The 72,089-nt window shown below is 45.1% G+C and overlaps 1 protein-coding gene and 1 long non-coding RNA gene across 2 annotated transcripts; both read left to right on the top strand.

Annotated features, from left to right (window-relative positions):
• Positions 1 to 48,498: 48,498 nt before the first annotated feature.
• On the top strand, positions 48,499 to 54,067 carry LOC123097418 (uncharacterized). Its single transcript, XR_006447171.1, has 2 exons — positions 48,499 to 50,274; positions 50,409 to 54,067. It is a non-coding gene; the product is annotated as an uncharacterized lncRNA (long non-coding RNA).
• A 15,431-nt stretch (positions 54,068 to 69,498) lies between these two features.
• On the top strand, positions 69,499 to 70,330 carry LOC123099898 (uncharacterized). The gene is made up of 2 exons (XM_044521929.1): positions 69,499 to 69,739; positions 70,097 to 70,330. Exons 1-2 carry the CDS (start codon positions 69,503 to 69,505, stop codon positions 70,187 to 70,189), a joined length of 330 nt encoding a protein of 109 aa, XP_044377864.1. The 5' UTR covers positions 69,499 to 69,502; the 3' UTR covers positions 70,190 to 70,330.
• Positions 70,331 to 72,089: the final 1,759 nt, after the last annotated feature.

Genomic DNA, 72,089 nt, shown 5'->3' with positions numbered 1-72,089 from the left:
AAAACTAACTCGATTACATGATAAATCTCATCCAACCCATCACCGTCTAGCAAGCCTACGATGGAATTACTCACGCACGGCGGTGAGCATCATGAAATTGGTGATGGAGGATGGTTGATGATGACGACGGCCACGGATTCCCCTCTCCGGAGTCCCGAACGGACTCCAGATCAGCCCTCCCGAGAGAGTTTAGGGCTTGGCGGCGGCCCCGTATTGTAAAACGTGATGAATCTTTCTCTCTGATTTTTTTCTCCCCGAACACGAATATATGGAGTTGGAGTTGAGGTCGGTGGAGCTCCAGGGCCCCCACGAGGCAGGGGGCGCGCCCAGGGGGGCAGGCGCGCCCCCCACCCTCGTGAAAGGGTGTGGGGCCCCTGGCCTTGATTCTTTCGCCAGTATTTTTAGGGATAATTAGATTTATGCCCCTAGTTGTGTCCCACTCGTCTGTTTTACCCCTAATTCCCAAAAGTCACCGGTTCTGTCCAAGTCACTTTGCTCCTCTTATGCTTTTTCCCTTTGACCGTTTGACCGTTAGTTTGAAAACTTCATAACTAATTCATACTGAATCAGAAAAATGCAAATAAGATACCAAAATGTTCAGAAAAACATCACCTATATGTCAGTGTCATTTGCATTGATGAAAAAAATGTTGGAAAGTGCACATCCGAGTTTTAGCTCTTTTGATATTACCATGAATAGTGAACTCTAAAAAAATTCAAAAAAAATATGGTGGAGAAGAACAACAAATGTTCTAAGTGCTTGCCAAGTTTCATTAGGGAACGACATTCGTGGAAGTCGTGGCAAAAAAATCTATTTTGAAGTGCTGATTGTTTTTTTTTGCCGCGGCACCCACGAATGTTATTCCGTGATGAAACATGGCAGGCACTTAAAACATTTGTCATTCTTCACCACCAATTTTTTTAATTTTTTGAAATTTTTTAGATTTTACTATTCATGGTGGTAGCATAAGAGCTAAAACTCGGATGGGCACTTTCCAACACTTTTTTCATGAATGCAAATGACACTGACATATAGGTGATGTTTTTTTGAAAAATTTGGTATCTTATTTGCATTTTTCTGATTTAGTATGAATTAGTTATGAAGTTTTCAAACTGATGGTCAAACGGTCAAAGGGCAAAAGCATAATAGGAGCAAAGTGACTTGGACAGAACCAGTGACTTTTGGGAATTAGGGGTAAAATAGACGGGTGGGACACAACTAGGGGCATAAATCTAATTATCCCTATTTTTATTATTTCCAAAAATAATCTCCGTGAAGTTTCAGGTCATTCCGAGTACTTTTGTTTCTGCACAAAGATAACACCATGGCAATTCTGCTGAAAACAGCGTCAGTCCGGGTTAGTTCCATTCAAATCATGCAAGTTGGAGTCCAAAGCAAGGGCAAAAGTGTTTGGAAAAGTAGATACGACGGAGACGTATCAACTCCCCCAAGCTTAAACCTTTTCTTGTCCTCAAGCAATTTAGTTGACAAACTGAAAGTGATAAAGAAAAAACTTTTACAAACTCTGTTTGCTCTTGTTGTTGTAAATATGTAAAGCCAGCATTCAAGTTTCAGCAAAGATTATGAACTAACCATATTCACAATAACTCTTAGGTCTCATGTTTACTCATATCAATGGCATAATCAACTAGCGAGCAATAATAATAAATCTCGGATGACAACACTTTCTCAAAACAATCATGATATGATATAACAAGATGGTATCTCGCTAGCCCTTTCTGAGACCGCAAAACACAAATGCAGAGCACCTTTAAAGATCAAGGACCGACTAAACATTGTAATTCATGGTAAAAGAGATCCAGTCATAGTCATACCCAATATAAATTAACAGTAATGGATGCAAATGACAGCGGTGCTCTCCAGCTGGTGCTTTTTAATAAGAGGGTGATGACTCAACATAAAAGCAAATAGATAGGCCCTTCGCAGAGGGAAGCAGGGATTTGTAGAGGTGCCAGAGCTCGATTTTGAAATAGATATAAATAATATTTTGAGCGGCATACTTTCATTGTCAATATAACAACCGAGATATGGCGATATCTTCCATGCTACACACATTATAGGCGGTTCCCAAACAGAATGGTAAAGTTTATACTCCCCCTCCACCAACAAGCATCAATCCATGGCTTGCTCGAAACAACGAGTGCCTCCAACTAACAACAGTCCCGGGGGAGTTTTGTTTGCAATTATTTTAATTTGATTTGCATAAAGCATGGGACTGGGCATCCCGGTGACCAGCCATTTTCTCGTGAGTGAGGAGCGGAGTCCACTCCTCTTGAGAATAACCCACCTAACATGGAAGATACGGACAACCCTAGTTGATACATGAGCTATTCGAGCATACAAAACATAATTTCATTTGAAGGTTTAGAGTTTTGCACATACAAATTTACTTGGAATGGCAGGTAGATACCGCATATAGGAAGGTATAGTGGACTCATATGGCATAACTTTGGGGTTTAAGGGATTGGATGCACAAGCAGTATTCCCGCTTAGTACAAGTGAAGGCTAGAAAAAGACTGGGAAGCGACCAACTAGAGAGCGACAACAGTCATGAACATGCATTAAAATTAATGAACATTGAGTGCAAGCATGAGTAGGATATAATCCACCATGAACATAAATATCGTGAAGGCTATGTTGATTTGTTTCAACTACATGTGTGAGCATGTGCCAAGTCAAGTCACTTGAATCATTCAAAGGAGGATACCACCCCATCATACCACATCACAACCATCTTAATAGCATGTTGGCACGCAAGGTAAACCATTATAAGCTCCTAGCTAATTAAGCATGGCATAAGTAACTATAATCTCTAATTGTCATTGCAAACATGTTTATTCATAATAAGCTGAATCAGGAACGATGGACTAATCATATTTACAAAAACAAGAGAGGTCGAGTTCATACCAGGTTCTCCCATCTCAATCAGTCCATCATATATCGTCATAATTGCCTTTCACTTGCATGACCGAACGATGTGAATAATAATAATAGTGCACGTGCATTGGACTAAGCTGGAATCTGCGAGCATGCAATAAACAGGAGAAGACAAGGCAAAATGGGCTCTTGGTTAAATCAATAATAATGCATATAAGAGCCACTTCAACAATTTTATTATGGTCTTCTCCTATCGACCCCCAAAGAAAAGAAAAGAAATAAAACTATTTACATGGGAAAGCTCCCAACAAGCAAAAGAAGAACAGGAAATATTTTTGGGTTTTCTTTTAATTATTACTACTACAAGCAAGAAAGTAAACTAACTTGTAGCGACCAGACCTCAAACAGTCTGATCTCTGTGCATCAGTGTCATCCCTGGATCGGTAATGCTGACACACACAGTACTTGAGGATTTATAACAGAGTAGCAATCACACACTTATTACATCAAATGTCTCAAAAGAGAGCTTATTACAATAAATATGGCTTAAGGCCATCTAAAATCGATAACAGCGGAAGGCTTGGAAGATAAAATGAGTCCATCAACTCCAACGGCATCACTGAGTGAAAGACAACGACCTATGGCTCCTTACTCATCGTCTGAAGAGTCTGCAACATGAACGTTGCAGCCCGAAATGGGTCAGCACATGGAATATGCTGGCAATGTAACACATAGAGTAATGAACAGAATGATTGCTATCACTACATGCATATTTGGCTGGTGGTAAGCTCTACGGTTACAGTTTTGCATAAAGCCAATTTTTCCCTACAACAAAGGAATAAATTTTATTTAACTATCATGGTGGTTGTTAAACATTGAGAAGGTTCCTCCAACTCAATCCCAATTAAGCATCATCATTAAACCCAATCAAATTATAATAAGGGTGATGAGATCAACATGATAATCCAAGAACTAGATACTCAAGATGTCCATAACTGGGGACACGGCTAACCATCATTAGTTTATACACTCTGCAGAGGTTTGCACACTTTTCCCCACAAGACTCGAATACATCCATGGTCGGAGATTCGAGACACAGTCTTTCTGAAGCATTAACTCTCTACTCTGGATAGACAGTACCACCTACAACCCACTACATCTGCTAGTCTACCTCTTCAAGAGCTTCATGCAACTTACTCAACTATGCCAGAGCCCATAATGGCTTGTGGCTACACACGGAAGTTTCTAGCAAGAATAATCTTATGATCCCTTTGAGCCTGGGTGGCGGGCCGTAGGATGATCACACGGGTCCTCCGGGATATCCTAGGACAACACTGGATTCTCCAGGTGCCCACAAGCAATCGACCCAGATGTGTATTAAAGTTGCCACCTTAAGTTGAACCATTAATTAACAAACTCACATCTGTCATGAATACACTCAAACCCAATCCACGTCTACGAGCATAGCGTAGCAATGTAAGCAACGTAGAAGTAACTCCCATAGGTTTGATAATAAACAGGTGAATAGGTACTACCTCATCTACTTCCCAAAACCCACAAGTTAAACAGAACCTAACCATGCAATTGTTTTAGGATTGATCTAATGCAATAAAACTGGGTAGTAAAGAGGTATGATCAAAGTGTTACTTGCCTTGCTGATGATCCGTGAAACCTAGAGACTCGTAGTAACACGCTTCGCACTCTGGGTACTCTATCGCAAACAAACAAGCATACAATAAGCACTCAACTAGAAGCACGGGTAAAACTCAAATAAGAGATCTAACCAGAAAGTTCAACTTAAGAACTCCTGTTTGCAAAAAGAATCAAATCAAATGAAGCAACGAAACTCAAACTGCGAAAGAAACAAGATCTGTTTACTAATCTGGACTTAAGTCAAATTTTACAGTAGCAAAATCTTGTTCAAGTTGGTTAAACAGAAAGAGTACTTTGAGACGAAGATCTAGGCGCTTGAATCGCCTGATTCCGATAAACGAGCGAAAAGATAAACTAAAACAAAAATCGGGTTAGAAATCGCGATCGAAAATAATCGCGGAAAAACCCTGGAAAAAGAAAAACTGACGAACAGGCTAACAAACGAACGTTCGCTGTCTGCGGTTAACGGGTGAAAACCGTTCGTTAAAACGAATGTACGAATGGGCGTTCGCTAAATAACTAAACCAAAAAAATGATCTAAAAAAATAACCGGGGTTTCTAAAAAAACCATACGGTTTTCGTTACGAAAACCGGCGGCTACCTCGGGTCGGGACGGTGGCGGCTCCGGCGGAAGTTCGGCGGCGGCGGCGAGCAACTCCGGCGGCGGGCGGCGGCGACGGCATCCGGCGGCGGGGCGGTGGGTGGCGCGGGTGGCGGGTGGCGCGGGCGGCGGCGGCGGCTCTGGCGGTGGCGAAGTCCGGCGGCGGCGGCGGCGGGTTAGGGTTAGGGTTTGGGCAGCGAGGCGGGCTGGTGGGCTGCGGCGGTCTGGGCGCTGGTTATAAAGGCCAGCCGGGCGAGTCCTAGTCGGGCACGGCCCGACTAAGTCGGTTGACTTTCTTTTAAATAATTCCGCGCAGAAAAACAAAGAAAAGAAATACTAAACGTACTCCAAAAATCCTAAAATAAAATTTTCCCATCCTCTAAAAATATAGCGGACAAGGTGAACATTTATTTGGCCTATAATGCAATTTTGAAAAACGCATATTTTTCCTAATTCAAACAAAATAGCGATAAAACTCCGAATAAAATTATTATTTGATTTTAATATTAAATCTCCAATATTTCTTTATTTTGAGAAAGTCATTTTATCCCCTCTCTTTTATTCATAAAAGAAATATTCGAAGAGAAAATAATTAAAATCAAACGATCCTCTTTTCAAAATTTGAGAAAACTCAAATATGAAAATTACGAAATCCCCAACTCTCTCAGTGGGGTCCTTGAGTTGCGTAGAATTTCTAGGATCAAGCCAAAATGCAATAAAATATGATATGCAATGATGATCTAATGTATAACATTCCAAATTGAAAATTTGGGATGTTACATAACTAAAAGCTACTACTATTTTTTTTGGTTTTCTTAAGGTTTTTCAAACACATAGGAAGAAAGCATAAAAAGGAAAATAAACTAGCATGGATATTACAGTGAAAAAGTATGAGCACCGACAACTAGCAATGAGTGTGTGAACATAAATGTAATGTCGGTGAAAAATACGTACTCCCCCAAGCTTAGGCTTTTTACCTAAGTTGGTCTATTGCCACGACTGGCCTGGCGGATATCCAAAGTTATAGTTGGGGTCGTACTGTGAAGAAGCCTCGGATTACCACTGGTTGGCAATCACCTCCGGATCCCACTGGTAATCAGACTGTCGTGGAGGATCAAATTGTGGTTCCGGCTCTGGCTTTGTACCTGATGTAGGGTTCCTGTAGGCGTGGATGGCCGCCAGCGGAACGAGATACTTGCCTGCAGATAAGTCAAACAGGGAAGGAGCAGGCAAGGTAATAGTCTCAGGGTGATTTTTATCAAATAACAGTTTGTACTTAAGTGCCTTTTCCCTATTCTTAACAATAAAATCATGCGGTACCATACTCTTATAATCTAGATAAACAGGAGGCAGCAACTTTTCTTCTTTCTCATAATGCCTAATAGGTATGTTATAGTATGCAGCGAGGCGCGAGGCGAAGATGCCTCCCAAGATAGGGCCCTTAGTACAGTTAAGATTTAACCGCTTTGCAACAATAGCGCCCATACTAAATGTGTCATCACGAAACAAGGCATGGAACAAAATAACAATGTCAGGGCACTTAGATTGCCACAGTTTCCGCGACCAATTAAGCATCTACTAGCAAATATAGCAAAGTAACATAGAACAGGAAAGTGTATGTTAGTAATTCGTGCGTCGGAAACCTTCCCCGTTTCCCCTACAGCAATGGTATCAATAAACCATCCACATCGTCACGATGCGGTTCCTCTATGATGCCCAAAAAGGGAAACTTGCAAACCTCACAAAATTCACGAAGGGTCATCTCCTTATGCTCATCATATAAATAAAAATCCACCGTAGGTGGTGACCTCCTAGAATGGAAATGAAAATTTTGCACAAAGGTATTAGTGAGTAAGAGATACTGTTCACGTTGGTCGCGGAGGAAGTCGGTGAGGCCTGCATTCTCAGCCAACTCATAAAAATCATCATAAATTCCGGCTGCTCAAGAAATCATCACAAGGCCATTCACACGGCCGAACCTCCGCGGTGCGAGGCAGATTATATTTGGGCCTCTCTTCTTCTTCACTTTGCTTATCCTTCGAGCTTCGGCTCGAAGAGCCCCTCAAAAATCTCTTCATCATTTTCTGAAAATTTCTGAAATTTTTAGTGACTTCAAATAAAAGTGAACCAAACTCAACAAAATTGATAGTAACTACTTCCACAAGTGCCTACAGACTATATCATGCATTAGAATTACTTGGGACCATATAAATTTGACATGCAAGCTCAAGAACATGGTCACCTAGGCTGCACAAATTTGCAATGAATAAATCACTAGAACAAAAACTAATTGGACCATTGGAGGAGTCACATACCAAGGAACAATCCCACAAAGCAGTTTTGTGAGAGGTGCTTTGAGCAAGGAGATCGAAAATCGCAGCAAAATGAGCTAGAACTCGTGCTTGAGCTGGTTGGTGATTTTTTTGGGAGGAAGACAGAGCGTGTGGGTGCAGGAATAAGTGAAGGGGAGCCACCATGGGCCCACGAGGCAGGGGCGCGCCTAGGGAGGGTGGGCGCGCCCTGGACCCTCGTGGCCAGGTGCTTGCTCCCCCTGTTGTGTTCTCAGTGCCAGATATTCTCAAATATTCCAGAAAAAATCATATTTCAATTTCGGGGCATTTGGAGAACTTTTATTTTCGGGATATTTTTTTATTGCATGGATAATTCAGAAAACTGACAGAAAATACTATTTTTACTTTATTTCAACTAAATAACAGAAAGTAGAAGGAGGGTACATAAGGTTGTGCTTTCTAACTTCATCCATCTCATGCTCATCAAAAGGAATCCACTAACAAGGTTGATCAAGTCTTGTTAACAAACTCATTCCGACTAACATGGAACCAGAGAAATTTCGAATAACAGTATGTTACCTCAACGGGGATATGCACATCCCCAATAATAAGAATATCATATTTCTTCTTGACAGTAGGTAGAGGAAATTCAAAACCTCCAAAAATAATCGATGGAAATTTTCCAGTAGAGTTGATACTATGAACTTAAGGTTGTTTCCTCGGAAAGTGTACTATATGCTCATTACCATTAACATGAAAAGTGACATTGCCTTTGTTGCAATCAATAACAGTCCCTGCAGTATTCAAAAAGGGTCTTCCAAGAATAACAGACATACTATCGTCCTCGGGAATATCAAGAATAACAAAGTCCGTTAAAGTAGTAACGTTTGCAACCACAACAGGCACATCCTCACAAATACCGTCAGGTATAGCAGTTGATTTATCATCCATTTGCAAAGATATTTCAGTAGGTGTCAACTTATTCAAGTCAAGTCTACGATATAAAGAGAGAGGCATAACACTAACACCGGCTCCAAGATCACATAAAGCAGTTTTAACATAGTTCTTTTAATGGAGCATGGTATAGTTGGTACTCCTGGATCTCCTAGTTTCTTAGGTATTCCACCCTTGAAAGTGTAATTAGCAAGCATGGTGGAAATTTCAGCTTACGGTATCTTTCTTTTATTAGTAACAATTTTTTTCATATACTTAGCATAAGGATTCATTTTGAGTATATCAGTCAAACGCATACGCAAGAAGATAGGTCTAATCATTCCAGCAAAGCGCTCAAAATCCTCATCATCCTTTTTCTTGGATGGTTTGGGAGGAAAAGGCATGGGTTTCTGAACCCATGGCTCTCTTTCCTTACCGTGTTTCCTAGCAACAAAGTCTCTCTTATCATACCGTTGATTCTTTGATTGTGGGTTATCAAGATCAACGGCAGGTTCAGCTTCTACATCATTATCATTGCTAGGTTGAGCATCAACATGAACATCATCATTAACATTATCACTAGGTTCATGTTCATTACCAGATTGTGTTTCAGCATCAGAAATAGAAATATCATTGGGATTCTCAGGTGTGTCTACAACAGGTTCACTAGAAGCATGCAAAGTCCTGTTAGTTTTCTTTTTCTTCTTTTTAGAAAGACTAGGTGCATCAATATTATTTCTCTGAGAATCCTGCTCAATTCTCTTGGATGGCCTTCAGGATATAGAGGTTCCTGAGTCATTTTACCAGTTCTAGTAGCCACTCTAACAGCAAAATCATTATTCTTACTATTTAATTCATTGAGAAAATTATTCTGAGCCTTAAGTACTTGTTCTACTTGAGTGGTAACCATAGAAGCATGTTTACTGATGAGTTTAAATTCACCTTTAACTCTAGACATATAATCACTCAAGTGTTCAATCATATAAGCATTACGTTTTGATTCTCTACCAAAATAAGCATTGAAGTTTTCTTGCTTAACCATAAAATCATCAAGCTCATCTAAGCATTGGCTAGCAAATTTAGTAGGGGGGATTTCAGCTTTATCATATCTTTAGAGAGAATTTACCTTTACTACCTATGTCGGGTTATCAAGATTGTGTACTTCTTCAATAGGTAATGGATTAATCATGTATTTCTTCAACAGGCGGTAAATTAAGACCATGTATTTCTTCAATAGGAGGTAAGTTCTTGACATATTCAGCTTTTATACCATTTTCTTTCATAGATTTCTTTGCCTCTTGCATATCTTCAGGACTGAGAAATAGAACACCCCTTTTCTTCGGAGTTGGCTTAGGAGTTGGTTCAGGAAGTGTCCAATTATTTTCATTAGTCAACATATTATTCAATAGAATTTCAGCTTCATCTGGTGTTCTTTCCCTGAAAACAGAACCAGCACAACTATCCAGGTGGTCTCTGGAAGCATCGGTTAGTCCATTATAAAAGATATCAAGTATTTCATTTTTCTTAATAGGATGATCAGGCAAAGCATTAAGTAATTGGAGAAGCCTCCCCCAAGCTTGTGGGAGACTCTCTTCTTCAATTTGCACAAAATTATATATTTCCCTTAAGGCAGCTTGTTTCTTATGAGCGGGGAAATATTTAGCAGAGAAGTAATAAATCATGCCCTGGGGACTACGCACACAACCAGGATTAAGAGAATTAAACCATATCTTAACATCACCCATTAATGAGAACGGAAATATCTTAAGGATATAATAGTAGCAAGTTTTCTCATCATTAGTGAACAGGGTGGCTGTATCATTTAATTTAGTAAGATGTGCCACAACAGTTTCAGATTCATAGCCATAGAAGGGATCAGATTCAACCAAAGTAATTATATCAGGGTCGACAGAGAATTCATAATCCTTATCAGTAACAAAGATAGGTGAAGTAGCATAAGCAGGATCATATTTCATTCTAGCATTCAGAGTTTTTTGTTTCAGCTTAGCTAATAATTTCTTAAGATCACTTCTATCATTGCAAGCAAGAAAGTCTTTAGCAGTTTCTTCATCCATAACATAGCCCTCAGGCACAACAGGCAATTCATATCTAGGGGGAGAATCTTCATCATCACTTTCATCAATATTATCAGTTTCAATAATTTCATTCTCTCTAGCCCTAGCAAGTTGTTCATCAAGAAATTCACCAAGTGGCACAGTAGTATCAAGCATAGAAGTAGTTTCATCATAAGTATCATGCATAGTAGAAGTGGCATCATCAATAACATGCGACATATCAGAATTAATAGCAGAAGTGGGTTTAGGTGTCACAAGCTTACTCAAAACAGAAGGTGAATCAAGTGCAGAGCTAGATGGCAGTTCCTTACCTCCCCTCATAGTTGAGGGATAAAATTTTGTTTTCGTGTCTTTCAAGTTCTTCATAGTGACCAGCATACATAAATCCAAGTGACTCAAAGAATAGAGCTATGCTCCCCGGCAACGGCGCCAGAAAATAGTCTTGATAACCCACAAGTATAGGGGATCGCAACAGTTTTCGAGCGTAGAGTATTCAACCCAAATTTATTGATTGGACAAAAGGGGAGCCAAAGAATATTCTCAAGTATTAGCAGTTGAGTTGTCAATTCAACCACACCTGGATAACTTAATATCTGCAGCAAAGTATTTAGTAGCAAAGTAGCATGATAGTAGCGGTAACGGTGGCAAAAGTAACAGTGATAGTTTTGTAGTGATTGTAACAGTAGCAATGGTAAAGTAAATAAGCGAAGAACAATATGTGAAAAGCTCGTAGGCATTGGATCGGTGATGGAGAATTATGCCGGATGCGATTATTCATGCAACAGTTATAACATAGGATGACACAGAACTAGCTCCAATTCATCAATGTAATGTAGGCATGTATTCCGAATATAGTCATACGTGCTTATAGAAAAGAACTTGCATGACATCTTTTGTCCTACCCTCCCGTGGCAGCGGAGTCCTAATGGAAACTAAGGGATATTAAGGCCTCCTTTTAATAGAGTACCGGACCAAAGCATTAACACATAGTGAATACATGAACTCCTCAAACTGTGGTCATTACGGGGAGTGGTCCCGATTATTGTCACTTCGGGGTTGCCGGATCATAACACATAGTAGGTGACTATAGACTTGCAAGATAGGATCAAGAACTCACATATATTCATGGATCTGAAATCATGGCACTCGGGCCCTAGTGACAAGCATTAAGCATAGCAAAGTCATAGCAACATCAATCTCAGAACATAGTGGATACCAGGGATCAAACCCTAACAAAACTAACTCGATTACATGATAAATCTCATCCAACCCATCACCGTCCAGCAAGCCTATGATGGAATTACTCACGCACGGCGGTGAGCATCATGAAATTGGTGATGGAGGATGGTTGATGATGACGACGGTGATGGATTCCCCTCTCCGGAGCCCCGAACGGACTCCAGATCAGCCCCTCCCGAGAGAGTTTAGGGCTTGGCGGCGGCTCCGTATCGTAAAACACGATGAATCTTTCTCTCTGATTTTTTTCTCCCTGAACACGAATATATGGAGTTGGAGTTGAGGTCGGTGGAGCTCCAGGGGGCCCACGAGGCAGGGGCGCGCCCCCCACCCTCGTGGAAAGGGTGTGGGCCCCCTGGCCTTGATTCTTTCGCCAGTATTTTTTATTATTTCCAAAAATAATCTCTATGAAGTTTCAGGTCATTCCGAGAACTTTTGTTTTTGCACAAAGATAACACCATGGCAATTCTACTGAAAACAGTGTCAGTCCGGGTTAGTTCCATTCAAATCATGCAAGTTAGAGTCCAAAGCAAGGGCAAAAGTGTTTGGAAAAGTAGATACGACGGAGACGTATCATTTAGCAAGAGAGATGGGTGTTTCACCTTTGCCCTTTGACCCCATCCTACCCACGCAGTATTTAGACTTTGATTCTATGAAAAATCATAAGATAAAGGAGATTTTCATAATTTCACCTATAAATTGTTGTTTAGCCAAGCATCTGTGGTGTACACATATTTGCCTGCGCCTGCTCTCTTTGATTATCACAACAAGGGAAGGTATTTTGTTCTTGAGAGCGAGGCCCGAGCCCACAACGCGGCGGTTGAGGCAACACGGCAGGCGAAGGCATCCGCACCAAGAGCCTCTGTGAGCTACCTTGCCAACTACTATCCAGGCTACTGATCGATTACCAAGTTAGGCCAAAAGCCTAAGCTCGGGGGAGTACGTGTTTCTCACTGATATTACATCCATGTTCACACATTCCATACCAGTTGTCGGTGTTCACACTTTTTCATTGTATTATCCATGCTTAAATTTATTTTCTTGCTTTCTTCTTGTGTGTTTGAAAATCCTTAGAAAAAAACAAAAAAATTAGTTGTGGTTAGTTTACTTTCTATGCATGCTTAGTTGTAATACTTAGAAGAAAACCCAAAAGGATTTCCTTGTTCTTGTTTTGCTTGTTGGGAGCTTTCCCGTGTAAATAGTTTTCTCGGTTTTTGCTTTCCCCTTTTATTTGCTTGTTCCAAAAAACCAAAAACTCCAAAAATATTTCAGTGTTTTTCTTTGAATTTCTTTTCTTTTTATTCGAGTCATACCAAGGAGAAGACCACGATGAAAATGTTGAGTGGCTCTCAAATGCATAATTGTTTATCTAACAAAGAGCCCATTTTACCTTGTCTTCTCCTGTTGAATATTATTATTTTCACATCGTTCGGTCATGCAAGTGAAAGGCAATAATGATGAGATTCGATGAACTGGCCGTGGCAGAGGGAAATGGGTATGAACTCTACTTGTTCTGTTTTTGTAAATATGTTTAACCTAGTATCCATGGTTCAGCCCATTATGATTAAACATGTTTGCAATGACAATTAGAGATTATAGTTTCTTATGCCATGCATAAGTAGCTAGGAGTGGATAATGATTTATATTGGATATCAATATTGCGTTAAAATGATTGTGATGTAATATGATGATATGGTATCCTCCTCTGAATGTTCGAGTGGCTTGACTTGGCACATGTTCATACATGTAGTTGAATCAAAACCAACATAGCTTGTATCATATTTATGTTCATGGTGTTCATATCCTACTCATGCTAGTGTCCAATGTAACTTATGCATAATGCATGTTCATGACCGTTGTTGCTCTCTAGTTGGCCGCTTCTCAACATATTTGCTAGCCTTCGCCTATACTAAGTGGGAATTCTGCTTGTACATCAAAAACCTTGAACCCAAGTTACTCCAGATGAGTCCACCATACCTACCTATATGCGGTATTACCCTGCCGTCCTAAGTAAATTTGCATGTGCCACCTCTAAAAAGTTCAAATAAATATCCTTTTTGTGTGCCTGAATCGTTCATGGAACGATAGGAGGTGGTCGGTATCTTCCATGCTAAGTGGGTTATTCTCAGGTTGAGTGTTTATTCACTCGCCATCGCACGAGAAATGGGCGGTAATAGGGATTCCCAGTCCCGAACTCAAAAATGCAAATAATTAAACAAAACTTCCCCGTGACTGTTGTTGGTATGGACGGCACCTGTTGTTTCGGACAAGCCATGGAGTGTGATTGATGGTGGAGGGGGAGTAAACCTTTACTGTTATCGCTTGGGAACCGCCACTAGCATGCTTAGCATGGAAGATATTGATAACTGATAGTGCTGAAGTAAATGAGAAGGGTGCATGTCTCAAAATATCATTTACCTCTATTTTAAAAACTTGAGCTCTGGCACCTCTGCAAATCACTGCTTCTATCTGCGAAGGGACTATCTATTTACTTTTATGTTGTGTCATCACCTTCTAAAATAAGCGCCAGAACCTGAGAGCACGGCTGTCATGCTGATGCATTGTGTGTAGCTAATGTTGGGTGCATCATGACTGGATCTTTTCTACCATGAATTACAATGTTTAGTCGCTGCTTGAACTTTAGAGGTGCTCTGCATTTATGTTTTGCGGTCTCAGAAAGGGCTAGCGAGATACCACTATTGTCATATTATATCATGGTTGTTTTGATAACGTGTTGCTGTTTGAGATATCTTATTATATCTCGCTAGCTGATTAGGTCATTGATATTAGTTAATATAATTTTTAAGAGTTATTGTCGGTATGGTTAGTTATAATGTTGGCTAAAAACCTGGGTGTTGTTTAAGCTTATTTATGCAAACAAGAGGAGAAGAGTTCGTAAAAAATTTTCTTTTTCACTTTCAGTTTATCAACCGAATTGCTTGAGGACAAGCAAAGGTTTAAGCTTGGGGGAGTTGATACGTCTCCAACGTATCTACTTCTCCTAAAGCTTTTCCTCTTGTTTTGGACTCTAATTTGCATGACTTGAATGAAACTAACCCCGGACTGACGCTGTTTTCAGCAGAACTACCATGGTGTTATTTTTGTGCAGAAATAAAAGTTCTCGGAATGGAACGAAACTTTGCGACGATTTTTTATACAATAAAAGAGAATTTCTGGTGCCAAGAGATGCCTGAGGGGGGCACCTGGGTGGGCAGAACCCACCAGGGCGCGCCTGCCCCCCCCCCCCCTCCCAGGCGCGCCCAGGTGGGTTGTCCCCACCTGGTGGCCCCGCAAACCCTGAAACCGACGCTATAGAATCCTATTTTTCCAGGAAAAAAATATGGGAGAAAGAATTATCGCGATCCATGAGACGGAGCCGCCGTCACCTCCCCTTCTTCATCGGGAGGCCAGATCTGGAGTCCGTTTGGGGCTCCGGAGAGGGGGGTCTTCGTTCTTCGTCATCACCAACCCTTCTCCATCGCCAATTCCGTGATGTTCCCTACCGAGAGTGAGTAATTCCTTCGTAGGCTCGCTGGTAGGTGAGGAGTTGGATGAGATTCATCATGTAATCGAGTTAGTTTTGTTAGGGCTTGATCCCTAGTATCCATTATGTTCTGAGATTGATGTTGCTATGACTTTGCCATGCTTAATGCTTGTCACTTTGGGCTTGAGTGCCATGATTTCAGATCTGAACCGTCTATGTTATCACCATTATATCCATGTTCTAGATCCGATCTTGCAAGTTATAGTCACCTACTACGTGTTATGATCCGGCAACCCCGGAGTGACAATAGTCGGGACCACTCCCGGTGATGACCGTAGTTTGATGAGTTCATGTATTCACCATGTGTTAATGCTTTGTTCTGGTTCTCTATTAATAGGAGGCCTTAATATCCCTTAGTTTTCAATATGGACCCCGCTGCCACGGGAGGGTAGGACAAAACATGTCATGCAAGTTATTTCCATAAGCACGTATGACTATTTACGGAATACATGCCTACATTATATTTATGAACTGGAGCTAGTGCCGTATCACCCTAGGTTATGACTGTCACATGATGAATATCATCCAACAAATTACCGATCCAATGCCTACGAATTTATCCTATATTGTTTCTGCTAAGTTACTACTGCTATTGTAACTATTACACTTGCTACAAAAATACTGCTATCACTGTTACCGTTACTATTGTTGCTGCCACTATTATCAAAACTATCATATTACTTTGCTACTGATCACGTTGCTGCAGATAATTAATCTCCAGGTGTGGTTGAATTGACAACTCAGCTACTAATAATTACAAATATTCTTTGGCTCCCCTTGTGTCGAATCTATAAATTTGGGTTGAATACTCTACCCTCGAAAACTGTTGCGATCCCCTATACTTGTGGGTTATCATTACCTCAAAATTCCACATCTGGTTGAATCACACCCCGGCCAGCCCCGCCAAAATTGGCACGCCAACAAATCGGCAAAGGATTTGGCCGCCAGGAGCTTGCCAACGCGTGAGCGTAGAAAGCGAACGAGGCAACCAAAAAATTGGCGTGGTTCTGAATCTCCGGCGCTGATCCAAACAGAGCATGTGTAAGCAGTCAACAACCAAAAAATTGGTTGGTCGAGCAGCGGCTGCAATCCAAACAGCCCCTTAGTTTACTTTACATCTTGTCAGTACATGCATGAGGTATTAGGAGGCAAATGGAGACTATGTCGACAACATATTGTTGTATGTTACTTAGGAGTTCATATAATTTGACAAGTTACTCAAAGAATTAATTGAACGGCATACTGCGTGCATTTGACAATTCTACAAGATGCACCTTCAAATTATTGCTTAAAAACAACTACATGATTACACTAATATTTCACAAGTCTATATCTAATGTTATTATTATTTTACCAATCTAAACAGTACTAGGTTACATATGGTCGAGGTTAAAGAACTATGATAGGTTAATTAAGGATTAATGAAATGACACACTACATGATATTTCTTGTGTTATGGACAGTCATCTATAAATATCATACTTCCTTTCTTCCAAAATACACGATGTTTTTAGTGTAGAGAGTCTCCAGGATGCAGCATGACCATTATTCTATACATTATTTTTACTACATTCTCGTAGCGGCCGTCTAGATGTGCATGGGTGCTGACGCATATATATCTTGGTCTGCGGCTCCACGACTGTGTTTACTATGCACTGTTTTTTACAAGGAAGGTGTTGCGGTTTCAATGTCCAGGTGTATAAAAAATGTAGCCATGTTTACAAAGTTTTCTCAATTTCAAACTTAGCTGTTGATTTTCCATGAGCTCTATTGTGACAAGGTAATTGAATTTTTGGCCTTAGAAGGCAGAATGAATACACAAGTGATCTTACAAAGTTACCAATTTAATTAGTCTAACTGTAGGTGATGGCTTGCTTACAAGATGATCCATCCCTTTTATAAGTTCAGATTTTCGGTAGAGGAATGGACAAGGTAACATGATTATCATGTTACCGGCAATAGCTTCAAGGGTGAATAACCAACATGTAATAGATATGTTCACTAGAGATATTCCTACCGACCCACAAGAGGTTCTAATATTTTTGGTCGATTCTAATTTGGCTGATTGATGTTAGTTACAAAATGTTCATTTTATAGGCCATAAATGTTCTCTATTTGACCATCACGCATGAAACGGGTATCAAGTATGTGAGAGTCTACAAGACTATGTGCTACATCCTTATGTATTTATTGTCATTTTTTTCTATCCCGGTCAAATTGTGTTTATGTCCAACATACTACTGAATGAATATCTACTATTCAATAAAAATGGTGTATTGATATTTGTTTATGTATTCCAACAGATCCAGAATTTTCTTATTTGTAAAGAAGTGTAGGCATTTCCTAATTCTACTATACTAATATATCCATTTCTAATTTTCCTCATAAAGTCAAAGTGGCACAGTAATTAAGTTGGAAATAGAATTTTTCTTCCAATGGTATTTAAAGTTAATTAATTAAGAGGGTACACAATTTTGAATGATTACAACTTAAACATTTATTTTCAATAGGTTAACAATATATCTAGAGAAAATGATGTTGCCTGTGCAAGCAAAAATGGTACAAATATAAATCTATAATACCTAAATAGCTCATCCCCACTAACCAATTTAACTCAACATGCAGGCTATCCACATCAGCATCCAATCTCCTACAGCCACGTCAGCACTAACCCTCCACTTCACTAATCCTTCCGCTCCTGCATGCATGGCATTTTTTCTGCCCTCATAATCCACCATGTCACCATTAAATTCAGCAGTCTTTCAACATGAGCAATTTATCTACCGAAAGATAAACAATATCTCTCGCTCCTCTCCTCTCGCCTCCCCGCCTTCTCAATTCCCGTCCGTTCCTTCTTCCAGAAAATAAATAAATACCCCCTTCTCTCTGTTAGACTGTATTTACATATAGCTTCTGTATATGTCTTGTATATTGTATCGTACACCTTGATGTACCCCTTATATATATGAGATAGCCACACCCTTAACGGGTGTGGTGCAGTTTCCCAAAACCCTAAGTCTTACATGGTATCAACCCTAACCGGTCCTATGTCTTCCGCTGCCGCCGCCGCCGCGATCGCACCGAACTCCGTCGCCGTCGTCGCGCCGGCCCCTGTCACGGTGCCTGCATCGCCGTTCCTCTCCTCGCGCCCCCTGGTCTCGGTCTACACCGGCCAGTCCTCGATGGTGGGCGCCTCCTCGGATCAGCCACCGCCGCCGTCACCGGTCGCGCCTCCGCTGGTCCCGGGAGATCCTTCGTACGCTGGTCCCTGGATGGGATCGGCGACCTACGGGCCCTACGGGGCCGCTCCCCCGCCGCCAGCAGGCCCCTACGGGGCGGCGCCTGTCCCTGCCGGATCGCTGCCCTACGACCCCTACGGGGCGGCTCCTCTGTCGATGGGCCACTACGGGGCGCCGCCTGCACCTGGTGCCGCGTATAACGCGGCGTATGGCGCCTCGCCCTACACGGCCGCTGCGGCTGCACCTCCTGCCGCCGTCACAGCGGCGTCCTACGCGTCTTCAAACCCGCAACCCTATGCGGCTGCACCTGGCGCCGCGAACGCCAGGTCGGACAGGGCCCCGCCACCGCCATTGCCCTACGGCGGCTACTACCCTCCGGCCATGGCTGCACCTGGTGGTTCATCCCACATGAGCTACTACACGTCGCCTCCTCCTGCTGATCATGCCGTGGCCAGTGCGCCGTTCTACTTCGCGCATCTAATCCCAGTGAAGCTGACGACGGACAATTATTTGTCGTGGCGTGCACAGGTGTTGCCACTTCTCCGCAGTCGCTACCTGGAGGGTTACGTCGACGGTTCCTTGCCGTGTCCTCCACCACATCACCCGGCATACCATGCGTGGGTGGCTCAGGATCAGGCCATCCTTTCGGCGATCCAGTCGTCACTCACCGAGGCGGTGTCCTCCTTGGTCCTCTTCACTGCCACGTCCCAGGAGGCGTGGTCTGCCCTTCACACCAGCTTCGCATCTCAGCAGCAGGCCCGTGCTCACACTCTTCGTACGGAGCTGGGGGAGACCAAGCTTCTTGACCTCAGCATTACCGACTACTTCGGCAAGATGACGCGTCTCGCAGACACCTTGGCCTCCATTGGTCAACCGCTTCGCAAAGAGGATTTCACCACCTTTGTCATGAACGGCCTAGACGACGACTATGATAACCTTGCTGAGAACATCAATGGTCGTGATACTCCACTTGAACCCCGTGAGCTCTACGCCCGCCTCCTTGCCACGGAACAGCGCGTCAAGTCCCGCCATACCAACCCGAGTTTCATTGCTGCCAACGCTGCCACTCGTGGAAAAGGGAAGCCCTTCAAGTCATCTGCAGCGGGCAAATCAGTACCACTGACTTCACAGGCTCCGCGGTCGCCTGCCGCTGCCCCCTTCCCCCCGACCGGGGGTAGCCGTTCGTGTGCTTGCTGCCCTTCATGTGGCGTTCAGCTCCCCTGCCAACTGTGCAACATTCCAGGTCACGTTGCTTCCCGTTGTCATCGCCGCTTCAAGCAGGACTTCCTTGGCGTCGGCAACAATGGCAAAGGCAACGAGAAACAAGCTGCCTTGGCCACTCACGAGCCTCCTCGTCAAGCAGGCCACACACCATCATATCCCATTGATCCGACTTGGTATATGGACACGGGCGCTACGAATCATCTGACGGGCGAGATGGGCAAACTCTCGGTTCAGGAGCCATACCGTGGTCATGATCAGGTTCACACCGCCAGTGGAGCAGGTATGCACATATCACATGTTGGTCAGGCCTCTCTTTTAACTCATAAACAAAAATCTCTCCATCTTCGTAATGTCCTTAGAGTTCCTTCTGCTACTCGTAGCCTATTGTCTGTTCCTCAGCTTACTCGTGATAACAATGTTTTCACTGAGTTTCATCCTTTTTATTTTTTTATCAAGGATCGGGCCACGAGGGACGTTCTGCTTAGAGGTCGCCTGCGCGATGGATTATATGCACTTGATCTGCCTTCTGCCCCTCAAGCACTCACTGGTGTCCGTGTGTCGCCTACTCATTGGCATGCACGGCTCGGCCATCCTGCCACTCCCATAGTTCATAGTGTTCTTCATCGTCATAGTCTTCCCGTTGTGTCCAATAAAGATGTTGCCACAGTCTGTGATGCCTGTCAGCAAGGTAAGAGTCATCAGCTTTCGTTTTCAGATTCGAGTCGTGTCGTCAAAACTCCACTTGAGCTTATTTATTCTGATGTATGGGGGCATGCCCAAACTTCTGTGAGCGGTCATAATTATTATGTCAGTTTTATTGATGCTTATAGTCGGTTTACTTGGCTTTATCTTATCAAGCGTAAATCTGATGTGTTTGATGTGTTCCTACAATTTCAAGCTCACGTTGAGCGTCTTCTTAAGCATAAGATCATTCATGTTCAGTCAGATTGGGGGGGTGAATATCACAACCTCAATTCCTTTTTTAATAAGCTTGGGATTTCACATCGCGTGTCTTGTCCTCATACACATTGGCAGAATGGCACGGCTGAACGTAAGCATCGTCACATTGTCGAAACTGGTCTCACTTTACTTGCTCATGCATCGGCACCTTTTCGGTTTTGGAGTGATGCATTTTCCACTGCCTGTTTTCTCATAAATAGGCTTCCTACACGACTCCTTGGGATGAAAACACCACTTGAACTGTTGCTTAATGAAGTTCCAGATTATACTTTTCTCAAAGTTTTTGGTTGTGCATGCTGGCCTCATCTTCGTCCTTATAATAAGCGTAAGCTCGAGTTTCGGTCAAAACTTTGTGTTTTTCTTGGGTATAGCTCTCTTCACAAAGGGTACAAGTGTCTTCATATTCCATCCAACCGTGTCTACATCTCGCGTGATGTTGTGTTTGACGAGAGTGTATTCCCGTTCTCGTCTTTGTCCACCACTCTCACACCTCCAGTCTCCTCCTCGCAATCCACCCCTCCACTGCCTGCTCAATTTGTTGATATTGCATATTCTCCTGCGTTGTTGCCTAATCATGCTGCAGGAACGGGTCGTGGAGCTCGCCTTGAGTTGCTGGAGGAGCCGGAGCCATCAACTGCACCTGACGTGGGGAGTGGCCTCGTGCATGCGCCACGCACGCCTGGACCGGGCTCTTCAGCTGGGCTCTTCAGCGCGGGCTCTGCCCGTGCCGGCCTCTTCTGAGGCTGGGCCGGTCTCGCCTGGGCTGGCCTTGCCTGGGCTGGTCTCCCCTGCGCCGGCCTCCCCCGAGCCGGTGATCTCACCTGGGCCTGCTTCTCCCGAGCCGGCGATCTCGCCTGGGCCGGGCTGCCGCGCCTTGGTTGGCCTCGAGACGACTGATTCGCCCACCCAGTCGATTGTCTCGCCCGGGTCTGTCTCGCCTGGGTCGGCCTCGTCCTCGCCTGTCACCACTGCATCGTCACCGGCTGCTTCGCCGGATACTTCTTCATTGCCGGTGTCGTCGCCACTTGCTGCACCACCTGCGGCTGTTCCTCTTCGACCACATACTCGCAGTCGATCCGGTATTGTGTGTCCCAAGCAACGCACAGATGGGACTGTGGCCTGGCTTGCGGCATGTGTTGCTCATGTCAAGGAAGATCCTTTGGCTGAACCGCGTCACTTTCAGGTTGCTCTCGGGATTCCTCATTGGCGCCAAGCTATGGAGCAAGAGTATCAGGCATTGTTGACAAATGGTACTTGGCAGCTTGTTCCCCCGGTCTCTGGTGTCAATATTATTGATTCCAAGTGGGTCTTCAAAGTTAAGAAGCATGCCGATGGTTCTATTGAACGCTATAAGGCACGGTTAGTGGCGAAAGGGTTCAAGCAAAGGTATGGTCTTGACTACGAGGATACGTTCAGTCCGGTGATCAAACCAACGACTATACGGCTTCTGTTGTCCTTGGCTGTTACTCGGGGCTGGTTTCTTCGTCAGCTGGATGTTCAGAATGCTTTTCTTCATGGTGTTTTGGATGAGGAGGTTTACATGCGTCAGCCCCCGGGGTTCGTTGATCCTGCTCGCCCTCATCACCTGTGTCGCCTGGTCAAGGCGCTCTATGGGCTGAAGCAGGCTCCTCGTGCTTGGCATGCCAGATTGGGCTCTGTTCTTCGGTCACTTGGTTTTGTTCCCTCTACTGCTGACACATCGCTCTTCCTTCTGCATCGGCCTCAGGTGACGATGTATCTTCTGGTATATGTTGATGACATTATCCTCATTAGCTCCTCGGATGCTGCTGCTGATCGTCTGATATCTTCCTTGAGTGGTGACTTTGCGGTGAAGGATTTAGGAACGTTGCATTACTTCCTTGGCCTGGAAGTTTCACGTTCTTCTGATGGCTTGACACTCGCGCAGCATAAGTATTCGCTGGACCTGTTGCGACGGGCAGGTATGATGAAATGCAAACATGCCATGACTCCTATGTCTGCTACTGACCGTCTGTCTGCCTTTGATGGAGATCCTCTCACCTCTGATGACGCCATTGAGTACCGTAGCATTGTTGGTGGCCTGCAGTACTTAACTATCACTCGGGCAGATATCTCATATGCAGTCAATCGTGTCTGCCAATTTCTTCATGCTCCTCGGACTTCTCATTGGACAGCGGTGAAGCGCATTCTTCGCTATGTTTGCTTTACTGCCTCATATGGTTTACTCCTTCAGCCAGCACCGTCTCCTACGCTCTCTGCTTTTTCAGATGCAGACTGGGCTGGTAATCCAGATGACAGGCGATCCACGGGGGACATGCTGTCTTCTTTGGTCCTAACTTGATCGCCTGGGCTGCTCGCAAACAAGCTACAGTGTCCAGGAGTAGCACTGAAGCTGAATACAAAGCAGTTGCAAATGCTACAGCTGAGATCATATGGGTACAGTCCTTATTGAGAGAGTTGGGAGTTTCTCAAACTCAGCCGCCTGTTCTTTGGTGTGACAACATTGGAGCTACATATCTCTCATCTAATCCAGTGTTTCATGCTCGGACAAAACACATTGAAGTTGACTATCACTTTGTACGGGAACGTGTTGCACAGAAGCTACTCCACATCAAGTTCATCTCCTCCAAAGATCAACTTGCTGACATCTTCACGAAGCCTCTTCCACAACCGCAGTTTGTAGGCTGTAGGCGCAATCTTAACATACTTTGTACTTCAGGGCATAGTTAAGATTGAGGGAGGGTGTTAGACTGTATTTACATATAGCTTCTGTATATGTCTTGTATATTGTATCGTACACCTTGATGTACCCCTTATATATATATGAGATAGCCACACCCTTAACGGGTGTGGTGCAGTTTCCCAAAACCCTAAGTCTTACACTCTCCCCTCCACAGCTCCGCTTAATCTCCTTCGCAATCGCCGTTTGTTACGCAGTGTCATCCTAACAGTCTGCCACCGTTCAACATCGAAGGTGCAGTCCAAGCCCAACTCACGATGAAGGTTGGTCTCACCATCCTCCGCCCGCCAGGATCACAGCCGCCTCAGAAGGTTGATCTCACCATCGTCTTCCCCCTCTGGACTCATACATCTTCTGAGAATACAGCGAAGGAAAAAGACACGCATGTGTCTTTGTCTAATCGACGATCTTGGTCTGCAGGTCACCTCTCCCTCTGATTTGCTCATGTTGTTTATAGTGTGCCTCCGCTGCAAAGCTAGCAACGACCTTCTCTCCTCTCTCACATCTATGAAATTGGTTCATCATCAAGCCTAAAAGGAGTATATTTTTTATCTTGATTTCTCCAGATTTTTTATTATATCGTGACTGACCTTTTTCGTGGTGCACTGCAGCAACGGGCACCAGATCTGCCATCGCTACATGGAGTCGGCAGCTTTGACTACATGGATTGCATTGACTGTTGCTGGTGTGACTACAGCCGCAGCCGCGCCGTCGCTAGGATGCTTCAGTCAGCCCGCTACCGCATGCCACAACCACAAGGGTCGTTGTGTGGCGTTCCATTGTTCCTACAGCAACAGGGGCATGGAGAGAACCATGTGCGTGCCTGCCAGTACGTGCCCTGCTTCTAGCGCGGTCGACCATTATGATCTTAAAGGAGCCTGGAGTTGTCGACAGACTCAAAAGCACCTCACACAGCGTCCAGGTGGCAACTCCACGTCTCCACCCCCTCCGCCATGGAGTGATGGACGCAGGCGAACATGCGCTCCTCCATGCAGACAACGGGAGCAATTCCACTTCAGCCGAGCAGCGACAGAGCGCGCCGGCATTGCACTGTCTGTGATCAGCATTCCCTCGGAACGCCCCGTTCACCATGCGTGATGGCCACCGTTAGCATCAACATCTGAAGCCTCGCCCATATCCACTGTTCTCGGACTGTCGTGGCCGCAGCCATGGCTCCAACTGACGGCCTCACTATGCCCGTCATGTCCGCAGGTTCCAACTCTGTCCAGGTTTCACCTTACATTTCCTTGCGACATCTGTAACGATTCTCCGATCTCCTTTGAACTGGCAAGTGAGCAGATAATGGTCCCGTACACGAGATTCTGTCGTCATCCATTCCCTAGGCAGGCGTTCCGGGCAAACTAAAGTTCTGTTCTGATTGGATATATACATATGGTTCGATGGATCATGTTGTTTCAGCTCATTTAGATTGACCAGCAAGACCAACATCTCGTGGCTACATTTATCTGCTAAATTTAACTCCTTCTCCTCTTTTTGTCATTCCTGCAGATCTTTATTTTGTCATGTCAACAAGGTAATTGATGAAAATCCAAACATGTTGCAATAGGTGAACCAATGTAATCTCTATGATACAGTGAAAGGATGATCTCACCTTCCTCATGTTGTTTCCACGTGTTTAGTCATTTACTTTTGAATCGTTGATTTATAGACTATTGTTGATCATGTAAAAAGTACTAATATTTGTACTGGTACTGCGATTTCTGCAATCATACATTTTACTGTCTATAAAATGTAAGAGATGTTCCTCTTTCTCATTGTCATGTTGTTTTATACATAGCGACTTAATAGAATATCTGAATATGTGGCCTTCAAAGCAGCGCGTTATGAATTTCGTGCCAAGTGAGCCTCTTTTGGTCTTTATGCTTGGGTCCTAAGATTTTTCTTTTCTCTGACCTTTTGGACAAGGTGTGTGCAAAGCAATATGAAAAAAGATGGGCTTCTATGCCAAGTGGTACTTAATTGCAGCCATCATTAGGTCAATCATATTGAGTAGTAGTTTCTGAATTTTGTTTTCCTGTGTTGCTTATTTGTCTGTAACATTGAGAAGTGAGGTAAAGGGGAAGACAAACATGCATATATGCCATTGTACCAATTGCAGAATGTCACTCAAGATTGTACGAAACCAAAAAAGCAAAAGACAGGGTAGGCAATATCCAAGGAACAAACTAACACGCATTCAACTAATCAGTTGGCGAGAGGCCGTACGCAAGTGTGTGTTTCCCACTAACAAGCTATCATAAATATCTTATAAATTTGCACATTTTCTCACTGATTTTTTTGGCTTCAATTTCCGCAGCAACGCGCGGGGTATCATCTAGTTGAACAATAAAAATCATTCCAAAAATATGCATAACAACAAGGTACATAATCCCGTAAAAAAACAAGGTACGTGATTACCACATAACATATACATGTATATATCAATGATAAAATCAAACATACTAGACACAAAACTATGTTTAAGAAAGGCTCATATTTGTGAATTTGATCACAATTAATTCCAATTTTCTATAGACACATGTTTCATGACTCGACTTTATAAAATTTCAGCCCGCAAAACGGGCGGGCCACTTTGCTAGTTTTCACAAAGGAAAAATAGCTGGGCTGGTCATGTGGTGAACGTAAAATATAAGCCTGGGCTAGACGGGTCACAGCCAGTCGAAACCCTGCTCCGTCTCAACAATAACAAAAAAATACTTCTCGAGCAGCTACGTCCCATGTGTCAGCCGATCTTGTGTTGTGTTCTTGTCTATTGAGTATATACGCTGACAATGTCGTGGGTCCCAGATGTCAGCAAACCACTAGGAGGAAGCGTTTTCTTTTTCTATACGCTGACAATGGAATATATAACAAAAAATGAGGAACTTCCTTGCATACGGCCATGGACATAGTGGACCCCTACTGTCATCCTCTCCACGTACAGTCCACTTCTGATTCCTCTTGTTTGTTGACCATGACAACACGAGAGGACGGTGCCGCGGCGAGCGCACCAAAGCGCACGGAGGACGATGGCGAGGCCTCGGACGTCGCCGTTAACGTAGGAGACGGTGGGGCGGCGATGCGTGCGCTGAGGCGCAGCTAGCCATGGGAGGCGGAAGCAGGTGGCCCCGCCGGTGTTGGTTTGGTTTTGGCGGCTAGAGGAAGATAAGACTTAAGAAACACGACAAACTGTAAAAGCAATAGGAGTACTTAACAACCTTAACTGAAACCAGCAGGGGCACTTAACAACCATAGCTAAAAGCAGTATGAGTACTTATACAGGTTCAACCGTACAAAGCACGCCTCGAACAGTGCTACTTTGCCTACAATTAACAAAGGGTGAGGCCACCAAGCCCCAGGACAAGGCCCAGGCGCCACCCCACGCATCCACAACCTTCTGAAAGCCGCTTCATCTCACAATGTGGTCAATAAACAAGATATTCGCTTTAGCGCCATGGAAAAGCATTAGCATAACCTTCTATCCTATTCTCCAAGATGGACGGGCCTTCATTATTTGAGACCACCCATGATAAGTATATTTTCACCTCCAAGGGAAATGGAGTAGGTCGACATAAACATCATGTTGTGATCAAGCACAAGTCTGACCCGACCATGGTCACGCATCTGTATAGGAACAATAGAACTGGGCAGTTTCTGTTTCAAGAAGATCACAGTTGTAAACTATGTATAAGCAAGAGTTTATGAACAACATATATAACAGAAAACAACTCATACCATAAGTTTCTCGACACAGTTTGACCTGTTCAACGTGTGCAGCAGTGGCACACATATCCCACGTGGCCTTCCACCATTGATACGCCCCACAAGGACCTCAAGACGATCAATAAAGTGTAGGAACTTGTGGATGTCGTCCCAGTGAACTTCAGTGCCATCAGTAACAGTCGAGTTCTTATAGAATAACAAACGAGTAGCATGCTTAACTTTGAAATAACCTACATGTGCCACCAATTATAAGAAATATTAGTTAGAAGTAGCATCTTCGTGAGAGAAGGGAATCACAAATCGTTGCTACTTCTAAAGTTAAATTATGATTAGTTAGACAGAATAGGTGGATTAAGAAGTAATCGAGGCAACAAGCAAGAACCAGATACAAAACTAACATGGATGAACTACGGGAATGACGTCGGGATGGAAGATCACAGTGAACATGAGACCAGGTTCTGCTATTTCCATCAACATTAGTGCACCAACTTTCAGTCTGTAACACTTGAGAAAGTTTATCCAAGTTCGGCCATAAAAAAAGTAGCGATCTTCTTGATTCATGAACCCAACTCGGAACTTATATCCATGGCTTGTCTTCAATGTGACCATTAAACTGGTGTATTCAGTTATGGCAAGGGGACCATCTTGAGTACATGTGTTCTGGCAGAGCAAGGAATGCACTGCAGGAAAAATAATATGAGAACACAATGTATTCGCTATCCAAATCTAGAAATAATTTCCTCCTTCACGTCAGTGTTGACCATGGTACTAGTACCTTCTATCCAAATATAGCAATCCAAATCTCCAAATTAGTCGACAACATGTTCAAAAAACCCCCACCCTCCCGGATAGAAATGAGGATTCTAGAAACATACTATGCGCATTTTAAAATCATGTGTCAGGATGAGAAGGAACAAATGTGGCGTCTTACCGAGGGCGCAGAAACCTGTAGGGTCCTCACACTTTGGGCACTGCAAATGAAACACACTAGATTCAGTAGGAAGAAAAATGCATCAACGGCGGCAGCTGCCATCCTAGGATTATCTGCGACCAAGGGACTTGGATTTATCGGGGATGGATGAAGAATTCGTACCTGGTTCTCCATGAGAAAACCCTATGCAATCGCCGAGAGGGGGTTTTCTCTGAACAAGCAGACGAGGGAGAAGGGGATTCAGGCCTAGTGAAATATTGATGCTTTGTCCGTCTAGCTTACTGCTAAAGCTGGAAAGGTGGGGTTTTTTGTTTTGACGACTCATTGGGCATTACTGCAGCGCTACGACCGGGGTGAGTCTACCGTGTAGTTGTTCACTCTAATTTGGTGCATGGCATGTGGACACCATTGCTGAATGCCCCACATATCAGCGAAAGGAAGTAGAAAAGTAGGAGTAACTAGTTACACACAAATATATTTTTGACAGAGAGATACTCCCTCTGTAAAGAAATATAAAAATCTTTTATATCACAACTTTATACACAAGAAAAAATCAAGGGGAATATATAACATAATATGGGGGTTCGGCTGAGAATATAATACTCAGACAGGCTCGCGGTTCTGGACTTTGGGCCATAGGCCTGTGGGTCTGCATGTTTGGGGGCCCATGTGTTCTAACTCAGCGCATTTCATATTGCAAGCGATCGGTACGACGCTGGTTTTAGATGCTGTCGCAAGGCGAATACAGAAAATTGAATAAAGCACGACAACTATTAGAATGAAATCAAACGACAGTTCCTAACCAGAAACCAGAGTTGCAATTCTTTGATGATATCCTACGTGATAAATAATACCGTTGTACTACTTATATGTTGGGAATCGTAGCATAATTTAAAAAAATTCTACGCTCACCAAGATGCATCTATGGAGTCTACTAGCAACGAGGGGAAAGGAGTGCATCTACATACCCTTGTAGATCGCGAGCGGAAGCGTTCCAATGAACGTGGATGACGGAGTCGTACTCGCCGTGATCCAAATCAGCGATGACCGAGTGCCGAACGGACGGCACCTCCGCGTTCAACACACGTACGGTGCAGCGACGTCTCCTCCTTCTTGATCCAGCAAGGGGGAAGGAGAGGTTGATGGAGATCCAGCAGCACGACGGCGTGGTGGTGGATGTAGCGGGTCTCGGCAGGGCTTTGCCAAGCTTCTGCGAGAGAGAAAGAGGTGTTGCAGGGGAGGAGGGAGGCGCCCAAGGCTGTAGGTTGCTGCCCTCCCTCCCCCCCTTTATATAGGCCCCCTGGGGGGGCGCCGGCCCAGGGAGATGGGATCTCCAAGGGGGGGCGGCGGCCAAAGGGGGGAAGGGGTGCCTTGCCCCCCAAGGCAAGGGGGAAGCTCCCCCCTAGGGTTCCCAACCCTAGGCGCATGGGGGGAGGCCCAAGGGGGGCGCCCCAGCCCACTAAGGGCTGGTTCCCTTCCACTTTCAGCCCACGGGGCCCTCCGGGATAGGTGGCCCCACCCGGTGGACCCCCGGGACCCTTCCGGTGGTCCCGGTACAATACCGGTAACCCCCGAAACTTTCCCGGTGGCCGAAACTTGACTTCCTATATATAATTCTTCACCTCCGGACCATTCCGGAACCTCTCGTGACGTCCGGGATCTCATCCGGGACTCCGAACAACTTTCGGGTTTCCGCATACATATATCTCTACAACCCTAGCGTCACCGAACCTTAAGTGTGTAGACCCTACGGGTTCGGGAGACATGCAGACATGACCGAGACGCCTCTCCGGTCAATAACCAACAGCGGGATCTGGATACCCATGTTGGCTCCCACATGTTCCACGATGATCTCATCGGATGAACCACGGTGTCGAGGATTCAATCAATCCGTATGCAATTCCCTTTGTCAATCGGTATGTTACTTGCCCGAGATTCGATCGTCGGTATCCCAATACCTTGTTCAATCTCGTTACCGGCAAGTCTCTTTACTCGTACCGCAATGCATGATCCCGTGACTAACGCCTTAGTCACATTGAGCTCATTATGATGATGCATTACCGAGTGGGCCCAGAGATACCTCTCCGTCACACGGAGTGACAAATCCCAGTCTCGATCCGTGCCAACCCAACAGACACTTTCGGAGATACCCGTAGTGCACCTTTATAGTCACCCAGTTACGTTGTGACGTTTGGCACACCCAAAGCACTCCTACGGTATCCGGGAGTTGCACGATCTCATGGTCTAAGGAAAAGATACTTGACATTGGAAAAGCTCTAGCAAACGAAACTACACGATCTTTTATGCTATGCTTAGGATTGGGTCTTGTCCATCACATCATTCTCCTAATGATGTGATCCCGTTATCAATGACATCCAATGTCCATAGTCAGGAAACCATGACTATCTGTTGATCAACGAGCTAGTCAACTAGAGGCTTACTAGGGACACGTTGTGGTCTATGTATTCACACATGTATTACGATTTCCGGACAATACAATTATAGCATGAATAATAGACAATTACCATGAACAAAGAAATATAATAATAACCATTTATTATTGCCTCTAGGGCATATTTCCAACAGTCTCCCACTTGCACTAGAGTCAATAATCTAGTTACATTGTGATGAATCGAACACCCATTGCGTCCTGGTGTTGATCATGTTTTGCCCTAGGGAGAGGTTTAGTCAACGGATCTGCTACATTCAGGTCCGTATGTACTTTACAAATATCTATGTCTCCATTTTGAACACTTTCACGAATGGAGTTGAAGCGACGCTTGATATGCCTGGTCTTCCTGTGAAACCTGGGCTCCTTCGCAAGGGCAATAGCTCCAGTGTTGTCACAGAAGAGAGTCATCGGGCCCGACGCATTGGGAATCACCCCTAGGTCGGTAATGAACTCCTTCATCCAGACTGCTTCCTGTGCTGCCTCCGAGGCTGCCATGTACTCCGCTTCACATGTAGATCCCGCCACGACGCTTTGCTTGCAACTGCACCAGCTTACTGCTCCTCCATTCAAAATATACACGTATCCGGTTTGTGACTTCGAGTCATCCAGATCTGTGTCGAAGCTAGCGTCGACGTAACCCTTTACGACGAGCTCTTCGTCACCTCCATAAACGAGAAACATATCCTTAGTCCTCTTCAGGTACTTCAGGATATTCTTGACCGCTGTCCAGTGTTCCATGCCGGGATTACTTTGGTACCTTCCTACCAAACTTACGGCAAGGTTTACATCAGGTCTGGTACACAGCATGGCATACATAATAGACCCTATGGCCGAGGCATAGGGGATGACACTCATCTTTTCTATATCTTCTGCCGTGGTCGGGCATTGAGCCTTGCTCAATTGCACACCTTGCAATACAGGCAAGAACCCCTTCTTGGACTGATCCATACTGAACTTCTTCAATATCTTGTCAAGGTATGTACTCTGTGAAAGACCAATGAGGCGTCTTGATCTATCTCTATAGATCTTGATGCCTAATATATAAGCAGCTTCTCCAAGGTCCTTCATTGAAAAACACTTATTCAAATAGGCCTTTATACTTTCCAAGAATTCTATATCATTTCCCATCAATAATATGTCATCCACATATAATATGAGAAATGCTACAGAGCTCCCACTCACTTTCTTGTAAACACAGGCTTCTCCATAAGTCTGTGTAAACCCAAACGCTTTGATCATCTCATCAAAGCGAATGTTCCAACTCCGAGATGCTTGCACCAGCCCATAGATTGAGCGCTGGAGCTTGCATACTTTGTTAGCATTCTTAGGATCGACAAAACCTTCCGGCTGCATCATATACAACTCTTCCTTAAGGAAGCCGTTAAGGAATGCCGTTTTGACGTCCATCTGCCATATCTCATAATCATAGTATGCGGCAATTGCTAACATGATTCGGACGGACTTCAGCTTCGCTACGGGTGAGAAAGTCTCATCGTAGTCAACCCCTTGAACTTGTCGATAACCCTTAGCGACAAGTCGAGCTTTGTAGATGGTCACATTACCATCTGCGTCCGTCTTCTTCTTAAAGATCCATTTGTTTTCTATGGCTCGCCGCTCATCGGGCAAGTCAGTCAAAGTCCATACTTCGTTTTCATACATGGATCCTATCTCGGATTTCATGGCTTCTAGCCATTTGTCGGAATCCGGGCCCGCCATCGCTTCTTCATAGTTCGAAGGTTCACCGTTGTCTAACAACATGATTTCCAGGACAGGGTTGCCGTACCACTCTGGTGCGGAACGTGTCCTTGTGGACCTACGAAGTTCAGTAACTTGATCCGAAGCTTCATGATCATCATCATTAACTTCCTCCCCAGTCGGTGTAGGCACCACAGGAACATTTTCCCGCGCTGCGCTACTTTCCGGTTCGGAAGGGGTGACTATCACCTCATCAAGTTCCACTTTCCTCCCACTCAATTCTTTCGAGAGAAACTCCTTCTCCAGAAAGGACCCGTTCTTGGCAACGAAGATCTTGCCTTCGGATCTGAGGTAGAAGGTATACCCAATAGTTTCCTTAGGGTATCCTATGAAGACGCATTTTTCCGACTTGGGTTCGAGCTTTTCAGGTTGAAGTTTCTTGACATAAGCATCGCATCCCCAAACTTTTAGAAACGACAGCTTAGGTTTCTTCCCAAACCATAATTCATACGGTGTCGTCTCAACGGATTTCGACGGAGCCCTATTTAAAGTGAATGCGGCAGTCTCTAAAGCATAACCCCAAAATGAGAGCGGTAAATCGGTAAGAGACATCATAGATCGCACCATATCCAATAGAGTGCGATTACGACGTTCGGACACACCATTTCTCTGAGGTGTTCCAGGCGGCGTGAGTTGTGAAACTATTCCACATTTCCTTAAGTGTGCACCAAATTCGTGACTTAAATATTCTCCACCACGATCTGATCGTAAGAATTTTATTTTCCTGTCACGTTGATTCTCAACTTCACTCTGAAATTCCTTGAACTTTTCAAAGGTTTCAGACTTGTGTTTCATTAGGTAGACATACCCATATCTACTTAAATCATCAGTGAGAGTGAGAACATAACGATATCCTCCGCGAGCCTCAACACTCATTGGACCGCACACATCGGTATGTATGATTTCCAATAAGTTGGTTGCTCGCTCCATTGTTCCGGAGAACGGAGTCTTGGTCATCTTACCCATGAGGCATGGTTCGCACGTGTCAAATGATTCGTAATCAAGAGACTCCAAAAGTCCATCTGCATGGAGCTTCTTCATGCGCTTGACACCAATGTGACCAAGGCGGCAGTGCCACAAGTATGTGGGACTATCGTTATCAACTTTACATCTTTTGGTATTCACACTATGAACATGTGTAACATCACGTTCGAGATTCATCAAAAATAAACCATTGACCAGCGGGGCATGACCATAAAACATATCTCTCAAATAAATAGAACAACCATTATTCTCGGATTTAAATGAGTAGCCATCTCGAATTAAACGAGATCCAGATACAATGTTCATGCTCAAAGCTGGCACTAAATAACAATTATTGAGGTTTAAAACTAATCCCGTGGGTAGATGCAGAGGTAGCGTGCCGACGGCGATCACATCGACCTTGGAACCATTCCCGACGCGCATCGTCACCTCGTCCTTCGCCAGTCTCCGTTTATTCCGTAGTTCCTGTTTTGAGTTACAAATATGAGCAACCGCACCGGTATCAAATACCCAGGAGCTACTACGAGTACTGGTAAGGTACACATCAATTACATGTATATCACATATACCTTTGGTGTTGCCGGCCTTCTTCTTGTCCGCTAAGTATTTGGGGCAGTTCCGCTTCCAGTGACCACTTCCCTTGCAATAAAAGCACTCAGTCTCGGGCTTGGGTCCATTCTTTGACTTCTTCCCAGTAACTGGTTTACCGGGCGCGGCAACTCCCTTGCCGTCCTTCTTGAAGTTCTTCTTACCCTTGCCCTTCTTGAACTTAGTGGTTTTATTCACCATCAACACTTGATGTTCTTTTCTGATCTCCCCTTCCGCTGATTTCAGCATTGAATATACCTCAGGAATGGTCTTTTCCATCCCCTGCATATTGTAGTTCATCACAAAGCTCTTGTAGCTTGGTGGAAGCGACTGGAGGATTCTGTCAATGACCGCGTCATCCGGGAGATTAACTCCCAGCTGAGACAAGCGGTTGTGCAACCCAGACATTCTGAGTATGTGCTCACTAACAGAACTGTTCTCCTCCATTTTACAGCTGAAGAACTTGTCGGAGACATCATATCTCTCGACCCGGGCATGAGCTTGAAAAACTAATTTCAGCTCCTCGAACATCTCATATGCTCCATGTTTCTCAAAACGCTTTTGGAGACCCGGTTCTAAGCTGTAAAGCATGCCGCACTGAACGAGGGAGTAATCATCAGCACGTGATTGCCAAGCGTTCATAACGTCTTGGTTCTCTGGGATTGGTGCTTCACCTAGCGGTGCTTCTAAGACATAATCTTTCTTGGCTACTATGAGGATGAGCCTCAGGTTCCGGACCCAGTCCGTATAGTTGCTGCCATCATCTTTCAGCTTGGTTTTCTCTAGGAACGCGTTGAAATTGAGGACAACGTTGGCCATTTGATCTACAATACATAGTGTAAAGATTTTAGACTAAGTTCATGATAATTAAGTTCATCTAATCAAATTATTTAATGAACTCCCACTCAGATAGACATCCCTCTAGTCATCTAAGTGAAACATGATCCGAGTTTAACTAGGCCGTGTCCGATCATCACGTGAGACGGACTAGTCAAGATCGGTGAACATCTCCATGTTGATCGTATCTTCTATACGACTCATGCTCGACCTTTCGGTCCTCCGTGTTCCGAGGCCATGTCTGTACATGCTAGGCTCGTCAAGTCAACCTAAGTGTATTGCGTGTGTTCCGAGGCCATGTCTGTACATGCTAGGCTCGTCAACACCCGTTGTATTCGAACGTTAGAATCTATCACACCCGATCATCACGTGGTGCTTCGAAACAACGAACCTTCGCAACGGTGCACAGTTAGGGTGAACACTTTCTTGAAATTATTATAAGGGATCATCTTACTTACTACCGTCGTTCTAAGCAAATAAGATGCAAAAACATGATAAACATCACATGCAATCAAATAGTGACATGATATGGCCAATATCATCATGCTCCTTTGATCTCCATCTTCGGGGCACCATGATCATCTTCGTCACCGGCATGACACCATGATCTCCATCATTGTGTCTTCATGAAGTCGTCACGCCAACGATTACTTCTACTTCTATGGCTAACGCGTTTAGCAACAAAGTAAAGTAAATTACATGGCGTTATTCAATGACACGCAGGTCATGCAAAATAATAAAGACAACTCCTATGGCTCCTGCCGGTTGTCATACTCATCGACATGCAAGTCGTGATTCCTATTACAAGAATATGATCAATCTCATACATCACATATATCATTCATCACATCTTCTGGCCATATCACATCACATAGCACTTGCTGCAAAAACAAGTTAGACGTCCTCTAATTGTTGTTGCAAGTTTTTACGTGGTTTGTAGGTTTCTAGCAAGAACGTTTTCTTACCTACGTATGACCACAACGTGATTTGCCAATTTCTATTTACCCTTCATAAGGACCCTTTTCATCGAATCCGTTCCGACTAAAGTAGGAGAGACAGACACCCGCTAGCCACCTTATGCAACTAGTGCATGTCAGTCGGTGGAACCTGTCTCACGTAAGCGTACGTGTAAGGTCGGTCCGGGCCGCTTCATCCTACAATGCCGCCGAAACAAGAAACGACTAGTAGCGGCAAGAAGAATTGGCAAACTCAACGCCCACAACTGCTTTGTGTTCTACTCGTGCATAGTAACTACGCATAGGCCTGGCTCATGATGCCACTGTTGGGAATCGTAGCATAATTTAAAATTTTCCTACGCTCACCAAGATGCATCTATGGAGTCTACTAGCAACGAGGGGAAAGGAGTGCATCTACATACCCTTGTAGATCGCGAGCGGAAGCGTTCCAATGAACGTGGATGACGGAGTCGTACTCGCCGTGATCCAAATCACCGATGACCGAGTGCCGAACGGACGGCACCTCCGCGTTCAACACACGTACGGTGCAGCGACGTCTCCTCCTTCTTGATCCAGCAAGGGGGAAGGAGAGGTTGATGGAGATCCAGCAGCACGACGGCGTGGTGGTGGATGTAGCGGGTCTCGGCAGGGCTTCGCCAAGCTTCTGCGAGAGAGAGAGAGGTGTTGCAGGGGAGGAGGGAGGCGCCCAAGGCTGTAGGTTGCTGCCCTCCCTCCCCCCCTTTATATAGGCCCCCTGGGGGGGCGCCGGCCCAGGGAGATGGGATCTCCAAGGGGGGGCGGCGGCCAAAGGGGGGAAGGGGTGCCTTGCCCCCCAAGGCAAGGGGGAAGCTCCCCCCCTAGGGTTCCCAACCCTAGGCGCATGGGGGGAGGCCCAAGGGGGGCGCCCCAGCCCACTAAGGGCTGGTTCCCTTCCACTTTCAGCCCACGGGGCCCTCCGGGATAGGTGGCCCCACCCGGTGGACCCCCGGGACCCTTCCGGTGGTCCCGGTACAATACCGGTAACCCCCGAAACTTTCCCGGTGGCCGAAACTTGACTTCCTATATATAATTCTTCACCTCCGGACCATTCCGGAACCTCTCGTGACGTCCGGGATCTCATCCGGGACTCCGAACAACTTTCGGGTTTCCGCATACATATATCTCTACAACCCTAGCGTCACCGAACCTTAAGTGTGTAGACCCTACGGGTTCGGGAGACATGCAGACATGACCGAGACGCCTCTCCGGTCAATAACCAACAGCGGGATCTGGATACCCATGTTGGCTCCCACATGTTCCACGATGATCTCATCGGATGAACCACGGTGTCGAGGATTCAATCAATCCGTATGCAATTCCCTTTGTCAATCGGTATGTTACTTGCCCGAGATTCGATCGTCGGTATCCCAATACCTTGTTCAATCTCGTTACCGGCAAGTCTCTTTACTCGTACCGCAATGCATGATCCCGTGACTAACGCCTTAGTCACATTGAGCTCATTATGATGATGCATTACCGAGTGGGCCCAGAGATACCTCTCCGTCACACGGAGTGACAAATCCCAGTCTCGATCCGTGCCAACCCAACAGACACTTTCGGAGATACCCGTAGTGCACCTTTATAGTCACCCAGTTACGTTGTGACGTTTGGCACACCCAAAGCACTCCTACGGTATCCGGGAGTTGCACGATCTCATGGTCTAAGGAAAAGATACTTGACATTGGAAAAGCTCTAGCAAACGAAACTACACGATCTTTTATGCTATGCTTAGGATTGGGTCTTGTCCATCACATCATTCTCCTAATGATGTGATCCCGTTATCAATGACATCCAATGTCCATAGTCAGGAAACCATGACTATCTGTTGATCAACGAGCTAGTCAACTAGAGGCTTACTAGGGACACGTTGTGGTCTATGTATTCACACATGTATTACGATTTCCGGAAAATACAATTATAGCATGAATAATAGACAATTACCATGAACAAAGAAATATAATAATAACCATTTATTATTGCCTCTAGGGCATATTTCCAACATTATACACATAGGACACTTGTTTCACCATGCCATATTATTACATCAAAATCTCTCGGAGGATAGATCAGTTCGGCAGTTGCGTGCTGCTACTGAAGAATTTCAAAGTTGATTTGGACCAGCTCTCCTTGTCGAGAAAGTTCGATTTTGACATCATCCCCTACCGCAAGATTTGATTTAGATTTGAACCTTGACCATCCTTTAGCATCAATCATCATGCGACCATCCTTTGTACTTACGGTATATTGAGCAGGTTCATTCACACCAAGGCTACACATGGTAAGAGAAACTTGGCCACGGTCGCAACTCCCTCGTTGCTCTAGGAATTCTCTATTTGCAAACAAGAAGACATACACAAACAGTTAGATCAACACAGTGAATCATGTGAACACAACATGGAAAGAAAAAAGAATGAAGCACTTGGGCGGCCAATGCTTACCAAGAAGGTGGAGATGACGGTTTTTGTAAGGACTTTGGTATATGCAGTGCGAACTGCAGTTCAGTCTGTTGCCGGTGCAACTGCTGGTTTCGTTGCCGCTGCACGGGCCGGAGCAGATGCAACTGCAACTTCAAGTGTTTGTGCAGGTGCCGGAGCCATTGCTGGTGCCCATGCCGGTGCAACTGGTAGTGCCGCTGCTACTGTCGGAGATGGTGCTCCTTGTGGAGCTGGTGCCGGTGTCGGAGCAGGTGCCCGTGTCGGTGCCCGATCCTCCGGTAGATCAGCCTGATCCGCTGACGCGGTCGGTGCCCAATCCTGAGGTGGATTAGACTGAGCTGCTGCCGCTGTCAGTGCTAGAGCAAGTGTCGTCGTAGAAGGTGTCGGTGCTCGATCCATTGCTGAAGTTGGTACCGATGTGCGAGACAGCAGCGATCGTCTCTGGTCTGCTATGATCAGCTTTCTAACTTGACTAGACTCCGTGACCTTGATCCAGTCTTTTTCTTCATTTCTTTTAAACGTGAGAAGGATTAATTGTGGCGTGTTTGTTAAATCAAACTGCAACTCATCATAAGGCTTCAGATTGTACTCAGACAATGGACTGATCCAATTGTGTCCAGTAATATAAGTGATGGAGAGTGCCTTCCTTACTGAAACGACATAAGAAGTGAAACCTGCAAAAATAACCATCATAGAGCAAACCAAATGGTTTATTCTGTAATGAATGTCACATGGTAAAACCTACATTGTAAAATTGCAGCAAAAGTAAGAAAACATGACATTAAATCAATAAGATTTAGACAGTAAATCAATAAGATTTACTTGATCTGACACGAGTGAATCCTTACCAGGAAATCACTATGTTCAAGTTCTAAACAAAAGGTTGATTGTCCAATTATGGGTGGCATGCAGGGCCCCCGCTTACTCTCACAAGCAGGACAGTCCAAAGGTCATGACAAATCGTATGGACCGAACATCCATGGGACTGGAAATCCTGGTGGGTGCGATAAACTCTACAATGCATACAAATATTGGAGTGTAACCATAATTGATAAACCATCCTCACAAAAAAGATGATCTGGATACTTCAAAATATACAGACTGAATTGAGTGGACAGACATTAACATAGACTGTTCTCAGGACTCACCACACAACAAAAGCGGCAGTACTAAACAATATAGGTTCACACACACACAAATCAAGTACTAAACAATAGTACTTACTATAGACAAGCAAAGTTGCACTAATTAAACTCTGCAGACTATTTCTTGCCACCGACCTACGGGATGTACCCCACATAACTGACTAGGCCATGGATTTCGTGAGAGATGTCTACCAGCACCATCGCCATCTCGTCAACCTTGGAGAACCTATCAGAGTGGTCTTTCCACTCATAAACATGACGATGAAGACATTACGTACGCATCAGATTCGTCGGGAAGCTTTACAAGAACCACACCCTTCGTAATTGAAGGCACAACCAGGAAATTGTTGTGGTGAAGTACACTCTCGAGAACACGCCTGACAACAATGCTACAGGAAAACACTAGTTCACGACACGTGGCGACAAGGACACAACAGCTAGATAGTTTAGGAGTAGAAGACATCCTCAGGTCTTCCAGTTCACACGACATGACTTTGAGAACTTCACCTCCACCACGGACCTGGTTCTAATTCAAACAGAAACCAAATATTTTATTACTACCTCCGTTCAGAAATATAAGATGATTTTCGATATTTTACTCCATATACGCACATAAATGAGTGAACAAAGACACTAGACCATGTCTTCAAAGGCATGAGAGCAGAGGGATTACTTGCAATATCCATAACACAAGTTACCAAGGCTAATATACTCTCTTCAAAGGCATGAGAGCTAAAAACTTGCATTTCCTACAACTAGCATTGATGTTCATAAAGTAGTTGAAAGTAATCTATAACAAATCAGTGTCAACCTCTCGCATGTTTTGGTCAAAAGAGCAATTTAGAACCGTCATTTGGCACATAAAAATCACATGCAAGATCACCCAGAAAGTTGTACTACTAGTACTAGTACTGCGTGTTAGATGAAAAAACACGATCAAGATTGCCAAAAAGATCGTCAAGAAGAGATATTACCTGGACTTGCTTAATGAGGGATCCCAGAGAAGGGGGCTTGGACAGGGCGATGGCCTTGAGCTTGTCTACGGTAGTCTCGGCGGGGTGCTTGCGCTTCTTTGTACCCTGAGCCTCAGCGGTTTTGGCCAGAGCCATAGACATCACTTCGGCCGGTGCTCCAGGGTCCATCAAGAAACTGTCAAATAAAAATAAAATAAAAGAAACCATATTCACAAACCCAAAAGAAGAACAGAGAGGGAGTTATAGGATCAGTCTCGGGGTTGCAAGACCGGGCCTTGGCCAGAATCAACACCATTGATGCACTCACCTTTCCTTCTTTGGGAGAGAAGAACAATGGCAGAAGCAGGTCGGGGTTTTCTTGAAGAATTGAGGAACAAGATAAGGGAGAAGCAAGTTAGGGTTTTCTTCAAGAGAGGAAGCTGAGGGAGAAGAGTGAAATAATGGTTGCTTCGTCTGTCCAACTTACTGCTGGAAAGGTGGGGGTTTTGTAATTTGACGGATCATTGGGCATTACTGCGGCGCTTCGATCGGGTTAGTCTATCATGCAGTTGTGCACTCTAGTACGGAGTAATTTAGTGCATGGCTAGTGGACACCGATGTCGGTTGTCCCACACGTCGGCGAAAGTGAGTAGCAAGGTTCCCGACGACCGTCGAGGAGGATCCGCACGGTAGAGCGTGTCCACTGTTTCTGAAGAAAAAAATGATTATAGCAAGCGTTTCCACTCTTACGACGGAGGAGTGCGAAACACGGCAGCCACTTGAACTTACAAAGTGCTCCTACTACTAAGCATGTGCAGTGGTTCATACGTTAGTACTACATAATCTTGTTGATAGTGTAGTAAGATATGACGATAACAAATGATGTTGTGCGCATGTCAAGTATATGAATAGTAATGTAACATACCCCTTTTTTGACTGCCCGGTCGAGAATGAATGGTGAGATCAATGTTAACAGAACTAGGTCTACAGCGCACAGAGAGTACGGTGCTACAGTACTCCACGGAACATGAACCATATGAAGCATGAATCTGTGTTAGGCAGGGTGTATGAAGGGTGCATGGGATGGGAGCAAAAGTTCCCTTCTCGACCCACTTTTGGGTGTTTGGTAGAGTGCATGAAGGGTGCATGAGTCCACACTAGTAGGTTAACACAAATACACTAGGATCATGCATGAAGAGGGGTGCTGAGATGAGCATGCACGAAAAGGGAACAACTATATTGAGATGAGATGCAACCAAACACACCCACACGCTTTGTGCTACAGTGACTGATCTGGAGCGTCTAAGTTTGATCCAACGGTCATGTTGTGCCGAGACATGGACATGCCCATGCAGAGGATGCCTAAACACCACCGAAGTCCCTCTGCTTCTCGAGGCGCACGATGTTGGTGATGCAGGGTGCCACCGCCTGCAGAGCCCGCTCCCCGTTGACGGGAGCCAACTCGTCAAAGACGGCATCCAATGGCACGAATGGATTCCGGTAACGGAGCCCTGAGAGGATTCGCCTGGCAACGACAATGGCAACCCGCAACCCCTCCTTGTCCAGCTCCGCCCCCACCATCGCGCGGAGACGGCTCAGCTCCTCGGAGATATAGGTGAAGAAGGAGACTAGGTCAGGAAGCCGCAGTTGAAGTCGACGGGGTGGTCGAACGGGTTTAGCCCGATGGCCGACATGGTCACGCTGGCACGATGGTAGGCATCACGCAGCCGCAACACGTGCGTGGCAACATGGTCCACCAAGTGGTTGAGGTGATCTTGGACCTCGTCACGATCGGCCCGCTCATGCTCCGGCCGGCTCGCCTGACCGCTTATCATATGTCCTGCTTTCTGTAGCAACGCCGCTGATGCCTCGAGCATCTTTGTGGTGGAAGTATGCCGCTTTTGAAGCTCCGTAAATTCCCGCACATAAAGGAGGAGCATGGCACTCCTTTCCTCCTTGAGCTCACGGAGCTCCACGTCCTTGGCCCTGAGCTCCGCATGCTTGGCCTGGAGCTCCTGTGTCAGGCGCCTCACCTCAGACTCCGTGATCTGGTGCACCGCCATGGAACCAGGTAGAAGCAATGGGGAGAGTAAGCAAAGGGGGCGAAACGGCTGAAAGACAATGCAATCTACGGGAAGGCGGAGGGAGCCAGCCTAGGAGCAGGGTGAATCTTTTGGTTTTCACCATGGGAAAACACCAGTCGACGACTTTTCACATCAGGGAGCAGTGGGTTTTACAGGCGGAGTCATCATGACTAATTGCTGCCGCGCCTGCTCCCGTCAATCAACAAAATAAAAATCCTGCCGCGCCTGCCGCACCCATAGACCAGAGCAACGCCACGATGGATATTTAAATTTACCTGCCGGCAAGGAGAGAAAGAAGGGGTGAAAAAACAAATGTGGCGGCGACATAGCTAATCGGTCGCAGTAACCCAACTAGCTAGCCACCGTGCTTCACTGATGTACTCGGCGGGAAAGGTAGTCTTTTGTGATTTGACGACTCATTTACTTGCTTCGGCGCTACGACCGAGGAGGACCCAGAAAATGCGCGGTAGAGCGTCCCACGTCTCGAAAAGGAAGAAAATAGGCGTGCACCACCCGGGAGGACCCAGAAACCGCGCGGTAGGGTGTGCCACGTCTCGGCACGGAGGAAAAATGTGCGTGTAAAAATATATTGTATCAGACGTACTACCTATGGTTCGACCTCGGGGCCCAACCTGTCGGTCGAAAACACTCCACTAGCCACAATGCTTCATCATGCTAACATGGCACGGAGGATAGGTGTTGTTAGCTCCGTCTCGACCGGCCACAACGTCTCTTGTTCTAAGCAATTCTTCTATTTTCCAAGCATTTTTTAGTTATAATAACACCACGGCAAGCTCGCACCGCTCTTCGTGTGTGCCCGTGCGTCTAAAGGTTAGACGATGGAGAGGAGAGAGAGATCGCAGACATGGGACCCACCAGTAAGTGAGTCAATGGTCATGCACATGTTGACGAGCCACTCCCTTTACTCTACTCAACGTAATACTGTATAAAATCAAGTTATGGGACAAAGCCAACAACCATTGTTGTTTCAGGCTATCGACTTATGCTTTATAGTCCAGGTTGCCAGTTCGAATCTCGTCTTTCAGGTTTGTTAGTTTTAGGTCCAAATTTGATCAATAACAAGTGGGACCCCCGTCTGTTGTTCCGATATTTCAATGTAGGATGGTTTTTTTGAACAAACACTTTGAGCGATTAGACAAGTAACGACACCAGTTACACGTATTTTGCAAGTTTAGAAACGAACATGACATCGGCATAGAATATCATATCCACCCCGCAGCTTAGGTGCTATCGTGATACAAGTTTTTACGTCGTTGGATCTAAGATTCAATGGCTTGGGAGTAGTCTTTGTAATTATGTGCAATTTCCAAACTCTCCAAGGTTTTTTTGCAAATAAAACATTCAGGCCTCGTGTGTGCCGCTACATCTTGGATCCAAAGGCTCCCAGTAGCTCATATTAGGTGTTCCCCGTAGCTTAATTAGCCGCTACGGTGATACGAGCATCTAGGTCGTATGATCTGTGATCAGATGCCACATGCGTAGTACTTGTACTTTCTACACAATTCCCAAACTCTTTAAGGCGTATATTGCAAAAATATTCAAACCTCCTACTGTGAGCCGTTAGATCTTCGGGAATTCGTATCACCATAGAATCTACGGTGCGGGAGCACCTCATATTCTCCCGTGCGAGAAAACATCAGGTGCTCTCGCAGCTTGGATGCTATGGTGATACGAGCTTCGAGGTCATTCCATCTGAGATCCGATGGCATCTGAGCAGTCTTTGTGCTTATAAGCAGTGGCCGAATTCTTTGGGGGCTTTTCTGCAAAAAACATTCGAACCGCCAAGGAGTTGTTGGATCATAGATCCAACGGCTCTAAAGAGCTTGTATCACCAAAGCATCTAAGGTGTGGTAGCACATGATATTCTAACATACAAGAGAATATGAGGTCCTCCTTCATCTTAGATGCTACGGTGATACGAGCTTCGAGGTCGTTGGATATGGGATCCAAGGGCATCTGAGTAGTTTTTGTACAAACTGTGTGCAATTCTCAAACTCATTAAGGTTTCCTGTAAAAATATTAAGACCTCCTACGAGCTGCTATATCTCAGATCTACAAGCTCCAAGCAACTCGTATCAGCATATAGCTTCTAAGGTGTGGGGGCACATGATATTCTCCCGGGGAGGGGGGTGCACAACCAATTGGTGTTTGGGAGGGTGGGGACAAATATAATGTTCAAAAAATATAATCTAAACAATCCTAAATAGAGCTTCACAATTTTATCTAAGGTCGAGGGGTTAACCCCCGACAATCTAACATAGCTCCGCCTATGCAAGAGGTGTAATGCGAGCGAGGTCAATCGAGTCATTTATAGAGGGAGAGATCGAGGGAGTGTGGCCTAGCGTACACTCGAATGTTAAAGACGATACACCGAGATATCGTGTGGCGAAGCTGTGGTGAGGGCTGGAGGGAGATAGTTACTGAGAGAGTGGCCTAGATAGACTTTGTGTGTGTGCGCACGGTGAAGGTGTTTTACAAAGGCAACACATGTGTCTTGAGAGAGAGAGAGGGAGCGTTTGTCATGGAGGGCACGACGAGGTTGTGTATGAGAAATACATTTGTTGAGAGTGTGAGGGCGGGAATGACATAAATGGAGATCGAAACGTGAAGAGCAATAATGAGCGTGTGTGTGTCGGATACCAATAGTTGTATTAACAAAGAAATGAACATCAACCGATACATGAAGTATGTGTGTGGAGGGGTGGGTGGGGGGGGTCAATGGAGAGACCTAAACACAACATTTGCATGTATGTAGTACTAGACTTAATATTCATGTTTCAGTTTCCTGTTCATTTTAAATATTGAATTGAGGACCATGCATGGCTTACATTTTACTCCATTCGTTCCTAAATATTTGTCTTTTTAGAGATTTCAAATGGAATGCGACATACGGATGTATATAGACATATTTTAGAGTGTAGATTCACTCATTTTGCTCGGTATGTAGTCACTTATTGAAATCTTTAAAAGACAAATATTTAGGAATAGAGGGAGTATTTTTGAATTCGTGTCATACATGCATGGTTTGAAAAAATAGATGCATTATACTTACTGGTTGTTGTTATATTCGCGTGTGTGTGTGGTCATATGCTTGATACATACAAAGTTTTCTCACCACCATACCGTTCATATTTTAAATTTGAATTTGCAATGAAAAAATTACTAACGATACCATGAAATGTGAAATTCACGTTGAGATCACTATATCACAAACTCACTCTAATTCAAGAACTCGTCATAAATCAATTACTGTGCCTTTTGGAATGATCAGTAATTTGCAAGGAAACTACATGCATTGTAATACATATAGATTCGTTCAGCAATTTAAAAGATTCCTTTCGTATTCTTGAATGGTAGCACCTGACGGCGTACCAGCCAGACCCGGGTTCATGTTGATCCTCAAAACAAAACCGGGCTCGTGTCCTTCTGGTGGCGTGCGTGGTATGCACATTAGCCAACCCCAACCAGTCGAGCCTCCGCATTTTGAGTCGAAATATCTAGCGGCCAGAATTCCAGCCCTAGGAAATTCCCCTCATGTCCTCGGTCCATAATGACTACCGATGAAGAATGGAGGGACCCTTTAGTAACTAGACAACGTTACCTATCGTGTCGAGCACGGTTCAATTCCCTCGGTCGCCGCTACCCAAGGTCACCCGTCAACTCCATTGCCTAGTACTAATAGGAGTACTACACCAGGATGAGCACAGAATTGAGCCCCGTTTGTTCATGCCTAGTACTTGAGTTAATATATCAGGCAATGCACTGGTACGGAGGGATTATCCTTTTACTCTGCATATATAACTTGTCTGAAGTCTAACTAAGCAAAATGTTTGACCAAATCATTTTTTAAGAAATATTAACATCTACAAGAGTAAATATGTATCGCTTGAAAATTTATTGCATGATGCAGGTTATGATATTGTTTCGAATCCTGGATTTTAAAATTCAGAAAATCCAAAAGTGACATGAAATTCATGAAACTGAGCATGGTCTCGTGATATGGCACACATATGCTGTTTTAATTTTTTTTGTTCAATTTGAGACAAGCTGCTTATGAGAATTTGCACAAATGAAGATCCAAGGTATTTTGAAACAAAGACCTATCACGTTAAGGCGAACGCTTTCACTATTCAAACCATGGACGTTTACGTGCAGCCACGAGTCCCGCTTCTTATCGACAGGTGCCGTCCGAGCAAGCGTGTGAGTCGACGGGAGGTGTGCGAGCAGACCGCCGCGTCGGCTGACCGGGAGGCGTGTGAGCAGGCCGCTACGCAGGCTCACCGGGAGGCGAGCCCTTTGACCAGGCTCCGCTGCCCACCTTTGTCCCAACTGCCCCCACTTTTATTGGCGCCGGCGCCGCAGTTTAAAATCACCCCCGCTCTACCCGGTATCGCTACAATCTTCTATCTTCCTCTTCGATTCTCCTGTCGTCTACCTCCAACCAGCCTGACCTAACTGTACGCCATGCCACATCACGATGGTCTGCCCTTAGTCTTCCAGTTTCCTGTGGAAGACACCCAACTGGAGTCTCAAGAACATAAGGCGCTTTGGGACGAGCTTGAACTGGCCTTGTGGGAAGACTCCACGCCTTTCCCCGCTCCCGTCGCCCCGACTGCGCTAGCGCCCATCCCCGTGGCATTGATGGGCTGGGAGCCGCACATTCTCGCCGAGCTTGATGCCACTGGGTTCCACGAGGTCCCCGCCAACTTTCACACGCCCGTGTACCTACCAGCGCATGCGCCTGCGCGTGCACTAACGCGCGCGCCCGTGCCGGTGCCCGTGCACCTGCCAGCGCATGCGTCTGTGCATGCACTGACGTGCGCGCCTGTGCCGGTGCCCGTGCACAGGAATGTCTCCGCCGCGCTGTTGCCAACGCCTGTCCTCGCGCGGCTGCCAGTGCCCCCCTCAGCGGCATGGATCACCGCCGTCAACCGCTTCCTTGCACCAACGCCGGTCGCCTCCTCCCGCCAGTTGACTCGCTCCTGGAGACCGAAGTCTAGAACATACTGGCCTTCCATGAAGTTAGGGCCAACATCCAGGAATACGCCAACAATGGCGCAAGACGCCGCTGTCGTCGTCGCCGTCGGTCAGTGGCCCGACGACACACAAAGCACGGCAGAGGAGCCGCTTCTCACCGCGAGACGCCCCAGCCACCGCCGTGTAATCTAAATTTGCCATGAAAAACGTTCGGATTGCCATGATTAAAATCCAAACATTTGGGATTTATTATTTCCGTTTATTTTAGTTTGATCGTCCTATGAATGTAAAGTCGGAGACAGACTGAATGAAATCTATGATTTGATTGATTGAATATTCTGCTAGAGCCGTATCAAATTAAATATAAAACATCATCAAGCCACATGTATTCCTTCTCATCGCAAACATTTCATATTAAATACCACGTCAATTCCAAATATTTTTTTAGGGAAGTCAATTTCAAATACTTCTAGGATGTGACTAGTCCCCTCGTTTGAGCACTAGGCGATACATTTATTTATCAACGCATTTAATTATTACGGAGTAGTAGATAAATAGTACTACAACTAGCCTAACTTGTCCGTCACGGTCACTTTATTTTCTAAACTTGTTACATGTATAATACTACTAATACGTGAAACTGGTTCCGTAACTTGTGAACGCATCCAAATATGGTCAACGGCAACATCGCTCGCGCGTTCTTCGTGTTTACCCGTGCGTCTAAACGTCGAAGGGGAGGAGAGAGGGAGAGAGCAGACATGGAACCCACCAATAAGTGAAGGCGAATAGTACGTGCTAATGATCCGGTCCCACTAATGTACTAAAATTAATATTAGAACATGGTATCCATTAAATAGGCTATGATAATATAAAAACATTATATCAACAAAGGGGTACAACAAACGTTACTACTATGTTGCCTATTGACGTGCGGCTTGAAGGCCCTGGTCGCATGTTCGATCCTCGTGCTTTTTAATTTTTAATTTTTAATTTATATATGGGTCCAAATTTGTTCCATGACAGGTGGGTCCCTCAGTGTATAGTTTGTAGCACTTTAATTTGTGGGTTGAAATTTGTTCCATTACAGGTGGACTATCGATGTGTAGTTTTGTAGCTTATTTGTAATAATTATTAAAGAGAACAACATAGTTTTTTTTTGCAAAAATACCATTGTGCGATGATAAGCACATTTCATATACATAATTTTGGCATAGAAATATACCATTTGTTGAGTTCTCACCATCAATTCTTGCTATGAAATATTTAATATTTGAATGATATTCATGAAAGAGCATGTTGACTAGTGAATTGTTTGTTTTGCAGAAAAGTGCGCAAAGGCACTATAAACTTCAAGATTCGGTCGGATTGCCAAACGCGGCGAGACTTGGGGCTTGAACGAGAGAACGAGGGACCCGAGCGAGAAGAAAAGAAGTAACCGAGGGGCAAAAGAATGATAGAAGGATCTTCTTGTGAAGAAGGAAGAAGAGATGAAGGGCCAATTAGCAAAGTGGCAGATGAGAGGAGGGGATCAAATCCCTAGCGCAGCCTCAATTCCCGTCGGGCCTGGCTACATCTCCTCCTCCCCCAACCTCCTTCTCCACCTCCGGCCGCCGCCATGGCCTGGTCGGCGTGGTAGGTGCGCCATCCATCTCCACCATCTGCTTCACAGCACCACCTCCTACCACCACATCCACCATCAGCGCCTCCAACCATCCAGTCATCACCGCCGCCACCAGCGCCGCATCTCCACCACATCTGCAGCCCATCGGCTGCTCCTCCTCTCTTCTCTCAAAGCCCCTGCTGCTTCTTCCTTCTCCAACCACCTGTTGCTGCCTCCTCTTCCCCAAGCCCAACTGTTGTTTCTTTCTTGTTGCGCCCCTGCTTCTTCTCCCCCCCCCCCTCCTTGCTGCTACTCCTTCCTCTCACGTCCCCTGCTGCTGCTCTTCTTCTTGCGCCGATCTGCTGCTGCTCTGCTTCCTCCACTAAACTGCTGCGCCTCTGCTCCTTCTCTGAACCGAACTGCTGCTGCTCCCTCTCCCACGAGCCTGTTGCTGCTCTTCTCTCCCTAATGCCCTTGCTTCATCTCTGAACCCATCTCTGTTACTGTTCTTCTTCACCAAACTCTCACTGCTGCTGTTCCTTTCCTTCACTCTGTTTCTCTACATTCTCAAGTAATTTTGGTGTACCATGATTGTGTGATGACGAGATATGTTCAGTCCAGAGACACGTTATTGTTCTTGCTTATTTGTAGCTCGATGTGATACTAGTACTGTTATGTGTTTGTGTTCACTAGTTAAATTTATCACCTATGTACTACTTGCTGTAGAAACTTGCTACATTTTATAGTCCTTGTGCTAGCCATGTACCTATGATACAAGTGTTTTTTATGTGATATATATTTGTTTTGTCCTACATACTTGTTTCTTCCCTCTGTTAAATGTTAAATAGTTATATATATGTTCATGTCTTTTCAATTCCCTAGCCGTTGATGTATGCCTGTGTTAGCATTTTATTTCTCAAGTAAAATGAAAACACCAAAAAATACATTGAGTAAAATCTGAAACTCCCTATGCTAGTTTGTTATTTTCCCCGTTGATAGTTTTCTGGAACGATCTTAGATAGTTTAGGTTATTATTTTCTTGCAATCTTCTCTTACATTTGTGCTACCTAGCTTTAGCCAAGTACGGTCATCGATTTGCCTAGTCCCTGAGGAGAATATGACATCCGTAGTTTGGGCGTAAAAACCCTGCTATACTTACAATTGATCATTTTGGCGCCGTTGACGGGGACTAGCATCGAGCGATTTTGTTTGGCTATAGACTAGGTTTTACTTGTTTTCTCTTTGTGCCTTATATTTGTGTTATATCTCTTACCCCTAATCACTGTTCTAGTTATCTTTTCTTTCTTTTATTGTTCATTTTGTAGGCTGAATTGTCTTCTTGGAAATGGCATTCTACTCAGATCATCATGCTTATGTGAGCAATAGCACAAATAGCTCGGAAAGTGTTGAAGACCTGATAAGTAAGATTTCCCATCAATTAGATGATTTAGCTCGGTAGCGAGGTATTGTTTTTTAGGATAGGCCTAGCTCTTATTATCCTTATTCTAGAGGCCATCCTTATGTTGCTCCTACATGCCATATTTGTGGATTTCAGGGCCATTCACCCACTGAATGTCAGCGTGGTTACTCTCACCCTCCGGATTGTTTTGGTATGAGCTTTGCTCAACAACATAGCTCATGCCAAAACAATTACACACATGGGTGGCCTGAAAACCAGAATATGCCATATAGGAACAACAACCCAGAGATCTCACCGTTTGCTTCTAGTAATCATATGCGGGGATTTAGGTATGGATAGGAGAGCAACAACTATGCACCACAAAAATTTTATTCACCTCCTACTCATATACTCCCTCTGTTCCGAATTACTTGTCGCAGGTATGGATGTATTTAGATGTATTTTAGTTCTAGATACATCCATTTCTGCGACGAGTAATTTGGAACGGAGGGAGTACCTCAACACCAGGAGATGTTGCCAATGGAGTTAAATGGTCCTCCATTTGGTCAACCAACACCTTCAACACAAGTGCCCACACAAGATGATTTTGATGATATAGGCAAGCTCGCATTGCTTAGTCTCGAGTTCACTTGGAGTGCTGAAGATGATCCAATTAGGCCGGTGATACTAGATGAAGTGAAGAAGATCAAGAGTGGGAATGAGCTAGTGGAAGAAGTAAGGAAGATTGAGAAGAACATCAACGCTGACAGCACTATTTCTTCACAGCTAGAGCTGAGTATTTCTGGGATATTCCTTGATACATGTGAGGTCCCAACACCTTCACATTCAGCCGAGCAAGATAGCGAGAGTCCAGAGGAAGAGATACTTCAGATCCAAGAAGAAATTCTCGAAGCCAAGACACAAGATGTGATCCAGAGCTCGAATACCCAAATGAACAAGTTGAAGATCCAATGTTCATCTCTTTCAAAGAAGTAAAAGAAGCTGTTGTAGATGAAGATGAAGAACCTGAGATTCATTTGCCTATTGTCATACAAGAGCATGATGTGTCAGGTTCATCCAATCCTCTTAATGACATGTCCCATTATGTTTTGTTTGATTCTACCTTGCTTTACATGATGCCATCACTTAAGGTAGATTTGAAGAAGTGTTTGCTTGGATATGATGATACATATACTGTTGGTGGCATTGCTCGTATTAATGATGATCACACTTATTTTTCTCATGCCAAACCTATGCTTAAGGATAAATATCATCTTAATGCTAGTATTGAGCTTGTTGATTCCTATCATACTCGTCATGTTCTATATTACTATGCTTATATAATTGGATATTCGATTGACGACTTAGAGGGCATCGACCCTATCACTCGTAGTTGTTGTTTGTGTGAGTCCTATTTCAGGTTTTTGCTTCTGCACCGTTCACTTCATGTTAACCAGGTTCGAGGTGACATTCCCTGGGACCCTGGTGGACTCGGAGCATGGTGATGAGGAGAAGCAGGGGGGCACACACGAAGAAGATTGAAGCTGGAGCGTCCATGAGGAAGCAAAGGAGAAGAGCTGCAGTTTAGAGAGTGATCGAGCGAGTGCTACTTCATTAAGCCCGGTGAGCTGTTTCATGACCCATTCCAAATACTATCATCATCCATTGATACATGCTGAAATAATTTGACATTTGGGTTGCTTGAGCCATTTCTTAAATAGTGCCATGCTGAATTTTACCTTTGACATATGGTGCTTGATGTGAATATGTGAGTTGATTGTTGAATGCCTTGTAAACTAGTGATCTACACAATCCTTGCTTTGCTAAAATTAGTGAGAACTATTAGTTTTTAGTGCTCAAATCCCTAGTACACTAGAAAACTGTCATTTTCTGCGTTTACTATGATACACCTAGATCACCATGTTTAGATGCTGAATTTGTGCCAAGTGTGTTCCCATTCAGAGCAATCACCTAACCACTATGGAGTAGCATGCTATGTTCCCTGAATCGGTAGTATGTGAACGAGACCTGGATGAGTGATGATTCGTGTTTCCTTCTTGTATTCATTTGTTAAATAAGTAATAATGAATAAATAAGTCTGACTACCTACAGTAGCATGTCATGTTCCCTGGATCGGTGGCATGTGAGATCGGGTTAGCTTGGGCAGTAATTAATAATAAAAATGTAATTGTCGAACCAGGTGTATACCATGTTCTCTGGATCGGTGGTATGTTCCTTTGGGGAGACAAATAAAAAAACTAATAATTGGTTGAGCCAGGTGTATACCATGTTCTTGGGATCGATGGACTGTTCCTTTAGTGAGACCGATGAAATATTGTTCTCGGGATCATGCTCTCTTTAGGAACCATTTGGCACAGTCATCATTTAAACTTGTTGATCCTCTTTTATCATTGTAAAAGTTTAAAATGGTCATGCTTACTAGTATGCTACTGCTTTGTATTACTCTTAACCATCAATTCTCACTAGCTAAGTCCAAAGCATGCATTGTTTGGAGATCTACTTCACTTGGTCATTCTCAAGTCAGGTCACTGTTCACTATCTACTTGTCATATTCCTTTACTTGAGGACAAGTAAAGATTTAAGTGTGGGGGAACTTGATAAGCACATTTCATATACATAATTTTGGCATAGAAATATACCATTTGTTGAGTTCTGACCATCAATTCTTGCTATGAAATATTTAATATTTGAATGATATTCATGAAAGAGCATGTTGACTAGTGAATTGTTTGTTTTGCAGAAAAGTGCGCAAAGGCACTATAAACTTCAAGATTCGGTCGGATTGCCAAACGCGATGAGACTTGGGGCTTGAACGAGAGAACGAGGGACCCGAGCGAGAAGAAAAGAAGTAACCGAGGGGCAAAAGAATGATAGAAGGATCTTCTTGTGAAGAAGGAAGAAGAGATGAAGGGCCAATTAGCAAACTGGCAGATGAGAGGAGGGGATCAAATCCCTAGGGCAACCTCAATTCCCCTCGGGCCTGGCTACATCTCCTTCTCCCCCAACCTCCTTCTCCACCTCCGGCCGCCGCCACGGCCAGGTCGGCGTGGTAGGTGTGCCATCCATCTCCACCATCCGCTTCACAGCATCACCTCCTACCACCACATCCACCATCAGCGCCTCCAACCATCCAGTCATCACGGCCGCCACCAGCGCCGCATCTCCACCACATCTGCTGCCCATCGGCTGCTCCTCTCTTTTCTCAAAGCCCCTGTTGCTTCTTCCTTCTCCAACCTCCTGTTGCTGCCTCCTCTTCCCCAAGCCCCACTGCTGCATCTTTCTTGTTGCGCCCCTGCTTCTTCTTCTCCCTCTCCTTGCTGCTACTCCTTCCTCTCACGTCCGTCCCCCTGCTGCTGCTCTTCTTCTTGCGCCCATCTGCTGCTGCTCTGCTTCCTCCACTAAACTGCTGCTACCTCTGCTCCTTCTCTGAACCGAACTGCTGCTGCTCCCTCTCCCACGAGCCTGCTGCTGCTCTTCTCTCCTTGATGCCCTTGCTTCATCTCTGAACCCATCTCTGTTGCTGTTCTTCACCAAACTCTCACTGCTGCTGTTCCTTTCCTTCACTCTGTTTCTCTACATTCTCAAGTAATTTTGGTGTACCATGATTGTGTGATGATGAGATATGTTCAGTCCAGAGACACATTATTGTTCTTGCTTATTTGTAGCTCGATGTGATACTAGTACTGTTATGTGTTTGTGTTCACTAGTTAAATTGATTGCTATGTGGAACTTCTGTAGTTTTGTAGCTTATTTGTAATAATTATTAAAGAGAACAACAAAGTTTTTTGCATAAATACCATGGTGCGACGTGGAAGGTTAGAAAGGACGTGCGAGAGAGCGATGACCGAGCTAGAGGGAAATCAATTGGGGGAGGTGCGGAGGTTGTAACGGTGTTTTGAGTAGTTGTGGGCCGAATGCTACGAAAATATAATCTAAACCCACTGGAATAAATGCCTTCACAAATTAATCCAAGGTTGGAGTACCCCTCGCAATGTAAATAGATCTGGATCTGCGAGCGATGGAGAGGTAGCTTCAATGTGTGGAAGATACAGCGTGAGAAAGCGAGGTTAATCGAGACACAGATAGATAGAGATACAAAGTGAGTGTGGTCCGGCATTCGTTGAAAAGATATATATGCTCTAGAGGGATATTGTCCGATCGAGCTTTTGGGAAGGGTGAGGGCTGTCAGATAGAGCTTGAGAGATGATCCAGTCACAGACATGTAGATATATTTTGTGCGTGGGAGGAAGCAAGGTCAATCAATTACATAGATAAAGGGAGAGAGATTGAGCGAGTGTGGGTCGTCGTGCGATCGAAAGAGTGAGATGGGTTGGAGAGAGTGACCTAGAGAGACGTCGAATTGGGCTCAAACATGGAGATATATTGTTTGTGTCTTAGAAAGAGCGAGGTAAATCGAGACATACATAAAGAGAGAGAGAGACAGAGAGAGAGATTGAGCGAGTGTGGCCTGCCATGAGGTCGAAAGAGTGGGGGCGGCTTGGATGGACTGAGCTAAATAGACAATCTACGTGAGAGAGTATAGAGTGTGTCGATCGAGGCCCGAACAGGGAGAGATATTATTTGTGTGTGTGAGAAAGCGAGGTTAATCGAGGCTTAGGTAAAGAGAGCGAGATTGAGCGAGTGTGGGCCGCCGTGCGGAAGAAAGAGTGAGACAGTCTCGAGAGAGTGACCTAGTTAGACAATGTGCATGCGTGCACACGAGAGGGGGGGGGGTCTAGATAGGTAATGCATGTATGTAGCGAGAGAGGGTGGGAGGGGGAGAGAGAGAGAGCTTGGCATGGAGTGCAATGGCGGGTGTGTGAGGGAGATACATTTGGTAACAAAGTGGAAAAAGGGGTTGTGTAGTTGAGAGAGTTAGAGATCGAAACATGGAGAGAAAGAATGAACGTGTGTCAGAAACCGATAGCTTCCTCAGGTGGTTAGGAGAGGAAGATTGATCGATACAGAAAGTATGTAGCTTGTGTGCTGAGGGGGGTGGGGATAAAAATAACATTTGAATGTAGATAGTACGAGACTTAATATCGACGTTTCAATTTAGTGTACATTGTAAGATTTGAATTGATGACCATGCATGTGGCTTCCGTAATTATTTCGAATTCATGCCATACTAGGTTTGAAAAAGTTGACATTGACTCGATTGTTGTGCTATTTTATATGTCATATTTTTGAATCCATCAAAAGTTTTCTCACTACCATGGTGTACATCTTATACATATGAATTTGTATTAAAAAAATAGTATGGATACTGTGAAATGCGAAATCCACGTTAGAATTGGAGATCGCTATGTGACACATACTCTAATTCAAATAACTCCTCATTAATTAATTTATAGTATCTCATTTTGAATGACTAATTATCTGCAAGAAAAACACGGGCATGATAATACATACAGATTCGTTTGCAAATGAAAGAAGATTCGTTTGCATTCTCAAATGTAGGCGCACCAGGCAGACCAGGGTCGTGTCGTGGTGGTCGCGTGGGTCGTACGGACGCTAGCACCCAGCCATCCACCCCTCCTCCCTCCCCTCCGCCCCCAAAAAAAGAACGGCAACAAAATAAGTTCGCGCTTTCACGTTTCGGATTGAAATATCTGGCGGCCCCAGTTCCAGCCCTGCAAAATCTCCCTTCTCCACCGTCCCCTTTATGCCCAGAGCACTCAAATCCCTAATTTGCCGCCAACCCAAACAAAGTTCGAATCGCCCCTCGTCTCGTCTCTTTCCCCACCTATGTGCCGGATGACGACGACGAAGACGACAGTCGCGCTTCACCACCACACCGGAGCTACCTCATCTACGCCCTCGTCCACCGCACCGGGTGGTCCACCGACAACGTCGGCCGCTACAACCGACTTGCCTCACAGACACCGACTTCCACCGCATCAGGTGCGCTTCACCGATGCCGTCTCCCACCTCATCAAGGCTACTTCACCGAGCACATCGTCGCACCTCCACTCCCCGAGGCCGTTGGGGATTCGCCAACGGTCTCGTCCACCGCATCGTAGCGCTCCACTGCCACTCAAGATCTGCATCCGTGCGCGGCCAGCCAATGCCAGCGCATCACCCTTAACAGCTCTGAAGTGACCCGCACTCTAGCTAGGCGAGCATGCCCAAACGCCAACCCGAACTAGGTATCCACATATCACTCCCTTGTGCACTGTTCCGACGATGTTTGGATATTCTTTCACTGCTCTCTTAGCTTACACGCCTATGCAACTCTGACTTTAACTCTTATTTCTTCGGGAGATATCATCTGAAACAAGCAAAACCATTTTTAGCAAAGCATGACAGCGCTACGGGATCTGGTACACATCCTGCACATCGGTATAACCTTGTAAGTACATGTCCTCCGGTACAACAACAAGGTCGATTCCTCTTATTTGATCAACCATTTGTCGTGTCAAAAATGCAAAGGGGGATGCAAGGAGCACAAGGCCTGCACATCCAAGCAAGTGGTAACATGGACTTGTACATGGAACATCCCAAGCGCAAGCAGAGCTGCAGTGAGCCTGTACAACGAGCTAGCGTAAGTCCCTGCATTTCATTTAATTCATACTGGCCTGCGTGTATGATTTGTGTGCAATGGCAAATCCATGAATTCAAGTTACCAGGGAAAAAAATTAACTTAAAAAATATGAAGGCACTTGCACTTTGGAAATCAACATAACTTAAGAAATGTGAAGCTACATGCACTTTGAAAACCAGCTAATGACCCAAAGTAGTTCCAGATTATAAAACACTAAATGATGTAAGCAGCAAAAAACAGAAAATGCAACATGGTGTACAAGGACTACTAACATGGTCTGTACATGCTTGAATTATTCGTTCTCTGGCTGAAAATATCGAAGTGTAATTGCACCTATAACCAGTGGGCAAACTGCATATCAATATATATATCCTGCACAAGTATGCCAATAGTTTCAAACAATATATTAGAAAAGTATTTATGCTACGTTATCATGATACGGGGACTTTCTGGCAGATGGCCTTGACGTTTCCTCAAGCCATGAAAATGTACTATATTTGCTTGTCATCAGTTCCTGCAAATCTCTATGTCTCTCTCAACATAGTAGATCATCATTAGACAGTAATCCTTCAATGGGAGCTTGCAAAATGCTTGCACCTCATTAGACACTATATGTTCATCAATAGGAGCATGTAAAATGTTTGCATCAAATCCTTCATTAGCAGCCTGTTCATTAGACACTTCAGGCTCAAGAACAACATCAGCTTGTATGTTTGCACCGGAAACTTGATTAGATACATCAGGTTCAGTCAATTCAGTATTGATTGGTGGAGTTATAAAATAAGCAGAATTTGGTTTCATTTTCTCATAGATTCCCTACATACAAGCAGTTTTATAACATCGTTAGGTTTAACTATTGGCCAGTAATTGAACAGTTGAATTAGATATAATCAGGGATGTGATGTCCCTGGTCGTTGCGGATGCTGCTCTTGCAAGCTGTGACTGCCCGTTTGCGCAAGCTCGATGCCATGCCCATGCCGCCGCCGCTGCCTCCCATGCAGGGTACGCCCAGGGTTGGGTCTTCATCTTCTTGTCCTTCCATTCACTTGAAGCCCAACGAGGGCGCGAGAAAGTGCGGTGTCGGTCTGTCCAGCGGCGACTAGTGTGACGCCCGGATAGTTAAGCTACGGTAACCCTCCGCTAATGATGCCACGTCACCACGATTACTGTTGTTAATCTTGTGATGATTCAAATCCCGTTCAAATTTCGAATTTCAAATCAAGTCAAACAGTTAAAGTTTTCAAAAGTCAAAACTAAAATGTTCTAAATGTGACAAATAATTCATAAGTAATGTTGGTGGAGAACCCACATTTTTATAAAAGGTCTAAATGCATTTAAATAATTAAAACAGTAGGTAAAACAAAGAAATAAATGCCTTGGTATTTTATAAAATACTAAACTATATTATTTGGGGGTTAAACCTTTTTGTGGCAGAGGTATAATTAGTGTTACTAAATTAGGTACAACTTTTATGTTTTATAAAACTAGAATAAAATAAAAGAATAAAAAAAGAACAAAAAAGAAAAAGAAAAGACAAAACAACACAAAAATAAAATGACCCCCCCCCCACTGGGCCAACCGGGCCAACCGGCCCAATCCACCCCCAGCCCAACTCTCCCTGTCTCCTTCTTCCCTGTTCATCACAAACACCGTGGACGCACGCGCCACGTCCATGGCTTCGATTGCCAGGTGCCGACCATCCCATGACCCTCCCCGAGGATAATAGCATCCCCGCACTCCCCTCGAAACCCTAGCGCCATTCCCTCCTTTCCCCTGCTCCGCTTTCTTCCACCTCGCCCGCAGTCGAACCACGTCGCCATCGCCAACCTCATCCTCGTGGCCACTGCCCTCGCCGCCACCTGAGACTGCGCCGGGAGCACCGCCTCTGTCGTCTTCGTCGACTACGTGGACGCATTCGAGCTTCGGACCCCTGCCTGGCGCGGATCGACGCCCTCGGCCACCATGGATCACTGCCGTCGTCCGTCTGCTCCAAGCCTCCCCCGAGCCCATCTTTGCACCTCTACAGGGCCCCTGTGAGCTCCTCTTCCTTCTCCCTCGCCTCCCATGCTCGCGCGCGTCGCTAGCCATCGTCTTCGTCGTGCCTGAACCCCGCATATGCGTACGTGCGTGCGGTTGCTGCTGCCTGTCCTGTTGCGGTTGTTGCCGCCGCTGCAGTTAGCTACTGCTGCTAGCTGTTGCCCCTCCTCCGTATGCTGCTGCTTGCCTTGCGGCCGCTCACTGCTTGCCCCCGCGTGCGTGCCCGCGCTGCCTGCTGTCCCGCCGTACCCAGCGCATGCCTGCTGTCACCACGACCACCATGCTCCGCCCTCTCGCCCGAGCTCACCCCCGCGCGCCCACAATTTCCAGCCTTTCTCCTGGCCTTGTCTCGCCACTCCCCGCGACCTGCGGCGCGCGCTTGCCGAGCTCGCGTCGCCCGGGAGCGCTCCGCTCCCTGGCCCATCCCACGTCTCACCTCCCCGGCACGCGCGCCGCCGCTTCCGCCTCCCGCCGCGCACTAGCTGCGCCACGACTTTGCCGGCGCCGGTGCTGCCCGCTTGCCGGCCGCCATGCTCGCCTCCTGGCGCCGGGCCGCCGTCGCTCCCCATGTTATGTGCACGCGTGCGTGCCCGTCCACTGGAGCCAGCCCTGTTAGATTAGGATTAGTGGTTAATTAGTTTAGGTGTATATGACATGTGGGTCCCCCTTATTTTAACTTAAATAAAATTAGTTTAGAAACTATTAGGGCACTGACATGCGGGACCCACCTGCACTATTCCCCTTTTGACCAGTCAATGATGACTGGGTCAACCCTGCCACTGGATCCAACCTGTCAGCCACTTTGTCAAATTTCTGGGTACACTTATGTGTACCATAGCATTTACCATTTCATTTTTGAATTAATAAATAACCCAGAAATTGTTTTAAACTTTGAAAATTAATATAAAATAATCCGTAGCTCACATGAAAATACTTTGAACATGAAAGTTACTCAGAACGACGAGACAAATCTGAATACGCAGTCCGTTTGCCCGCCACACGTCCCTAGCATAAGAACGTGCAACATTTCACTTCTGGTTCATTTGTCCGAAAACGCGAAACACCAGGGATACTTTCCCAGATGTCCCCCCCTTTGCCGGTATCACCTCCTACCGCGTTAGGGCACACCTAGCACCGCTCATTGTCATGTCATGCATCGTCATGCATATGTTTGCATTATATTTATTGTTTCTTCCCCCTCTTCTCTCGCTAGACACCGAGACCGACGCCGCTGCTACCCAGTACGACTACGGTGTTGACGACCCCTCCTTCTCGGCTGAGCTTCCAGGCAAGCCCCCCCTTGATCAACCCGATAACGCCTATTCCTTCTCTCTACTGCTTGCATTAGAGTAGTGTAGCTGGTTACTGCTTTCGATTAATCCTATTCTGCTGCATAGCCTATCATTGTTGCTACAGTTGTTACCCTTACCTGCAATCCTAAATGCTTAGTATAGGATGCTAGTATTCCATCAGTGGCCCTATATTCTTGTCCATCTGCCATGCTATACTACCGGGCCGTGATCACTCGGAAGGTGATCACGGGTTTATACTTGTATACATTATGTGATACATGTGGTGACTAAAGTCGGGTCGGCTCGTAGAGTACCCGCAAGTGATTCCGATGTGGGGGCTGAAAGGACAGGTGGCTCCATCCCGGTAGAGGTGGGCCTGGGTTCCCGACGGCCCCCGACTGTTACTTTGTGGCGGAGCGACAGGGCAAGTTGAGACCACCTAGGCGAGAGGTGGGCCTGGCCCTGGTCGGCGTCCGCGATTACTTTAAAATAACACGCTTAACGAGATCTTGGTATTTGATCTGAGTCTGGCCACTGGCCTATACACACTAACCAACTACGCGGGAACAATTATGGGCACTCGACGTCGTGGTATCAGCCGAAGCCTTCTTGACGTCAGCGACTGAGCGGCGCGCGCCGGGTTGGACCGCGTAACGCAACTTCCGTTGTAATGGAGGTTGCTAGGTCTACTCACCGGCCGCGTTCGCGACGTGCAGGTGTGCAATGGGCGATGGGCCCAGACCCCTGCGCGCATAGGATTTAGACCGGCGTGCTGACCTCTCTGTTGTGCCTAGGTAGGGCTGCGACGTATTGATCTTCCGAGGACGTGCATGACCCAGGAAAGTGTGTCCGACCAGAGGGATCGAGCGTGTTGGGTAATGTGGTACACCCCTGCAGGGAAGTTTATCTATTCGAATAGCCGTGATCCTCGGTAAAAGGACGACCCGGAGTTGTACCTTGACCTTATGACAACTAGAACCAGCTACTTAATAAAACACACCCTTCCAAGTGCCAGATATAACCCGGTGATCACTCTCACACAGGGCGACGAGGGGAGGATCACCGGGTAGGATTATGCTATGCGATGATACTTGGTGAACTTACCATCTACTCTCTTCTACATGCTGCAAGATGGAGGATGCCAAAAGCGTAGTCTTCAACAGGACTAGCTATCCCCCTCTTATTCTGGCATTCTGCAGTTCAGTCCTCCCATATTGCCCCTTTACACAGATACCCATGCATATGTAGTGTAGATCCTTGCTTGCGAGTACTTTGGATGAGTACTCACAGTTGCTTTGCTCCCTCTTTTCCCCCCTTTCATTTCCTCTCGATTGTCGCAACCAGATGCTGGAGCCCAGGAGCCAGACGCCACCGTCGATGACGACTCCTACTACACCGGAGGTGCCTACTACTACGTGCAGGCCGCCGACGACCAGGAGTAGTTTAGGAGGATCCCAGGCAGGAGGCCTGCGCCTCTTTCGATCTGTATCCCAGTTTGTGCTAGCCATCTTATGGCAACTTGTTTAACTGATGTCTGTACTCAGATATTGTTGTTTCCGCTGACTCGTCTATGATCGAGCACTTGCATTCGAGCCCTCGAAGCCCCTTGCTTGTATTATGATGCTTGTATGACTTATTTTATTTTTAGAGTTGTGTTGTGATATCTTCCCGTGAGTCCCGGATCTCGATCGTACACGTTTGCGTGCATGATTAGTGTACGATTGAATCGGGTGCGTCGCAAGTTGGTATCAGAGCCGACTGCCTGTAGGAATCCCCCTTCCAAACTCCTTGGCCGAAGTCGAGTCTAGTCATTGCAAAACTTTTACTAACATGGCTGTGTGGCTTACAGGCCCACGTCGCCATTGGTTGGTATTAGGATCTTTTACTCCTCATCTATACTCTGGGATTCTGATCTCTCTTCTACTCGGGTTAAATTGTTTTGCTAACTCTAACTCTAGGTTCTCGTAAATACTTTCTCCCGGAGAGCCCCTTCATTCCATATGATGGCTTGCTTCACCAGAAGATTCCGAGGATACTCTATGATGTTCTCCTGAGACTTTGTGCCCGTTGCTTTTTCAATTCCCTACCTTCGAAATGTCCCTATGGATAAATACATACACTTGTCGTTCTTACTTTTATTCTCAGTTGATCTTGTTATTACAAGATACCTCGAAAATTCTCTCTATTGTTCCAAGAATACTTTGTGCCTACTGCCTTGCAGTTCATTATCCACATGAACACCCCTACGGATAATTCCTCGCACTTACCGAGTATCCGCTCATCCCCAGTTGATTCATGTATTTCACAAAAGTCTTCGAAATACCACTTGATCTTCTGAAAATCCTCAAAAGCCTATTGCTCTTGAAATTCTTGCTTGCTTGCCTTATGGTTAATCCCATAAGGCTGGTAATCTTATTGATATCCTTTGCCATTATCATTTTGAGTTCGTTGATTCAATATGTGCGAATGCACGCAATCATCGGTTGATCCTTTTAAATTAAGTTTCCGGCCCAGATGTCATTTTGAACATGAGATGGTTATCAACCTATCAAATTGCCGCCGATTGTACCCCTAAGTCTATTCAACTTATCCATTCTTAATCAGACCATTGGCTTCTGATCCCTTGATTTGGAAATGATAATTCCTTTGCATTTGATCTTTGAATTAGTCAGTTGTTTCTATAATCTGATGCCCTTTCATTCCTTCTTCCTCTGATAGAGTTCCAATACTCACATCAGCTCTGTTGTAGACCACAAGACCCCTTGTTGGATTAGTATCCAACAGTGTCCTTCATATTCAATAACCTTGTGAGCCTTTCCATGGGTATAGAATGCATTTGGTACTTTGTTAACCATGCTCTACTTTCGAGCTTGTATTATTTACTCCAAAGTTTGTGGTATATGTTCCTAAGACGCCCTGATGGGTTGAAACAACGCCTTCCCTAATATGTGTGAACCCGAAAGATTTCACGGGTCATACTTATCTGGTATTGCACGAGGTAAAACTTTCAACAACTAATGTCATTTTCGAAATACGAGAGGTGAATGGAAGTTTATGCATTGAAGAAGTGGGAGTCGACCTTGAACCTTTGTGGTCATTCCCATGGACATGATGCAGGTCTTATCATGGAAGCTTATCGTAAAAATAATTACCCCCTTATTATAAGTTCATCTTGTATCTGTGGTTTGATAATTTACATATGTGGTTTCGACCATATTTTTTTCATTGATTCCATTTCTTAGGCAAGTTAAAGTACTTGTCTTCTGTAGATCAATACATCTTCGCAACCTCTATTTAGATCTTCCTTCGAGTGTTACCCTCTGGTATATCGAGAATATCAAAGAACTGTGTTGCTTCCTATGAGTCTTCATCTAGTATTTCTTCTCACCGATTTCAGATTTCCCCCGGGTTCTGAGTTATTTCACTCGAGAACACCAATAAGTGAATCGATTCCGCACTCCGATTCAATAACTCTTAAGTAATTTTCATTCCTTACGAGTTTATAATCCTTCAAGTTATTCCTAGCCTGATCGACTATATCATTATTGTGCTAAATTTTAACTGTGCTACCTGGTACTTCTTTTCGGAGCACAATTTTCGACGATGAGCTAACCTTACGTCAATCTTCCTCGTCATATCATTTCACTTTAAACAGCAAGCTTGATTTCGAGTTTTTGTTGTACCCTTGGTCCCAATAACCTTTTGCTTCATCATTCGTTTGACTTGATTTCATCGTTGATCGATTACATCTTCATGAAATCTCTTGACAAAGGTGTCGTGATCATCATCAACATTCTAGGTTCTTCTGAGATATCTATCAAATTCTTGATGATAAATACCCTCCTTGCCCCTCGATGATTTGTGTTATCATCGGCAACTTTATTGCCCTCCCTCCAACACAAACTTGTTCATGTCTCATGTACTACCTTGAGTTCCTTCCTATCCAGCTGGGGTTATGTTCTACCTTGGAGTATTACCATCTGTTATGTCAAGAATGTTGTGAGAATTTCTCCACCTCTTAAGAATTCTTGATATAGTATTACTTCTTGCCATCTCCGTTCATTCCTTGCCCCCCCCGTTGTTTCTAACCGGAATACCGACAATTGGACTATGACGTGTGAATTCAAAACTTCTAGCAACCCTATTGCTTGTAAGTTATGAATGATAGTTTCGTTCTTTGTGTATTGGTTATCAGGTCACCATACTAACATTGAGCATGCTACCTAAGCCCATATTTCGGGTGCACCTTTCAACCAATATTTGCTCGTGGATATGCTCCTCGAGCATACATCATTATATCATTTGATCTAACAAATGTTATCTCCTTGTTCACATAATCGTGGAATTCCATCTGTTTAGAAATCTCAATGAATTGATGCTGACTCCATCAGCCACCTCCTCACCCTCTCCTTGATTTAATGATGAACTCTTGTTTCGGAACTCGCTTCCATAGTTCATTTCCCGATAATCTTACAATGTCATCTTGTCAAATTGTGTCGCACCTTTTTCTTCTTAGGCATCCTGAGTCAGAGGTATCCTAACACCAATCAGATCTGAATCTTAGTCAGACTTGAAGGTTGGAACATTTTTCAAGAGTTATAACATGGGTATTTATATAACTCGGTAAGGTGATGTCATGCCTAGCACGCCTGGCCAGAGGACCTATTGTTATAGTATCCTTTTTAGCAAGGTTATCCATTCTTCCGTGAGGAAATTGTAAGACATATTCTACAAGTTGTTCCTGATGGATCCTTCCTGTATCCAAAGTCTGACATTTGCTTGAAGACCATGTCAGTGCTATCTCAAAGCCTGTCTGTGGTAATCCGATTTTCAATAAGAGCATTTGAAGCACAATAAAAAAATCCTTGTCAATTATCCAAACACCGTTGTATGGGTAATGTCATGAAATTTCTCTCCCCTCATCTGAAGGGTTTTCTATTTATATCTTGCCATGGATATCATGCTCTGCTTGTCCTTGGGAAGGATATACCCCTGAAATATGTGTTTAAACACATTTTCCTTTCCATTATTCTGTTTAATATGATAATCGTATTTTCCTTTCCATTGTTTTGTTTAACCTTTCTTGTAATCTGACTTAACTGAGCAGTGATAATTCTCTGCTTAGATAAATACCTCGTTGTACCACTTTGTCAGTAAGACCCTGTTACTATTGTTGATGACATTCCGGTAACCACGGATGGACAAGAACTTTGCCTATTGGTCCACCTCGTTTAACGAGTAGGAAAATGTTTCTCTTCGTCCCTCGCCCTTGGTACCGACAATGTTGTTGACATAACTGATAGGCTACCCTCTGACATGTCTTGCTATCATGACCGTGCAAGATGTCAACAGCCTTCCTAATTTTAACCACATGGTGGGCCCATAACCCATAGTTCCACATGATCGAAACGTGGCTCTCCTGTACACCCATGTTGCCAAAGTTATGCCTCGCGCTTGATTTCGTTTGTAATTCATGGGTCGTCTTCCTAGCAATCTATTTTGGTATCAGACGCAATACTTATTCTCGTTGCTCCGGACCCCATTACACACTTTGTTCAGGCATCGAACGATTGCCTACCCGCTCGAAACTTCTCATGGTACCTTCTTACCTTGCTCTCGGTAATTTCTTAAGTTTCAATTCGAGAGTTACTTTTCGCCACCTTCCCTGATGTTATCTACCCGATAAGCAACATTGTAGCGCTAAGTTCTTCCGAAGATACCCCTTAACCTTTTCGTAAGTACGGGGGAACTTTCGAAGAAAGGATGACGACTTCATCATGATGGCCTGAAACAGAGGAATGAAGACATCAATGTAATGCATCGACCTCTTCGAGAAGAGCAAACAAGACCGAGAAGATTCGTTTGGATTTCGTAACCAGATCTTTCCCCCTTACTCCACCTCTTAAAATCTTGGGACGAGATTTCTTGTAGTGGAGGAGAATTGTGACGCCCGGATAGTTAAGCTATAGTAACCCTCCGCTAATGATGCCACGTCACCACGATTACTGTTGTTAATCTTGCGATGATTCAAATCCCGTTCAAATTTCAAATTTAAAATCAAGTCAAACAGTTAAAGTTTTCAAAAGTCAAAACTAAAATGTTCTAAATGTGACAAATAATTCATAAGTAATGTTGGTGGAGAAACCACATTTTTATAAAAGGTCTAAATGCATTTAAATAACTAAAACAGTAGGTAAAACAAATAAATAAATGCCTTGGTATTTTATAAAATACTAAACTATATTATTTGGGGGTTAAACCTTTTGTGGCAGAGGTATAATTAGTGTTACTAATTTAGGTACAACTTTTATGTTTTATAAAACTAGAATAAAATAAAATAGTAAAAGAAAAAGAACAAAAAAGAAAAAGAAAAGACAAAACAACACAAAAATAAAATGAACCCCCCCCCCCCACTGGGGCAACCGGCCCAACGAGCCCAATCCACCCCCAGCCCAACTCTCCCTGTCTAATTCTTACCTGTTCATCACAAACGCCTTGGACGCACGTGCCACGTCCATGGCTTCGATTGCCAGGTGTCGGCCATCCCGCGACCCTCCCCGAGGATAAGAGCATCCCCGCACCCCCTCGAAACCCTAGTGCCATTCCCCCCTTTCCCCTGCTCCGCTTTCTTCCACCTCGCCCACAGTCGAACGACGAGACGAATCTGAATACGCAGTCCGTTCGCCCGCCACACGTCCCTAGCATAGTGAAGGTGCAACATTTCACTTCTGGTTCATTTGTCCGAAAACGCGAAACACCGGGGATACTTTCCCGGATGTTTCCCCCCTTCGTCGGTATCACCTCCTACCGCGTTAGGGCACACCTAGCACCGCTCATTGTCATGTCATGCATATGTTTGCATTATATTTATTATTTCTTCCCCCTCTTCTCTCGCTAGACACCGAGACCGACGCCGCTGTTAGCCAGTACGACTACGGTGTTGACGACCCCTCCTTCTCGGCTGAGCTTCCAGGCAAGCCCCCCCATAATCAACCCGACATCGCCTATTCCTTCTCTCTACTGCTTGCATTAGAGTAGTGTAGCTGGTTACTGCTTTCGATTAATCCTATTCTGCCGCATAGCCTATCATTGTTGCTACAGTTGTTACCCTTACCTGCAATCCTAAATGCTTAGTATAGGATGCTAGTATTCCATCAGTGGCCCTACATTCTTGTCCGTCTGCCATGCTATACTACTGGGCCGTGATCACTCGGGAGGTGATCACGAGTTTATACTTGTATACATTATGTGATACATTTGGTGACTAAAGTCGGGTCGACTCGTAGAGTACCCGCAAGTGATTCCGATGTGGGGGCTGAAAGGACAGGTGGCTCTATTCCGGTAGCGGTGGGCCTGGGTTCCCGACGGCCCCCGACTGTTACTTTGTGGCGGAGCGACTGGGCAAGTTGAGACCACCTAGGTGAGAGGTGGGCCTGGCCCTGGTCGGCGTCCGCGGTTACTTTAAAATAACACGCTTAACGAGATCTTGGTATTTGATCTGAGTCTGGCCACTGGCCTATACGCACTAACCAACTACGCGGGAACAGTTATGGGCACTCGACGTCGTGGTATCAGCCGAAGCCTTCTTGACGTCAGCGACTGAGCGGCGCACGCCGGGTTGGACTGCGTAACGCAAATTCCTTTGTAATGGAGGTTGCTAGGTCTTCTCACCGGCCGCGTTCGCAACGTGCAGGTGTGCAATGGGCGATTGGCCCAGACCCCTGCGCGCATAGGATTTAGATCGGTGTGCTGACCTCTCTGTTGTGCCTAGGTAGGGCTGCGGCGTATTGATCTTCCGAGGCCGGGCATGACCCAGGAAAGTGTGTCCGGCCAGAGGGATCGAGCGTGTTGGGTAATATGGTGCACCCCTACAAGGAAGTTTATCTATTTGAATAGCCATGATCCTCGGTAAAAGGGCAACCCGGAGTTGTACCTTGACCTTATGACAACTAGAACCGGATGCTTAATAAATCACACCCTTCCAAGTGCCAGATATAACCCGATGATCGCTCTCACACAGGGCGATGAGGGGAGGATCGCCGGGTAGGATTATGCTATGCGATGATACTTGGTGAACTTACCATCTACTCTCTTCTACATGTTGCAAGATGGAGGCTGCCAGAAGCGTAGTCTTCGACAGGACTAGCTGTCCCCCTCTTATTCTGGCATGCTGCAGTTCAGTCCACCGATATTGCCCCTTTACACAGATACCCATGCATATGTAGTGTAGATCCTTGCTTGCGAGTACTTTGGATGAGTACTCACAGTTGCTTTGCTCCCTCTTTTCCCCCTTTCCTTTCCTCTCGGTTGTCGCAACCAGATGCTGGAGCCCAGGAGCCAGACGCCACCGTCGATGACGACTCCTACTACACCGGAGGTGCCTACTACTACGTGCAGGCCGCCGATGACCAGGAGTAGTTTAGGAGGATCCCAGGAAGGAGGCCTGTGCCTCTTTCGATCTGTATCCCAGTTTGTGCTAGCCATCTTATGGCAACTTGTTTAACTTATGTCTGTACTCAGATATTGTTGTTTCCGTTGACTCATCTATGATCGAGCACTTGTATTCGAGCCCTCGAGGCCCCTGGCTTGTATTATGATGCTTGTATGACTTATTTTATTTTTAGAGTTGTGTTGTGATATCTTCCCGTGAGTCCCTGATCTTGATCATACACGTTTGCGTGCATGATTAGTGTACGATTGAATCGGGGGCGTCACAGCTAGGTTAGGAGCAAACCAGACTGGAGGCTAGAGCGAACGAATTGGGATTTTTCCTGCTGTCGATTTATATGGGAGGCGCTCGTTTGGGCCGCGAGCCTCCTATAGGGCCTCCCTTTCACTTACGTTATTGGCCCCATCCAAACTGAAACATTTTTCTTCATTTTTTACATTGCCTGCTCATGCGCTGGGACTAAATCTGGACGTCGAACTCGAGCTTTCAGGCTCGGCTCGGGGTCGCCCAGGCTCGGCCCGAGTTTGATTCGGCCCGAGAAACAAAAAGGCCGAGCCGAGCTGCGTTATTTGGCTTGTTTCGGCCTCGGGCCGAGCCCAGCTTGGCTCGAGCCAGCCCGTGAGCTCGTCCAACTCTACAGCCCAAAGTGGCCCAGCACCAGTCACTTGACCTAGCGCTCTACCTCACCCCGAGCAGCACTCATCCTCTTTCCCCCAGCGCTAGGTTAGCCAGCCTCCGCCGGCCGCCGCCATCGCAGTTCCTTCTGTCGCCGATGACACACACGCCACTTGTCCAGATCGCCCAAGGAGCCATGGAGAAGAAGAAAGAGAGGTCATTGACCTCCATTCTTGGGAAGGAGCCAGCGATTGGAAAAAAGAAGAAGGGCAGAAGCAAGACCTCCAGCTCCATGGACGCCAGCATCGAGCCGTCCGTTCGCTCCAAGGCCAATCCAAGCATCGTCCTTGTTGACCCGCTTGTGAGGGCAAAGCAGCAGGTGCGAGCACTGCCACCCCCGCCTCCGCCTCGGCGTCTACCTGACAACAAAGGTATCGGCGCGCGGGCGGCAGCTGTTGTTGCATCCGGCTGGACCGGCTCCGCGAACACCTCCGTCACGCCTACTTCTCCGGCTGAAGCTGAGTCCTGGGTAAGCACAAAGCAGTGGCCTGCTCTTCTTTCCTCTGGATATAAATAAAGCTTGTGAGCTTGTTGTGTGATGCATAGGGATAAGCCAGAGAACAACAAAAGAAGTAGTAAATTTCCTATTGTTTCCACTTGATTTATGCCGATCTGCTATTGTCCATTATAATCAGTTGTGCTTAAGTAATTGATTGTTTCCTGAAGATTTGCATATGACTAAGTCTAACGCAACCAGAGTCCTCCAGTTTTGCGCCTGCAGATATTTTGTAGCAATTGCATAATATTTTACAGTCTGTAACATGATTGTCTATTTCTGATGTAGCAAGTTATTATTCAGTCTGCTAGCCTAGCTAGCTTTGTGTAGGAGGAATCAAGTTATTATTTGGCTGTTCGTTGGGCGCGTTTGAATGTATATGTTGTACAACATTGGGTGCATTTGAGTGTATATACTGTCTAAAAAGTGAGTATTTATGCCCATGTAATGCCCCTGTTTATTGAGGGCTCAATTGTTTTGTTGTAGAAACTATAGATGGATGCATATGTTTAACTTCATTCTTGCTGTCCTAATCTCAGTATACTTGCCATACAAATATTTAGTGGATTTTCCTTCAAAATATCATTGTTTGAATAGGAACACGAGCTGGAAGAGGATCGTGTCCAGGAGCAGGATGAGGAAGAGAAGGATGAGAATGTGTATGTGCCTGCTGATGAGTCCGAGTCTGAGGAAGAAGAGAACTCGTATGATCTTAGAGATGACATGTCAGAGGATGAAATGGATATTGTTCAGTCCCCTGGAGGTGAGACTGGTGTGTTTGTTGTTAGTTCAGAAGAAGACAATGCAAGAACAGGAGAGAAACACAAGAAAGGGGTGAAAGTCAAGCGCAAGGTCACTACCAAGGGTAGTAGCAAGTCTAGTACTAGCAGGGAGAGTTCAGATTGTTGGACTTTTTTTGAGAAGGTGATGGTGAAATCAGAAAAGGATCCTAAGGTTGAAGAGTTGAAGGCAAAGTGCATGCATTGCCACAATTTATACATATATGTTCAAGGTTCAAGCACCACAACACTTAATAGGCATATGAAGAAGTGTAAGATCTTCGAGAACAAGGTTGCGACGAAACTTATACAATCACGGCTTGGGTACAAGCCGTCCAATGTTAGAGGTGAATCCGGTCTTCCTCTAGGTGTGCCATCCAATGGGTATGAGCACACAACTATGAAGGAGTTGATTGCAAAAATGGTGGCTGTCCATAACTACTCATTCAGGATGGTGGAACATGAGTGGTTCAATATTGTGATGAAGTACTCGAACCCGCTATATCAAGAAATTGGTAGGAAGGCAATAAGAGCTGAGTGTTTGAGGGTTTTCAATAAAGAGAAGGAAATCCTTAAGGCAGCCCTGAAGAATGTGGACCACATTAGTCTCACTACAGATATGTGGACAAGTAACCAAACCATTTCTTATATGTGTGTAGTGGCACACTATATAGATAAACATTGGAGGATGCAGACTCGTGTGCTTGCGTTCATGGAGTTGGACCCCCCTCACAGCGGAAACGTCATGGCTGTTGCGTTGTTTGAATGTGTGACTGAATGGAAGATAGAAAACAAGATAGTGTCCATCACACTAGACAATGCATCAAACAATGATTCAGCTGTTAGAGATTTGAAGGCAATGTTTTCTGTTCGAAGAGGGACAGACTTTGAAGCCAAATATTTCCATGTCCGGTGTTGTGCTCACATTGTCAACTTGGTAGTGCAGGATGGGACAGCCTGCATGAGCACTTTGGTAACGAACCTAAGGGAGACAGTGAAGTACTTCAAGAAGTCCCCTTCCCGGCTGCACAAATTTGTTGAGATTTGCAGGAGTTTAGGCCTTAAAATTGGAGCGCATTTGACCCTAGATGTTTGCACGAGGTGGAGTTCTACATACAAGATGTTGGAAACTGGCCAACCATATAGGCAAGCCTTGGTGTCTTATGCTGATTCGGATGCCAACTACAAGTGGAAGCCTACAAACAAAGAATGGGATATGTTTCAGCTTATTGAACCATTGTTGTTTGCTTTTGCTAGAGTGACTACAGCCTTTTCGGGTCAATCATATCCCACCGCCAACATATTTTACCCCCACATTGTGAGTATCAAAATTGCTTTGAGAAAAGCCATGGTTCATAAGGACAAAACCTACAATGCTATGGGACATGCTATGATGGACAAGTTCAACAAATATTGGGAAGAACCAAACAATGTCATGGTTCTTGCCACTTTCCTGGATCCAAGGTACAAAATGAAGTACGTGGATTGGTGCTTTGGGCAGATCTATGATGAGGATAAGGCTGAAACTGAGTTGTCTGCATTCA

Source organism: Triticum aestivum, chromosome 4D (assembly GCF_018294505.1).
Source record: "Triticum aestivum cultivar Chinese Spring chromosome 4D, IWGSC CS RefSeq v2.1, whole genome shotgun sequence".
In the NCBI taxonomy this organism is placed as follows: Eukaryota; Viridiplantae; Streptophyta; class Magnoliopsida; order Poales; family Poaceae; genus Triticum; species Triticum aestivum.
The sequence above is the reverse complement of the archived record's forward strand: the minus strand, read 5'-3'. Positions and strand labels throughout refer to the sequence as shown.

Bases quoted from the DNA above. Each gene is read 5' to 3' on its own strand.
- LOC123099898 (XM_044521929.1), top strand. From the start codon at position 69,503: ATGGACGCCAGCATCGAGCCGTCCGTTCGCTCCAAGGCCAATCCAAGC. The intron at 69,740-70,096 runs GTAAGCACAAAG...AGCTTTGTGTAG, and splicing joins CGGCTGAAGCTGAGTCCTGG to GAGGAATCAAGTTATTATTT.